The sequence below is a fragment of the Papio anubis genome, chromosome 6 (assembly GCF_008728515.1).
Source record: "Papio anubis isolate 15944 chromosome 6, Panubis1.0, whole genome shotgun sequence".
Taxonomy (NCBI): Eukaryota; Metazoa; Chordata; class Mammalia; order Primates; family Cercopithecidae; genus Papio; species Papio anubis.
Window position 1 is genome coordinate 137,556,414 of NC_044981.1, and position 72,089 is coordinate 137,628,502.

A 72,089-nucleotide genomic window follows, 5' to 3' on the forward strand; every position below is an offset into this window, starting at 1 on the left:
GGTTGGAACAGCTTGATTCATTCAGCAGGGGAGTGATATATACATATTTTCCAAGAATCAAGGGGCTCTCGAAGTTTAAGTCTGGGTGGTAGAAAATTATAGAAATCTCTCTCTCTCTCTCTCTCTCTGTGTGTGTGTGTATGTGTGTGTATAAGAAAGAGAGATTGACGTTTATGTCAGAGAGCAAGGAAAATATAGATTTAATGGATTTTTACCCTTAATATGTGCAAAATTGAACTCTTGATATGTTTCCACTCCAAAATTCCTGCAACTTTCCTTATCTTAGTTAATGGCAACTCGATTCTTCTGATTGCCCAGGGCAAAAGTCTTGGAGTCCTCCTTAAAGCTTCTCTTTCTTTCAGGATTCACATCTAATCTGTCAGGAAATCTGTTGACTCCTCTGGTCAAAACCTATTCAGAAAAACAAAAAACAAAGAAAGGAACAAAAAACCTATTCAGGATTCCACTTCTTTACACCTCCCAAAAGTTGATCTCCCTTGCCTGAAGCCACCATCTCTTCTAGATCATTTCAGCTGCCTTATATCTCAGAGCTTCTATAAGTTCCCAGCTGCAGTATATTTTCAACAAAGTAGTTAGCGTGATCCTGTTGGAAGAGAATTCTATTCATGCTGTTCTTCTGCTTACAACACTGCCATGGCTTTGCATCTCACTGAATGTAGAAGCCAAAATTCCTCCTGTGAACCACAAGCCTCACAGGATCTGGCTCCCACTCCTCCCCATGTTTCCAGTTCCCTCAGCTACAGCCACATCCTCCACCCTGTTCCTTGAGCCTCCAGACACCTTGTGGCCTCAAACCCTTTGCACTTGCTGTTCCCTCTGCTTCAAATGTCCTTCCCTGCTTGGACAAATCCGTCACCTCCATCAGGTCTTTCCTCACTGATGACTTTCCTGGCTGTCACAGGTCAGTCTTACTCTCCCCAGCACTTCCTATCCCCCTGCCCCTCTTCCTTAGTACTTATTTTCCCACATACATGTTTTTCTTTGTTCTGTTCCCTGCATCCCCAGCACTTGGAGCAATGCCTGGTATATAAGAGATGCTCAATAGATATTTGGTTACCTAATGTTGGGTATTTTAAAGCATTATTTTCAGGAATAGAAGTATGATTTTTCTTTTGGCTGAGATTCTGAACATTATGATCACTCTCAGACATGGGATGCTTCTTAGGGTCTACAGGTAGGGGGAAAGTGAAAGGGAGAAGATTATATTTCCTGATTAAAATGTGTCATCTTAGGTGATGTATACTTGTTTTTGCTCTTCTAGAAAGCCCTGTAGTGAGATCTTCTGAATGGGTCAGCAGAGAAAAGGAGAAGGAAAATCCAACACAACAGTGTCTGCATCATGAATTCCAAGATATAAATTACATAAGAATGGTTTTGGTTTTGTTTCTGTTTTTGTTTTTTATAGGTTTCCTTGAAATGAAATGTATTCTCCAGTTTTAAATCTGCATTTTACAAATGCAAAAGAAATTGTAGTTATAAAGTGGTAGGGATCAAGAATTAAAGTCTGACGGTGCCATCTCTGCAGAGGCAATCAGAATGTGCTAGGAAGGAGGTGAATGGACCCCTTGAACTGAAATGATGGTGACACTGAGGGTGTCAGTTTCCCGACTTAGACCAGACGTGTTGCTACTCTTCATACCATGGGGTGGTTACCAAGGGTATTTGAAGAGAACATGAAGCCTATGGAAGTTTGCTGCTTTGCTTCCAGAGATGCTCTCAGGCAGGGAGGCAGGGCTCAATCCATAGAGCCAGCTTGACTCCTATGTCAGGGAGATTGTGGGTGCCCACCCACACTCCATGTTTCCTGCTTTGGAATGTCTTCAGGATCACTGATCAGAGTCCTCTCTCTTCACTGATCATGCCACAACCACTTATTGTATGTTATGGCAATGCATTTGGACTGTAGATTTAGGCCATGGGTTTTCTGAAAGGCTTTCAGCAACCTCGCAGCCCTCAAAGGTTGGTGGAATTCTTTGCATCTTTTCTTGTGTATTCTAACTTGACAATGTTTTGCAAAAGATGCTGTTTTCTCTTCTTTATAACTGGTCTTTGAGTACCCACTTAACATTAACTGTGAGAAAAATTGTTACAGGGGACATTTGGTTGTGTAGGGTTATTTTGGGTCTGAAAGAGCTCATAATTTTTGTGCCCTGCAATGACTCAAAATCAGTGTTCAATATTTGACTTGTGTGTGTCATGAATTTAAAGTGATATATGAAAATTCGTTGTCATATTGGGATGAATAAGTTAAAAGAAGGTTAAGATATTTGATTTATTTTTATTTAAGCCTGAGTGTCTTTCAGGGTAAATATTGCAATATGTTGAACTGCTCCCAGGATCTCACTTCTTTGTTTAAGCTAACATCCACTTTTTCCTTGACACACTTGCCTCATATTTACTCATAGAACTTCTCTTCTACCAGGGAAGAGTAATAGATTTCAATGTCTTGCAGGGAAAAGTGAAGGTAAATTTTATTTAGGAAAGAGTTGAGTTCTGTAGCTATGGGAATCTTCCTCAAGTATGTGGTGGACTTTTTGTGGTTAAAGAATAAACAGTCTAAGTTGTCCCAAAAATAAGAGTTAAGGCATGATGTGAGAAAATTTGGAATAGGGAGCAGCTTTTAGTACTAACTTGAATATGTTTGACTAAATGTGGAAGAGCTTTATTGGAAAGTCATTTGCAACAAACAGTCATTCTCTGTTTCTGGAAACATGTTGACCAACCAATTCTGTAGCTATCAAGGAGAAGAATACTGCTCAGGTACTCAGAATACTGCTCAGGTGCACATACACCCAATTCTGAAATTCCGTGACTGAAATAAGATGCGCTCACCTGAAGGTTTTTGCTGTAGGTTGTTTCTTTATCATTATGGAAGTCTTTTTATCTTGAAATTTTTGAAGTTGTCATTTTGAATCCTAGTGGAGGCCATTCCTTTTTTCTTTGTTAAGCTTCATCTTGCTGTCTGCGTGGCTCTCTGGTAATGAGCTTCACTCCCCTGGAGAAATTTCCCGGAAGTTCCATGCTCATTTGTCTGGGTTGCTACAGAAGGAATTCTCAGCCTGGTGGAAGGTAAGAAAACAAAAGGTGATGAGTTGGCGTTGTGCCAGGAACCCGATACACATTAGTTTGTTTAAACAACGCTGTACATTAGGTAATATCATCTTCATTTTCCATGTGAAAAAACTGCAGCTAGGTGATGTTGTAAAACTTTCACAAGGTCGTGCAGCTTCTAAATAGTGCAGTCAAGATGCACAGCTGGGCCCACCCTGCTACATGCTGCCTCTCCCAATCCTTCCACTCTAGACAAGATGCCTGCATGGGGAGGTTGGTTGGACCATTGCCGCTAAATGATTAATACAATCAATCCATCAATTAGTTCTTCCAATCACTTAAGTGATTTGTTCATTCCCTTGACATCTTTAATTTAGTTTGCAACATTGGATAGTTGTTTTGGATTCTTGTGGAAAACCTCTTAAGCTCAGTTGGCAATGAGATGAATTACCTACAGGCATCATATCAGAGTTTGACTTGGCCTTTAAACAAGAATATACAGAGCATAGTGCATGGCTGTGTGTGCTGCGGGGAGGAACAATAATGAGAAGTGAAAGGATAGTTGAAAAGAGGCTGGGTCAGTTGGATAAAAACCAAGGGAGTAAATTCGTAAAGTCTTAACATCAGAAATTGTTCACGTTGGACATGATCCTAGAAAACATTTTCATTCTGCCCTGTCTCATTACCGACAAAAGTTGAACTGAACTTCCTACATCTACCTTAATGACAGTGCAGATGAGCCACCTGTATCTGACGACTCCTCATCTGGAATTCTCTCCATCCTCAAACAATCCGCTATTAGTCATTCTTTGGCAGAGAAAATGAGGGCCTGACAGAAAGACCCCAAATTAAAATAAGTGCCAGGTCATTTGAGTTATTGACATCACTCACCTGTCAAGGGCCTTTGGGGGCATGTCTAGTATTTTATTTATGATTTTAGGTTAGGCTGCTTTAAGTGTTTCACAGTAAGGAGAGGCTACCTCCCTAGTGAAGCAGCAAACATAACCAACACACATACTATATCTGCTTTGGCAAAAAAGGTTGCTGAAGCAAACATTTGCATGTTTTGGTTCTGCTTTTCTTTGGGATTCTGTCCTCACCACATCCTTAGCTGATAAAGAGTCACTGATGTTCTCCCTCTCCCACAGGGAGGTATACTTATAAGTGGAATGTTTTCTCTCTCACAGAGCAACCCCTGCTTTGGTTCTCAAGCGAAAAAAGACATCATTTGGTTTACCTTCCACAGTGTTCTCAGTCATCATCTGCTCTGCACAGCTCTGTAAAAGTTGAAGACAAGACAGAGCAACTATAAGATTATACTCATTTCTTTCAAACTATAATAAAAAATCTGTTTCCAGTGTTTCTCACCACCGTCTCTTCTCTTTAGCTCTGGACTCAAGTACAATTCTGTTTTAAATGGAAGTTAGATTAAGTGTTTAAAAATATATAGAAAGAGCTCTGTAATGATTGGTTTAAGAGTGGCCATATTCCTCTCTTTATAGACCTCTGATTCAGAGAGTAATTTGCTTGTAACTTGATTTCTTTCTATAAAATGGAAGTTGCTTGTCAATGCCTTACATTCTCTGTCTATATACAGTGGCCCACAGGCCTGGCTACTGCTTCCCAGAGAATGCTGACTCACATTTCCATGAAGCAAATCCAAGTTGACTTGGTGGCTTGCGTTTCAGCTGCCTAATTGCTGCTTTTGGTGGAAGAAGTCCCAGGTTTGGACCACAGTTTCTGAGCTCTTGGGAAAACTTGGCAGAGTTGAAAACTGTCTGATAAAATGTCTCCTCACACTAACTCTAGCTCTTTCAGATTAATCCTAAACCTCAGTAACCATGATTAATTGAATTCACACATTACAAAACCCCACCACGGTTCAAATCTGATTCTGAAGTACAATCATCTAAAATTTGGATTCTAATCAGAGTTCTGGCCAGAAAGGAGCCTACCAGCTTAGCTGAAGCAGTGGTATTTAGGGGCTCAAGGATCTGAGCATGGGAAGCTCTTCTGGGTATTGTAAAACATATGCATTCCATTTAGGATCCTTCTCTTGAGAAAATGGCTCTGACTCCTGGGTAGAAAGAACATGAAACTAACATACTCCTCTCAGCTGTATAAATATCATTTGGCAGAAGATATAAGCTGGCATGCCAACAATCAGAATACAGCCTTTCATCTCCATCATAGCCTTAGCTAGGCTGTCTGCCTATATTTGACCTCCTCGTAGGTTCATTTGCTTCATTTTAGCCAACAGAATGCTGCAATGTAGAGGCATAAGAAAGAGGAAGCTGACAAGGAGACTTCAGAAGAGCTACTATAAGAGTGTTAGTGATGAATAGTCAGTGATGTACAGATCCTCTGCGTACTGTGGGCATCGGGGCATTTCCCATAATTGTCAATCAAAATTTAAAAATCACATTTGAGATGCTACCTAGTTTAAGTCCAAATAAAGTCCTATTTTTCAGTCCTCCCTGCCTTAACTGGTATCCGTATGGGCCAAGTTTTCCTTTACTCCTGCACTCCAAAGGACTGTACTTCCCAAGTCTTGTCTAAATACAGATGAGACACACGTTTATTTGTATTATGCATCTAGAACAAAGGTGTTGTATGAAATTTTCTTGATTACTGAGGGCATAATATTTTTTTTACAATGTGAGTAAACAATACTCTTTATTAAGTAGATAGGTCCAAATGAGCCAATAGCAGTAGTTTGTTCAGTCTTCAACAGATGTCACTGTGTTAAAGTAGTTTGCAGCATTTCTGTGACTTTGCTGCGACTCCTCACACACAGTTAGGTGCTGTACTGTGCACAAGAGGGGGAGTTTGATACAGTTATTGCCTATCTTAAAAAGAGTTACTATACAATATAGTAGAGAAAATAATAAAAATACAGTAAAACATGTTATACAGCAAAACAAGATGCTATACTATATTAAGAAAAGTTATTTTATTGGTCAGGAGGTTTAATTGCAAAAATCAGAATCTAATCTCCCGACTTTGAGTAGTAAAGGGGTTATGAAAGAATATCAAGTCACTTATAGAATTTCTAGAGAGGCCAGGGAAACCAGGTTGGATGATGCACAGCCAGGAGAAATGTGCAAGAAGACTGCAAAACCATTTGGTGAAAAACCACGCTGTTGTGGCCTCTACTGACCCCCATGCAGCACCTAAGTAAGAACCCTAGGGACTCCACCCAGTGCTCACAGTTAATAAAATTCCTCTGCCATAAAATCCAAATTCCCTGAGTGTAGATGTTACTTTACAGTGGCCACTTCTGCCTTCCAAGTCTGATGTGAGCCCCAGTGCTCACTCAAGAAACCTAAATCATAGGTGGAAACCCTATGGGTGAGAAGGAGTTTTTAAGTCTTCCAGCTTCTTCAGTACAAAAAAAGTAGCTCAGAAGAGGGCTAGCATGAGTGCCAAGTAATCTAAACTGCATCTGCCCTGGGTACAAACGAATAGAGTGGTTACTAAGAAAGGGCAGGAGGTCAGATTTGCTTATGCTAGAATAGGAGTCACTCCACCATGGACATAGGATTTCAACTGGGCCTTGGGAGAATTATCTCATAGGCCAAAATTTGGGTGGCCCGTCCTGGTGAAAAAAATAAGACATATAATGGTGTAAAGGTAGGAAGTGTAAGGTAAGATTCAGGAAATGGTCAGTGATATCTATTTGGAGCATACTTTAACAAGTAAGGAGGAAGGAGACATAAGGTTGGGGACTTGGGTGGTGCCAGTGTGGTAGAAGTCTTACACCAGATGGAGGAGTCTCTAAGTACATGGTAATGGCTCCCTGAAGATTTTTTATTAAAAACTAAATGGAATTTTAGAAATCGAAACAGAAAAATGCTCAGATATCTCCTCTTCTCTGTCTATCCTTACTCTCTGGGTGATTTCATCTGCTCCCATTGCTTTAAAGGTGTCCAGATGCTAAAGACCCCACATTCCCATATCCAACTCAGACTCTGCAGTTGAACTCTGGACTTATCTATCCAAATGCCCATTCTCCCTGGTATGGTTATAGACAGGCACTTCATACTCAATATGTCCAAAATGGAGCTCTTGTTTCTCCCTCTACCTTACAGACCTACTCACCACAGTCTTCCCATCTTAGTAAATTGTAAATTCAAACTTCCAGTTCTCTGACTAAAAATTGCAGTGTTATCCCTGACTCTGTCTCTCTCTCATAGTGCCTATTGACTATCAGCAAATCCTGTCAAGCTTTCGAAAGACATTCAGAGCCTGACACCATCTCATCACCTCTTCCACCACCACCCCATTCTAAGCCACTATCATCTCTTGCCTAGATTACACAGTGGTTCCTAACTAACTTGCCAGCTTCCAAACATTCCCCACACAGCAACCACAGTGTTTTTTTCAACAAGTTGAGTCAGATCACACCACTCTTCAGCTCAAAATCCCCTAGTGGCTTCTCATTTCATTAAACTAAAAACCAATGTCCTTACAAAGATTTATTTGGCCCTAACCAACTTCGCCCCAGCTACTCCTCTGATCTTTCTCCCTACAAGTGACCCTCCTCCTCACTGCGCTTCAGCCTCAGGCGTCCTTGCTATTCTCTAAACACTCCAAACACATCCCTGACTCAGACATTCATACTGTTGTTTCCTCTGCTTTAAATACTCTTCTACCTAAAAGCCCTGTGACTCTCATTTTTCTTCAGAAATCTGCTCCGATACCACATTATCAGAGAAGACTTCCACAATTCGCTGTGTGAAAGAGAACAGACTACCCTCTATCTTCCTAAGCTGCATTTCTCACCATGTGCCTCATAATGTGTATGCAGTACAACATATTATGGATATGTTTCTAATTATTGACATTTCCCATGAATTAGGACAGTGCCTGGCATACAGCAAGCGTTCAATATATATTTGATAAATGATGAAATTAATAGAGGACAGATTCACAATGAGGACATATTGCTAAATAAAGAATTATCCAATAAAGTGGTAGATGACTTTCACTTCCACATCTCCAAGCCCCCACCTTATCATTTGATCCATGATTCATGCATAAACTATTTGCTAGGGAAACCTTGAAAAATGAAACAATTTGTTCAAAAGCACTAAATATAGACTAGCATGGTTGGAAAACCAAACAGGTGGCCAGTTACAATTCCATACACTTTGATGACCCTTGCCAGCTTATAATGCACTGTCACATTCTTCTAACTGTATTCTCATAACAATATTGAGAATCAGTGGGTAAGATTTAGAGAGAACAAGTTACTTCCCTTGATTACATGGCAAGAAGATGGCAAATGAGGACTCCAAATACATCTACTCCCAAGTTCCTGGTCTTTACCTCTCACATCAGGCACATGGACCTTAATTAAAATGCTTTGCAAAGAATGAAGCCTGTTACCTATATCCTCTATTTCTTTTTGTTGAACAGCTGCATGAAAGTAGGCCGTAACTTTGAGGCTGGTGCAGATGCTGAATTAGAGAGAAACTGATCTGGGTAATGTGTGCTTAGTGTGGAAGCATCTTCCATGTCAGGCTTGATGTGTGAAATCGCTCCGTGTTTGAATCAGCAGTGATACAGAATACAATTTTGTTCAGACTGATTGAAAAATGCAATCTGCTGGTTGGAAGAAATCTGGTGGTTAATGAATGTGAATGGGGACTTTAAGGAAGTCTCTTTGGCTACACTGTTTTCACATGCTTAAATGATTCAAGTGCAGTTCTTGAGAATGAGTGCTATTTGATGGAACCAGAGGAGATGAGCTTCCTTAAGGTAATGATCTAGTTTAGACAGAAAGATCTGCCTGATCGGTGTTAAGGAGGACTTCCTGAACAGGCTTCCCAGAGTGCTTGTGGCTTACCACCCCCTTGAAAGAGAGAAAAGAAAGAAGAGTTTCTTCCAGCCAAGCCCTGCAGACATAAACCTGGAGGTAGCAAACCAATGATGGAGTTTAGGACACATTACCTTGGCATTTGAGAAGACAGTAGAAGCAGGAAGGTCACCCTCACCTTCCCCTTGCCCTTCTCTCCAGAAGCAGGTCATAAGACTTTCCTTTCAGAGGCGCTCTACCTGTACTAGAGGAAAGAAGCATCCTTAACTCTGAAGACACAGGGACACAGAGAAGGTGTGAAAAAAAAAACAGACCTTCCTAAGTTCTTCCTAGTTTATTACCATTAGATGACACCCTCTTTGTCCAATTACACATCTCCCTGACTATTCATTTCTTCATCACACTTAACGTAAAAAATACACAGGTTTCCCTGTTTCTTTGGGGGCTCATTTCCTTATGAAGGCTCCCGTGCCACAGAAAACTTATACTAAATAAATTTGTATGCTTTTCTTTTGTTATGGGGCCTAAGCCATGTACCTAGGGATGTGTGAGGAAAGGAAATCTTTCCATCCTATACTATTATCACTGTGAGTGGAAACTGAAGTCCAAAGGCTGAAAAGTAAATGTTTCTAGGAAAGTCAAAATTGCCCCATATCCAATTGCCTGGCACATGTGAAAGACTGAGAGAGACAGATTGCTTTCATTTGGAAAATGGGACAGTCAGAGATGGCAACTGTATGGAAAGTGTAATTAGAGAGGGTTTAATTGTGCCCTTCAATGGACAGTTTAAGCACTAATATATATCTCATAAAATGCAGTAAACAGGGAACTTTTAAGGAACGTAACAAAATGTCATTAAGTGGCATAGAAATAATTGTGAAATTATCAGCAAAAGGTTGGTAATTAGGGGACGCTCTATTTCCTTTGGACCTCATGTTCATAAAATGAATAGGATTCAGGCAATTATCTGCACAATTGAAATTTTCTACATTACCTGAATTATTGGGACTCTGAGGTGGAAGGTCTGTAATCCTAGATTATCACTGTAATCCGGAAGTCTCTGTTTGCTTTGCATTGAGAAAGTGTGTTTGTATTCCCTACTAAAACACTTTTTAAACTTCTCACTTGAATGTCTTTTTTCAAAACACTGATGCTCACACACCTCATTCCTAGAGACTCTGGTATAGTAGATTTAGATGAGGTTGTAGAACTCTAAGTTGGAAACAGCTCACCAGGTAATTTTGATTTTCAGCCAAGTTTGGGAAGCACAAAACAATAGTGTCCTTCTGCTGGACCATGCCATGCAGCATGCTGTGTAAACAAACCCTAGCTCTTACTTGCTTTTTTACTATTTTCCCATAGTGCAGAACACCAGACAATTCCAGTTATTTGAAGGATCTGGTTAGCTCAATTTCTGTGCATTAACAGGGTACTGCAATTTCTACTGGATTTTCTTGCACTGGGAGTGAGAGAATTTAGCATGGAGTGTGGTCTTTGCAGACTTCAGCCTCCACTATCTCCAACTTCAGTACATCATGCCTCTAGCCTAGTGAGATGACATCCCTGACTCAATCTTTTCCTCACTCTTCAAAAAATCTTACCTGCATTTCCGTGCTTAATCTGTTTTAGTCTTACATTTCTGTGCTTATTAAACAATAGAATGGCCAGGCCCTCCATGGAAAAGAAGTAAATAAATAAAAGGAAGGGTGCATTTATGTGCCTCCTGAGGAAGTGGCTGATCATGAATAAGTGAGAACTTTGAGTGGGATTTCAGTCTTACTCAAAAACAACAACTCTCTTTACTCAGCAAAAAGCACAAGATTCAACCTTTTCATGGAAGGATTTAATATTCTTTTCAAAGCTACATATCAAAAACCCACACACAATGGAAACATTCCCCCTCAAAGAGGCATCAAAGAAGAGAGAACTTGCAGACCAGGCTTTCTCAAATGAAGTCTTTTCATTGCAGCCTCAGATTTGCTCTCTGGGGATCACTGACTCAAAAACATGTAGAAGATGGTGAGGGGCCCTCATACCATTTCCATTAAACGCAGTTGTTGATGGCCATTTTCCCATTTTCTTTCTCTTCTTCCCTATTCCACAGTAATGCTTGCATTCCTATAAAATGAGGCTTCGTGCAATATGCCAGACAACACCATTCTTTCCCCAAATGCCAGTTGCTTTTCAAGTGGGTGGTGGGATAAGTAAGAACATTTGTTACTGGGCAGAGTCTCCTCAAAACCCATTAAAACAAAGTATTCTGCCCCTTTTTTATGTGGGGATAGTTTTTTCTCTTTATAGTTTAATTTAATTTAATTTCTTTTGGGAGAAGAACAGTGGTCAGTTTAAAGTCACAATCACTCCATCTACACAACCAAAGTAAAAAAGGAATGGAGACCTTTCCATTTCACACAGAGTTCTGTCTGATTGACTTTATACTGTGCACTTGGAAATGAATAGGGAAGGGCAGCCACTCATAAATACTTGTGTATATTTTGTTGTTGTTCTTTGTTCCAAGTGGTAACATACTGTGGTAGGTAGTCTTCTAAAATGACTCCCAGCCTCCTAGCACCCATGCCTTTGTGTAATCCTCACCCTTGTGTGTGAGCTAGACCTAATGACTTGCTTCTAATGAATAAAACATGGCAAAAGCATTGGGATATCACTTCTACAAGTAAGTTACAAAGGACCATGACCTCTATCTTGCTAGCACCCTCTCTTGTGGGCACATTCTGTTGCTATGTTTTGACTTGCTGTATGGAGATAACTGTGTGGCAAAGAGTGGAGGGAAAAAAACTGCTCATGAAGAACTGAGGCCTCGGTTCAGCAACTTGCAGAAAACTGAGTCCTGTCAACAACCACATGAGTGAGCTTGGAAAGAGATCCTTCCTGGTTGAGCCTCGAGGTTACCACAGCCTATGAGAAACCCAGAGCCTGAGAAGCAAGTTAAGTCATGCTTGGATTCTTGACCCATAGAAACTGTGAGATAACAAATGTGTTCTGTTTCAAGCTAAGATGATCATCATTTTGATTCCTGTCATTATAAGCTAACTTGCCTCTTTTAAGCTTTATATATTTGGTGTTTTTTGTTTTTTGAGACAGATAGTCTCAGTCCTGTGCACCCCAGAAGCTGGCAGCTGCAGTGGCACAATCTTAAAAGGGAACTCACTGCAGACCTCTACCATCAGAATCAAGAGATAGAATATTGCTAGTATCCTAGAAGCCTCCCCTAAGTAGCTGGGATTACAGGCGCATCACAGCTCCATGCCTGGCTAATTTTTGTATATTTGAGTAGAGACAGGATTTCACCATCAGTATGGCCAGAGCTGGAATCTTGCTAGTACTCCTAGAAGCCTCAGGTGATCCACATGCCTCGGCCTCCCAAAGTGCTGGGATCACAGGTGTGAGCCACTGTGCCCGGCCTCTAATCATTATGTTTTTGAGATTCATCCCTGTTGCTTCATTTAGCAATATTTCATTTACATTAATTTCACTGTACAAAATTTTAAAATCCATTTTACTGTAGGGAAAGTAGACTTTAGTTTCTTTATTTTTATCTTTTTTTTTACTATTAGAAATAATGCTGCTATAAACATTCTTATTCATGTCTTTTGGTATATATATTTTGCATTTCTTTTGCATATATACCTAAGAGTGGAGTTTCTGGATCACTGGAACATGTGTATGTCCTGCTTTAGTAGACACTACCTAATCATTTTCCAAGGTGGCTGTACCAGTTACAATTCTATCAGCACTGTATGAGCGTTCCAACTGACCTCATCCCCACACTTGGTATTGTCAGGCTTATTTTTAATTTTAGCCAAATTAAAATCTGAGGCATATGCTGTAGCATCTCATTGTGATTTAGTTTGTATTTTTCTAAAAATTAATGACATTAAGTATTTCTCATGTGTTTATTGACTATTTGATTATTTTCACTCATAAATATTAAGATATAATGTTATATTTTGTAGTAAAATGTTTTTCCTCTTTGGTGTAATATTAAAATACATCAAAAAATGGATACTCAATTTACCTGTCACTATTTATTCAAGGATCATGATTCCCATAAAAAATGGACACTCAGTTTGTCTGTCACTGTTTATTCAAGGATCATTATTCCCACTTTATTGCAATGGCATTGCATCAGTTTTCTACGGCTGCTGTAACAAAGTGCCACAAGCTATGTGGTTGAAAACAACAGAAATGTATTGTCTCAAAGTTCTGGAGGTTAGTCCAAACTCAAGTTAGTCTTGGACTAACTCTGGAGGTTAGTTCAAAATCAAGTTGTCAGCAAGTTGTCGTGCTTCCTCAGAAACTTGCAGTGGAGAATCTTTCCATGCCTCTTTGTAACTTCTGGTGGTTTGCTGGCAGTATCTGACATTCCATAGCTTTCATACATCACTTCAATCATTGTCTCTCTCATCACATAATTTCCTCTCCCCATGTGTCTGTATCTGTGCTCAAATGCCATTCTTCTCATAAGAACATTAGTAATATTGGATTAAGACCCATCCTACTTTGGTTAAGACCTTGTTGACTTCACTAACTACATCTGCATCCACCCCATACCCAAAACAGGTCACTTGCTGAGGTACCAGAAGTCTTGACTTTATATCTTTTGGGGGGACACAGGTCAACCCACAATAGCCTTTTTGTCATAAATCAAGTGAGTGTGTATGTGTGGGCCTGTTTTGGACTTTCTCTTCATTCCTGGGCTTTCTATTTTTCCCTATTGACCTATTCACCTGTTTTTATGTGATACCTACACTACCTGAATTACCTTGACTTTAAAATAAACTTCATATCCCAATAATATAAGTTTTCCAACTTTACGATTTTTTAAAAATATAGAATTTCAGGTTGGCCCTTCATTTTAAAGATACAATACCATTCTCTTTTGGTTTTTACAATTTCTGTCCAAATGTCAAATAGAAATTTCCTTGTTGTTCTTTTATTGGTAATATATCTCTTTTTCACTGGCTACTTCCTGAAGTTTCTGTCTTTCATTTTCAGCAGTTTTACTCTGATGGCCAGGTATGAATTTCATAGTATTTCTCTTTCTTGGAATTCCTGGAGCTTCTTCAGAGTTTGATGCCTTTCATCAGTATTGGGAAACTGATGAATATTTAATTATGCAGCATTTAATAGATATTCAAATATTACATCAGCTTTATCTTCTTTCTTCCCAATTTGAGGAGTCCAAATACCAATGCATTAAACTTTTTCTCTAAATCTCATATGCCTTTAATGCTCTTTTTTTGTATGTTCCACACTTCTTTCTCACTGTGCTCTAATCTGAATATATTCTAGTGACTTATGTTGCAGCTCAAGAACTATCTCTTCTTCTGAATCTAATCTTCTGCTAACCCATCTATTGAGTTCTCAGTTTTATTTATTTTTTATTTTTATTTTTTGAGACAGAGTCTCGCTCTGTCACGTAGGCTGTGCAGTGGTGCAATCTTGGCTCACTGCAGCCTCTGCTTCGTGGCTTCAAGTGATCCTCCCATCTCATCTTCATGAGTAGCTGGGATTACAGGCATGCACCACCACACTCAGCTAATTTTTGTATCTTTAGTAGAGACAGAGTTTCACCATGTTGGCCAGGCTGGTCTTGAACTCCTGACCTCAAACGATCTGCCCACCTCAGCCTCCCAAAGCACTGGGATTACAGGCATGAGCCACTGCACCCAGCCTCAGTTTTAGTAATTTCATTCTTGCAGAATTTCCATTTGGGTCTTTTTTTTTAAAAAAAAAAAATCATGTCAGAGTTCATTTCATGTGCTTTATATTCATTATCTCATTTGAATCCTTACAAATACCATATGAGAAAGGTACAATTAGTATCCACATTTTCAGAGGAGGAAAACAGAGACTCAGAGAGATTAACTTGCCCAGTGTATACAGCAAGGAGTTGATGATACTAGGACTCAAATCCAGGAAGTCTGACTCAGAGTGGACTTTCAGAGCCTTAAGTCGCATTGCTCCTGGGAAGTGCATGGTTATGATTATAATGGTCACTAACATCTATATAGGCTTACTGTATGTCAGACATTGTTCTGATATTACCTTATTGAATCCTCTTAATGACCTAGAGATATATACTATTATTGCCATTAAACAGATGAGAAGTTGGGGCTCAAAGAAGGTAAATTTTCCCTAAGGATTTTACATCTCCTAAAAGTGCAAGTCAGCATTCCAGCTAATGAATTCTGTCCCCAAAGCCCATGCCCTTAGCTACACCAAAATACCTCCTAGCAAAATCAAGAAGGCAGTGACACTTGGAATTGAGAAATATCCCCGACAAGGGAGAGAGTGAATGGCATCTCAAATCTGTTCCCTAAAAAAGTAAATACAATGCTTAGAGAAATGTAATTTGGAGGGGCAGAGTAGGAAAACAATTACAAGTGTGATATAGGATAAGGAAGAAGAGAAGAGGGAAATACAAAGGACAAGATAATATCACATAAATTATAAACAAGGACATGCTGCATACAGCTTGGAAGAGGGCATTCTTTGGAATGTGATTTGCACAATCCTAATGTAGAAGACAGAGCTCTCAGCAGCACAGCAAGAAGAACCAAGGCTGTTTAGTGCTGAGTCCTGGCAAGTCTTTAAGGTCAGGAGGTTCTGAACACTATGGTGGTAGCGAAGATTTGCCTGATAATTGCTAGGTTTGAAAGATAAGTATCAAGAAGGCAAAGATGTGGTCAGGATGGTCCACAGGGGTACTAATCACCAGCAGTGGGAATCTGAAAACTGGAACTAAGCATGTAGGGGTAAGCTATGTTAACTTGGGGCTGTAATTATCAAACCACTTCCCAGGTTTTCTCAAAACACAGATATATATATTTAATAAGCGTGTTTGGAGAGTTTACAAAAGACATTGTATGTGTAATAAGTGACATTAGGCAATGTCAGCAGATAGGAATGTCATTTCTATTTCTATGTTACTGCATGCAAATATATCTCTTCTTTTATGTAACCTGGTTGAGATTCCGTAAACACTGGGGATAAGTAGCTTGTTGTTTAGTTTTCTTGAGGCAAACCACATGAAGAACCCAGGCACCAGAGTGGGATCTGGGTCCTTCCCCCATCTTGGAAATGCAGAACTGAAAATAATTTGTGGTAAAAGGATTAATAAAACAACACTTCTCTGCCTGTTAGCCCTCCTCAAAAAGGCAAAGTAGAATGTACTCTACTTCTTATTGGTAAAGCACTCTAACATTTAGCATCCTTTATAGTAGGAAAAGGCCAAATCTAAATCTTTCTGCGAAAATTGAAGCCTTTCCCCCTATTCTGAGAAACAAAATACACGATACCAGACTGCAAGTCCACATTGAGTTCCCCTTTTAATCTTGCTTATATTGTCTTCCTTCATATCCCACAGCACAGTTTGTATCCATATACTTACATGTGTATGTATTTGTTTATTGTCTCTCTCTCCGCATTTATAGTCTAGTGCCTGAAAGGCAGGGAATGCTTGCTTTGTTCACTATTGCATATCCAGAGCATAATCTTGTGCCTAGTAGGCTGTCAATATATATTCATTCAATAAATACTTGGGAGAGAAGATAAGATCCATAATTTCAGATTTATCCTAGTTCTTTGTTTAATGCCAGGCCCTAGAGTGAGCATTTATTTAATGTCTGCCACAGCATGTTAGATGTAGTCAATAAGTCACCTTGCTCCAGAACTGGTTCCCTCCATTCCATCTCTAGGAATTGCTCAAAATAGTCATACAAAATCTCTCCTCTGGGCCAGTGAGGCCCATGCTAGCTGCTAGTTTTTCTCTTGTCAGTCTCATGTAGTTATAATCATTTAAGCTTTTATAATACTTTATTCAAGGCTAGAATGAGCCATGTGGTACTGGATTACTGTTGGAGACATGATTATAAACTCATATTTAGCTTAATGTAGATACTGATAGATCAATATAGAAATAATTATAAATATGTGTGTGTGTGTGTGTTGTGTGTGTGTGTGTGTGTGTGTATGTGTATATATATATATATATATATATATATATATATATATACATATTCCAGTTAGTATACTCACATGTATTTCCCAAGTCTGTCTGCTGAGAGGGCCTAGAGGCAGTTATATGTCTTGGTTTTCTAATACTCTATTCTTGAATAAAATGAATCTGAGATCTTTGGAGAAATAACTGGTCCTAAGACTTGATGAGGAAATATACAAGATGGCCTGAATCATCTTATAGTGCCAGAAAATAAGGAGGTGCTCAAAAAAATAAGGCAGGTGTATTAGTTTGTTTCCATGCTTCTGATAAAGACATACACAAAACTGGGAACAAAAAGAGGTTTAACTGGATTTACAGTTCCACATGGCTGGGGAAGCCTCAGAATCATGACAGTGAATGGCAGCACCAACAGAAATATGAGGAAGAAGAAAAAACAGAAACCCCTGATAAACCCATCAGATCTCGTGAGACTTACACACTATCACAAGAATAGCGTGGGAAAGACCTGCCCCCATGATTCAATTACCTCCCACTGGGTCCCTCCCACAACATGTGGGAATTCTGGAAGATACACTTCGAATTGAGATTTGGGTGGGGACACAGCCAAACCATATCAGCAGGTATGCCAAAGGAACATGACAGTTTACTGAAAAAGCATTCAAAGGCCAAAGATGGAATAGTGTATGGAACAAAATAAATGAAGTAGCATTGAAATTATAACACCAAATATAAAATAAATGTCCATAGATTTAGAGTCTAAATAAATGATTGAATAAATAATAAATGGGAAAGAAAAGATAAATCCGTATGGAAGAATTCCAAATCATTTGTATAGCTACTCTGCCCTCAAGGAGGTGGAACATAATGCTGTGCTCTTTAAACGTGGGCTATGCTTGGTGAATTGCTTCTAAAGAGTACAGTATATAAAAAAGAAAACAGTGATTACACATTGGAGAAAGCTGGCAAACACTACCTTAGCCAGGTGATCACCATTAACATCACCAGTGGTAAGTCATGTTGATAACATGCATCTTTAATGTGATATGTTGAGGATGACACTGGATCTATGTGCTTTCTCCCAAAAACCTATAATCCCAATCTAATTATGAGAAAAACACCTGTAAAATCCCAAATGAGGGACATTCTATATAACACATGACCATTACTCCTCTAAATGTTGAAGGTCATCATATACATGGAAAACCTGAGGAGGAACTTAAAGAGATGTAGTGACTAAATGTAGTATATTATCCTGTATGGAATACTAGGAGAGAAAAATGAAAAACTAATGAAATCTAAATAAAGTATGGAGTTTAGTTAATAATAATGAATCAGTGTCAGTCCATTAGTTGTAACAAACGCACTGTATTAGTCTGCTTTCATGCTGCTGATAAAGATATACCTGAGACTGGGCAATTTACAAAAATAAAGAGGTTTATTGGACTTACAGTTCTACATGGCTGGAGAGACATCACAATCATGGTGGAAGGTGAAAGGCACATGTCACATGGCAGGAGACAAGAAAAGAGATCCCATGCAGGGAAATTCTCCTTTTTAAAACCATCAGATCTCATGAGACTTATTTATTATAATGAGAACAGCACATGAAAAATCCTACCCCCATGGTTCAATTAGCTGCCACTGGGTCCCTCCCACAACACATGGGAATTCAAGATGTGATTCAGGTGGGAACACAGCCAAACCATATCATTCAGCCCCAGCCCCTCCCAAATCTCATGTCCTCACATCTCAAAACCAATCATGCCTTCCCAACAGTCCCCCAAAATCTTAACTCATTTCAGGATTAACACAAAAGTTCACATTCAAGGTCTTATCCAAGACAAGCCAAGTCCTATCCACCTATGAGCCTGTAAAATCAAAAGCAAGTTAGTTACTTCCTAGATACAATGGGAGTACAGGCATTGGGTGAATAGAGTCATTCCAAATAGAAGAAGTTGGCCAAAACAAAGGGGCTATAGGCCCCATGCAAGTCCAAAATCTGGCAGGGCAGTCAAACCTTAAAGCTGCAGAATGATCTCCTTTGACGCCATTTCTCACATCCAGGTCACATTGATGCAAGAGGTGAGTTCCCATGATCTTGGATAGCTCCACACCTGTGGTTTTGCAAAGTACAACCTCCCTCCTGGCTGCTTTCACAGGCTGGCATTGAGTGTTTATGCCTTTTCCAGGCACACAGTGCAAGCTATAGACGGATCTACCATCCTGGGGTCTGGAGGATGGTGTCCCTCTTTTCACAGCTCCATTAGGCAGTGCCCCAGTAGGGACTCTGTGTGCAGGCTCCCATCCCACATTTTCCTTCCACACTGCCCTAGCAGAGGTTCTCCATGAAAGCCCCACCCCTGCGGCATATTTCAGCCTAGACATTCAGGCATTTCCATACATCTTCTGAAATCTAGGTGGAGGTTTCCAAACCCTAGTTCTTGACTTCTGTGTACTTACAGGCTCAACACCACATGGAGGCTGCCAAGGCTTGGGGCTTGCACCCTCTAAAGACACAGCCCAAGCTATACATTGGTCCCTTTCAGCCACAGCTGGCACAGCTGGGACACATGGCACCAAGTCCTTCAGCTGCACAGAGCATGGGGACACTGGGCCCAGCCCAGAAAACCATTTTTTCCTCCTAGGCCTCTAGGCCTGTGATGGGAGGGGCTGCCATGAAGATCTCTGACATGCCCTGGAGACATTTTCCCAATTGTCTTGGGGATTAACATTTGACTCGTTACTTAGGCAAATTTCTGCAGCTGGCTTGAATTTCTCCTCAGAAAATGGGATTTTCTTTTCTATCGCATTGCCAGACTGCAAATTTTCCACTTTTAAACACCGCTTCCCTTTTAAAACTGAATGCCTTTATCAGCACCCAAATCACATCTTGAATGTTTTGTCGTTTAGAAATTTTTTCCACCAGATATCCTAAGTCATCTCTCTCAAGTTCAAAGTTCTCACAAATCTCTAGGGCAGGGGCAAAATGCCACCAGTCTCTTTGCTAAAACATAACAAGGGTCACGTTTGCTCCAGTTCCCAACAAGTTCCTCATCACCGTCTGAGACCACCTCAGCCTGGATTTCATTGTCCGTATCATTATCAGCATTTTGGTCAAAGCCATTCAACAATTCCCTAGGGAGTTCTAAACTTTCACACATTTTTCTGTCTTCTTCTGAGCCCTCCCATCTGTTCCAGACTCTGCCTGCTACCCAGTTCCAAAATTGCTCCCACATTTTTGGGTATCTTTTCAGCAGTGTTCCACTCTCCTGTACCAATTTACTGTGTTAGTCCATTTTCATGCTGCTGGTAAAGACATACCCAAGACTGGGCAATTTACAAAAAGGAAGAGGTTTACTGGATTTACAGTTCCACATAGCTGGGGAGACCTCACAATCATGGCAGAAGGTGAAAGGCACATCTTGCATGGTAGCAGACAAAAAAGAGAGCTTGTGTAGGGAAATTCCCCTTTCTAAAACCATCAGATCTCATGAGACTTATTCACTATCTTGAGAACAGCACAGGAAAGACCTGCGCCCATGATTCAATTACCTGTTACGGGGTCCCTCCTACAACATGTAGGAATTCAAGATAAGATTTGGGTGAGGACACAGCCAAACCATATCATGCACCATGATATAAGATGTTTATAATAGAGGAAATTGGATGTCGGGTATACAGAAATTTTCTATCTTTGAAACTTTTTTGTAAAATCTAAATTATTCTAAAATAAAATGGTTTTTGAAAATTGTAAAAAAAAAAATTATCCAAAAAACTCACCAAAAATCAGCAAAAAAAAAAAAACCAACACACAAACCTCCATTTGCCACATCTTACCCCATTTGAAACTGTTAAAAAGTCATGAAGCCCAGGGTAAATTCAGGTCTGTCTAGAGCTCATGGGCCATTCTTTCTCTACTTAAGCACTTGTGATTCAAATGAACAAGGTGAAATGAAGACCAATCACAAAACAGACACAGAAACATGCCTCCCACCACACAGACATCTCCTCAAGATCATAATTATTTTTAAACCTGACATTGACTCATTATCAAGTTTAAACCCCACAGCAGCTCTGTGAGTAAAGTATTTCTATTCTCATTTTCTGGATGAGGTTGCTCGCAAACAAAGCAGGTGAACTGGGATTAGCACAAAAGCTGATATTGTTTAATTCACTCAAAAAGATGGATTGAGTTTATTGAGAACTGAGAAGAGTCCAAGGTACTGATGTGGGTTCAGGGAACATACCAATGAATAAAATGAAATATATAAGATAACCATTGTAGAAGGTAACAATAAAATAAAACATGCTCCTACCCTCATGGAGTTTCCATTCCAATGGAGGAGATGGGAAACAAAGACAAAATGTTATCACTAATTTATTAGATAATATCGATCATATGTATAAACTAGGATTTCCAGTTTCAGATCCAGCGTTTAAGGAGTTTGGAAGTCACTTCTCTTTCCTAAAAACAAGTGAAAAAACTGAACAAACTGAAAAATCAACAACTCTTCTAAGATCCTTGAAAGGTATGAGATCACAGGGAAAACTTCTGTCCCTGAAATTGGAGAGACAGACAGACAGATGCAGAGAATTACAACTTACTGGAGCAGAAACCCCAAAACAGAATCCCACTTCTGAGGGCACCAGTACCAAGGTAGGAAAACCTGAACTGTGATTTAGAAAGTGTGGAAGGCTTAGTGCGGATAAGTCTGTGAGTTAAAACACTCCAAGACCCCAGAAACTTTTCTAAGTATTACATCTTGGAGCTCTACTAGGTTCTTATAGTAAAGATTAAACAAACAAACAAACAAACAAAAAAACAAAAAAACAAAAAACAAAAAACAAACAAACAGACAAAAAAACTCCTGTGTTTGTGGCAAGGAGAGAGGGGAAGAAACCATTGTTAAATGTTCTAGTGCACTCTGTTCTTCCTGTCCTCAAGAGAAACTATTTTACCAGACTCTAAACTGCTAGGATTTTACCAGTGACTAACCAACCCAGGAAAGAAAAATAACTAAGTCCAGCCCATTTCAGCCACCCTGCTCCACCTAAGGCCAGAAGAGGAAAAAAAAAAAAAACCTGAGAGGTACTTATTAAGTTCACAGCCAAGGGGCAGAGGCCCACTAAAAAGACTAATATTTAATGATAGGACTGTAGAAGACTTACCCTCCTCCTACATCTCACCATCGCATTACTGAAGGTCTATGTATAACATTTCCTTTCACCTAGTATTATACATCATACCTGACTTTCAACAAAGCAATTACAAGTCATATCAAAAGGCAAAAACAGTTTGAAGAAACTGAAGCATCAGAACCAGACTCAGATATGGCAGGCACATTGGCATTATCAGACTGCAAGTTTAAAACAACGATGGATAATATGCAAAGGGTTCTAGTGGAAATAAGGAGATAACATGCTAGAACAGATAGATAATATAAACAGAGGGATGGAAAATTTAAGAAACAATCAAAAAGAAGCACTAGAGATGTGCACACATGCTATAACAGAATTGGAGAATGTCTTTGATAGGTTTATTAACAAATTAGACATAACTGAGAAAAGAATCTCTGAACTTGAGGATAAGTCAATAGGAACTTCAAAACTGAAAAGCAAAAAGAAGAAAAAAGACTTTAAAAAGGAAACAGAATATTCAAGAACTGTGGGACAACTACGAAAGTTGTAATATATATGTAATGTGAATAACGGAAAGAGAAGAAAGAGATAAAAGAACAGAAGCAACATTTGAAGGAATAATGACAGAATCTCCCCCAAATTACTTTCACACACTGCTTTGGTTTGAATGTCTGATCCCTCCAAAAGTTATGTTGAAATTTAATTGCCAATATAATGGTATTGACAGGTAGGACCTTCATTTGGTGTTATTTATTAATTATTTATTAATAAAACATCTTATAAAAGGATTTTTGCTGGTGGGCTTTCTCTCTTGGCTCTTCTGCCCTTCTGCTATGTGAGGAACAGTGTTTCTTTCTTCCAGAAGATGCAGGGTTTAAGGTGCCATCTTGGGAGTGGAGACCAGGCCCTCAACAGATGCAAAACCTGCTGGCACTTTGATAGTGGATTTCCTCACCTCCACAACTGTGAACCAATAAATTTCTGTTTATTATAAATTGCCAAGTCTATAGTATGCTGTTATAGCCTCACAGACTAAGATGGACATTAAACCACAGATCCAGGAAGCTCAAAGAACAACAAGCAGGATAAATGTCAAAAGACCTACACATCCTCATCCTCAAACGGCAGAAAATCAAAGATAGAGAAAAAACTTGAAAGAAGTCAGAGTTGGAGAAAAATACCTACTTATTGAGGAGCAAAGATAAGAATTACATCCTACACAAGCAAGAAATAAATCATGCAAACAAGAAAAGAATGGAGTGAAATATTTAGTGTTGAGAGAAAAAAACCCACCAATCTAGAATTCTGTTATCTTGTAAAATTATCTTTCAAAGTAAAAGAGAAATAAATACCTTCTCAGACAAACAAACACTGAGGGAATTTGTTGCCAGTAGTTCTGTCTCAAAAAAAAAATTTTTTTTAATTATTTATAGGAAAATAAATTAATATAGGTCAGCAATTCACAACTATATAAAGAAAGGGATAACATTATAAGCAGTAGAAAAGAAATAAGTGAAGGGAAAAAAGTTTTATTTTTCTTAATTGGTCTAATAGATAATATTTTGTTCAAAATAATAGTAGCAATGTATTCAATTATGTATGCTTATGTGTAAGTGAAATAAATGACAGCAATGATATAAATGACTAGAGGGAAGAATTAGGAATATTTTGTTAGTGTAAGGTACTTGCAACACCCATGAAGTGGCATATTATTTAAAGTGGATCTGAATTAATTGTAAATGTTGATTACAAACTTTAGGGCAGCCACTAAAACCAGGAAAAAAAAGAGAAACTTACAATTAAGGCAAAAGACCCAGAACAGACCCCCCAAATTGAACACAACATTGAAGAACAAAGTCAGAGGACTGATACTACCTGACTTTAAGATTTATTATAAAGCTACGGTAATCAAGAAAGTGTGGGCCGGGCGCGGTGACTCAAGCCTGTAATTCCAGCACTTTGGGAGGCCGAGGCAGGCAGATCACGAGGTCAGGAGATCGAGACCACACTGGCTAACACGGTGAAACGCCGCCTCTACTGAAAAATACAAAAAACTAGCTGGGCGAGGCGGTGGGAGCCTGTAGTCCCAGCTACTCGGGAGGCTGAGGCAGGCGAATGGTGTAAACCCGGGAGGCAGAGCTTGCAGTGAGCCGAGATCCGGCCACTGCACTCCAGCCTGGGCGACAGAGGGAGACTCCGTCTCAAAAAAAAAAAAAAAAGAAAAGAAAAGTGTGGTATTGGGGAAAGAATAAATGAATCGATCAAGGAACAGAAGAGAGAGCTTAGAAATAAACTCATATAAATATAGTCAACTAATCTTTGACAAAGATCAGTTTGCCCTTTGAAGCAAAGTCAACATGATGGAGCCAAGATAGTCTTTTCAAAATGATGCTGGAACAACTGGATATCTATATGCAATAAAATGAAGACTAGACACAGATTTTACATCTTTCACAAAATTAGCTTAAAATTTTTTATAAACTTAAGTGTAAAATGCAAAATTATAAAACTCCTAGAAGATACTGTAGGAGAAAATCTAGATGTCCTTGGGCATGGTGATGACCTTTTAGATACACCACCAGTGGCATAATCCATTAAAGAAATAATCAAGAAGCTTGACTTTATGAAATTTAAAACTGCTCTGTTAAAGACTCTGTTGAGAAACTAAAAAGATAGGTCACAGACTGGGAGAAAATATTTGCAGAAGACATATCTGATAAGGGACTTTCCAAAATATACAAAGAACAGCTAAAATTTACAATTTAAAAAATGAAAAACCTGATTTAAAAATAGAAAAAGATTTAAACAGACAACTCAGCAAAAGACATATACAGATGGTAAATAAGCATATGGAAAATTGCTCCACATAATATGTTATTGGAGAAACTTAAAATGACAAGGAGACATTAGAATGGCCAAAATCCAGAAAATTGATGATACGGTTTGGATCTGTATCCCCACCCAAATCTCTTGTTGAATTGTAACCCCCAGTGCTGGAGGTGTGCCCTGGTGGGAGGCAATTGGATCATGAGGGTGGTTTCTCATGGTTTAACACCATCCCCGCTAGGTGCCATATAGTGTGTGAGTTCTCATGAGATCTGGTTATTTAAAAGGGTGTAGCACCTCCCCACCTCACTCTCACTCCTGCTCTGGACTTGTAAGATAAGCCTGCTTTCCCTTTGCTACCTGCCATGATTGTAAGTTTCCTGAGGCCACCCCAGAAGCCAAGCAGATGCCAGTATCATGCTTCCTGTACAGCCTGCAGAACCATGAGCCAATTAAACCTCTTTTCCTTCTGAATTACCCTGACTCAAGTATTTCTTTAGAGTGGTGCAGGAACAGACTAATATAACTGACAATACCAAATACTAGTAAGAATGTGGAAAAAGAGGAATTTCATTCATTGCTACTAGGAATGCAATATAGTACAGCTACTTTGGAACACAGTTTGGTAGTTGATATAGTTTGACTGTGTCCCCATCCAAATCTCAACTTGAATTGTATCTCCCAGAAATTCTCATGTGTTGTGGGAGGGACTCAGGGGGAGGTAATTGAATCACAGGGGCTGGTCTTTCCCATGCTAGTCTCCTGATAGTGAATACATCTTATTAGATCTGATGGGTTTATCAGGGGTTTCCACTTTTTCTTCTTCCTCATTTTCTCTTGCTGCCACCATATAAGAAGTGCCTTTCACCTCCCACCATGATTCTGAGGCCTCCCCAGTCATGTGGAACTGTAGGTTCAATTAAAACTCTTTTTCTTCCTAGTCTTGGGTATGTCTTCATAGCAGCGTGAAAACAGACTAATAGAGTAAACTGATACCAGTAGAGTTGGGAGTTGCTGAAAAGGTAACCAAAAATGTGGAAGCAACTTTGGAACTGGGTAACAGGAAGAAGTTGGAAGAGTTTGGAGGGCTCAGAAGACAGGAAAATGTAGGAAAGTTTGGAACCCCTAGAGACTTGTTAAATGGCTTTGACAAAAATGCTGATAGTGATAGGTCCAGGCTGAGGTGGCCTCAGGTGGAGATGAGGAACTTGTTGAGAACTGGAGCAAAGGGGACCCCTGTTATGTTTCAGCAGAGAGTGGTGGCATTTTGCCCCTGTCCTAGAGATTTGTGGAACTTTGAACTTGAGAGAGATGATTTAGGGTACCTGGCAGAAGAAACTCCTAAGCAGCAAAGCATTCAAAAGGTGACTTGGGTGCTGTTAAAAGCATTCCATTTTAAAAGGGAAACAGAGCATAAAAGTTCAGAAAGCAGGCAGTCTAATGATGCAGTAGAAAAGAAAAACCCGTTTTTTTGAGGAAAAATTCAAGCTGGCTGCAGAAATTTGCATAAGTAATAAGGAGTCTAATGTTAATCCCCAGGACCATGGGAAAAATGTCTCCAGGTCATGTCAGAGACCTTCATGGCAGCCCCTCCCATCACAGGCCTGGAGGTCCAGGAGGAAAAAGTGGTTTTGCAGGCTGGGCCCAGGGTCCCCACGCTGTGTGCAGCCAAGGGATTTGGTGCTCTGTGTCCCAGCCACTCCAACCATGGCTGAAAGGGGCCAATATAGAGCTTTGGCTGTGGCTTCAGAGGGTGGAAACCCTAAGCCATGGCTTGCAGCTTGGAGGTTTGGGAACCTCCACCTAGATTTCAGAAGATGTACGGAAATGCCTGGATGCCCAGGCAAAAGTTTGCTGCAGGGGCAGGACCCTCATGGAGAATCTCTGCTAGGGAAGTTCAGAAAGGTAGTGTGGGATTGGAGTTCCTACACAGAGTCCCTGCTGGGGCCCTGCCTAGTGGAGCTGTGAGAAGAGGGCCATCATCCTCCAGACCCCAGAATGGAGGATCCACCTACAGCTTGCACCATGTGCCTGGAAAGCAGCAGACACTCAACACCAGACTGTGAAAGAAGCCAGGAGGGAGGCTGTACCCTGCAAAGCCACAGGTGTGGAGCTGATCAAGACCATGGGAACCCATGTCTTGCATCAGCATGACCTGGATGTGAGACCTGAATTCAAAGGAGATCATTTTGGAGTTTTAAAATTTGACTGCCCTGCTGGATTTTGGACTTGCATGGGGCCTGTAACCCCTTTGTTTTGGCCAATTTCTCTCATTTGGAATGGCTGTATTCACCCAATACCTGTACCCTTGCTGTATCTAGCAAATAACTAACTTGCTTTTGATTTTACAGGCTCATAGGTGGAAGGGACTGGCCTTGTCTCAGATAAGACTTTGGACTGTGGACTTTTGGGTTAATGCTGAAATGAGTTAAGACTTTGTGGGATTTTTGGGAATGCATGATTGGTTTTGGTATGTGAGGACATAAGATTTGGAGGGGCCAGGGGTGGAATGATATGATTTGGCTGTGTTCCCACCCAAATGTCAACTTGAATTGTATCTCCCAGAATTCCCATGTGTTGTGGGAGAGACCCAGGAGGAGGTAATTGAATCATGGGGGCCAGTCTTTCCCTTGCTATTCTTGTGATAATGAATAAGTCTCATGAGATCTGATGGGTTTATCATGGGTTTCTGCTTTTTCTTCTTCATTATTCTCTTGCCACCGCCATGTAAGAAGTGCCTTTCACCTCCCACCATGATTCTGAGGCCTCCCCAGCCATGTGAAACTGTAAGTCCAATTAAACCTCTTTTTGTTCCCAGTGTTGGGTATGTCTCTTTTAGCAGCATGAAAACATACTAATATGATAGTTTCTAACAAAGCTAAACATGCTCTTACTATATAATATAGCAATTGTGCTTCTTGGTATTTATCCAAAGGAGTTGAAACTTATACCCACACAAAAACCTTCACAAGGATGCTTGTGGCCCCTTTATTCATAATTGCCAAAACTTGGAAGCAACTAGTATGTCCTTCAGTAGGCAAATGGATAAATCAAGTGTAGTTCATCCAAGCAATGGAATATTATTACATTGGATGTACTGAAAACTGTGCATCCATTACAAAATAATATATAATGTAAATGTGGAGTATATGGTATTCTGTTTTAAATGCCACATCTTAAATGTGGGGTATAGACCAACTAATGAATAATATGTGTAAAAATAATATTTAATAACTTTTGGATGTTTGTTAACATGCCAAGTATCATGCTAGGCATTTTACCTACATTCTCTCATTTAACTTTCTTTGTCACTTATGCGATGGGCATTATAATTATCCTCTAGTTTACACATGAAGAGACCAGGTCTCTGAAAACTTAAGTAACTTACAAATAGCCACCTAACTAATAAGAGATGGAGCCAAGATTCAAATCCAGGCAGACCGACCTTAAGGCTTGCTCCCTTATCACTTCCCTATGGAACCTAGAATGGTGTTCTTTGAAGATCAGATGAAGAAATAGGAAGTGACTAACTCAAGGACAAGCTGACTTGAGGATGATGATTGCCGTACCCAAAGACTGAAAGACCTCCCAGGTGAAAAAGGATTACACTTGGGTCCAAAGAATGATGTATGAAAGCCATACAAAAGCAAATTTTGCCTAAGTAAAAAAGATGATTTTCTAACAAAGAAGGTGTCAAAATAAGAAATGCACAGTCTGATGTATGTTCTTTTCTCTCTCTCTCTTTTTTTTTTAACCTTTTGGGTCAATGGGTCAATGAGATAGGGTCTATGGACTAGATGAACTTCCTTTCAATCCTGAGGTTCTAGGACCTGTTCTCGTTGTTGTGAAACTTATCCAAACACTCTTGCTTTTGCTAAATGGAATACGTAGTACATCATATTGTCTTCTCATAAAACTAGAACCTTATAACTATTTTAGTGTTTCTCATACCATTGTGTAAGAATTGGCACTTCTATTTGGCGAACTACTTGAGGACACGACTCTGCCTTATCTGACTTTTCTTCAGCATTTTTGTGCTAAAACATGTAGAATGTTTTTAGTAACCTATTAGAACTGAATTTTAGCTTCTTTTTAAAGAAGTTCTTTTGTAACACCTATGGTAGATCTCATTCACCAACATGCTAAGGGAGAGCATCCTGTCACAGGCATAGAAACTGTGGTGTTTATTTCATGGAAATGTGATGAGAAGAACATGAGAAAGTTTGAGAACTAAAAAGGGAAAATCACCATGACCACATAAGGACTGGTGTAGTCATAGCTATTAAATATTTCCCCAAAATGTCAACTCACTGTAGTTCTAAAAACAAATGGGCATAATTCTGTGCCAACACCACAGAACTTCTTCAAGGAATTGAAGAAAATGCTAATTATCAGCAGTCCAATTATTTTAATCTAAAGCTTCTTGTTGGCACAGAAGATTCAACAAAAGAAGCTTTGCCATATTAGTGCTTATATTCCTGCTGGTGACTGTGTTATATTCTTTGCTCGTGGTGTATTTTTCACATGGGCTTAAAACAGAACAATTTTATCTCATATTTTAAAGCATGGAATGTAAGTGAATCAATAGTAATTGAACCATCCACCAATTATACTAGCTATCAGTTAGTTACAAAATTTAATCATTTAATTAAAGTACCTATTTTCAGGTTACTGAATATGTGGTTGAGCAACACATTTACTGTAATTGTTCACTGCTGAACATTCCTTGCTATTGAAACATGGTTGCTAACATCCACTTGCAAGATGGCTACAAGTTGACTCTCTGGGTGGAGGAAAAGGGGGTTGCTTAATGTCTGAAATCCATTTTATATCCACAGATATTTCTCTACAGAAATAGTTTTTGTGTGAAAATGGTAACCCTGACTTTAGTACTTAGTATCTCACAGAAATATTTTATTTTCACCTCATGGATTTACATGGCAGTTGTATAACTGAGTTGCCCAAATTGCTGAATTTGTGTAAAGCTGTGTTGAGTCTACTTCTCTTCAGAATTAAGAAATGTAGTATGCAAAAAACAAAACAAAACAAAAACCAAAAAGAATTATAGTATGCAGTGCTTCTGTATCTTGGAAACTAGTGTTTCATAAAATACTCTATTTCTATTACATATATTCTCACATGTAACATAAAGTCCAGAGGATGATGGGGCTTCAGGGTCAGTTGATGTTTTGGGGAAATATTTAATAGCTACAACTATACCAGTCCTTACGTGACTCAACAAGATCCCCTGAGACCATGGGTTTTCCCATATCTTCACTCTGATATCCACAGCATTGGCAACATTATGAGGCTGGCGTTCCTCAAGGTTATGAGTTGCCCATCAGTAGCAACTGGGACCAATATGTTCCCATTTGTACTCAGCAGGAATAAGAGAAACTTGGTTCTATTTCCCAGGAAGTTTCAGTAAGCCTCATCTGGTGTTTCACTGGCTCAAACTGACTTAGATTTGCCCATCCCCAAAAGAATCACTGGCAAGGGGATGGGATAACAAGACTGGTCAGCCTGTATGCTCTACACACACTTTGGAAACAGAGGACTTCATTTATTATTTTTCAATTTTTCATCTCTTTCCAAGGATATTTACAGAGAACTCTGCTCCAGGCACAGTAAGTCTGTCCCTCCACCCACCTCAGAAAGCTCACCATCTGGCAGGAAACGAAGATAACACTGCACCATAATTAGTATGCAAAAGGCAGTGCGGGGTCCAGATGAGGAGGGTCTAATGAGGACCCCATAGTGTCACAGGATCCTTGGGGTGTCACTTTTTCTGCCAGACACCTCTGTGGCCCCTAGTGCCTTTGCCTGAGTTTTGCTTGGGACCACTGGGCTCATTCTGCCCACTCGGCCTGGTAGGCTGTGCTAGGCTCATGCTACTGGCCTGGATCCCATGCCTATCAAGGGTGAGCCATATGCAGAGTGGCAAGGGGTATGTGGGTGAGTAAGCATGGGGTCTGCCCGCTGCACGCAGCCAGGCACACTGGATGTGGCAGGGCAGGCAACTCCAGGTGCCAGCCTGGGCACCAGTTCCCTGTGAGGCTGTGGCTGGACCAGGTGTACCAAAAGCAGCTTCCACATTGCCACCAGGGAATGCAGTGGTACCCAGAATCTTGGAGATGCCAGGAACTGCAAAGCCCCAAAGAGGGTGTAACTGCCCTAGCCTAGGGAGCTCCTAAGTCTGGGCTCCCTGAAGGGTTGCAGCTCTTCTCTCCTTCTCTCTTCTATCCTTCTTGTCACCTGCAGCATGGCGAGCAAGGGGCATGTTTCAGCCCTCTTTGTGTTACAGCTCTTTCAACCCCACCATCTAGCAGGTCCTGAGTTCTTGTCCCGTGTCCAGGAAGAATGAGGTACACAGACAAGTGGAAGGTAAGCAAAGTGAAGAGGTGCTTTATTAAGCGACAAAACAGCCCAGAGGAGACACAAAGTGGGTAGCTTCTCCTTGTAGGCAGGTCAGTTCAATGAAGTGTCCATTTCTCAGCAGAGAGGAGACCCCCAGTGGGTAGCTTCTCTCTGCAGGGAGGTTGTCCCATCGTCTGCCTGAGTCTGGCTGAGTCTAGGGTTTTTACAGGCTTCAGAGGGGAATAAGTGTGTGCTGATTGATCCATAGGCAGACATGGGCATGCCTAGAAATATCACCATAAGTTCTCACTCTGGTACACAGAACTGGCAGCCTGGCCTCCAGGCCTCAGGCCATCCCTGACCTGAAGGTGGGGTTCCACTGGGTACCCACCCCTTTCTGCACAGAAGCCTGTCTGCCTCCTGGCTCTGTTATCCTGTCATCCATGATGTTCATGGTGTCATGGTGCTCAGGCTGTTCATGGTGAGGGGTGCCCGCAGGCCCTTGCCGAGCCACTCTTAGCTCCCCCTTGGCCTCTCTCCAGTGCTCATCAGCACTCAAAGTCTGGAAAGGGCTGAAGTGGCTTGGGGCTGGCTTGTCAGCATTGCCCTGAACTTGTGCACACCCAACTGGGTTGTGATAGTACCCAGGCTCAGCCACAACTTCACTCTGAAATCAGAGCAGGCTCCAGGAGTAGGGAACAATGAGGCAGTGGGAACAGGCACTTCTGAGTCTTCAGGGGGCTTCCCAGGCCCCCGGGAATGCAGAGATGCCTGGGTCAGCAGCCTTGGCTGAGTGGCTGCAGCTGTGTCTGGGAGAGTGAGGCTCCTGCCACTCCAACTTGGAAGAGAGTGGGGCTTCCTTTTGTTCCCAGCTCCTGCTGGCTTCATAGGTCCAGATGTGCCACCACTGCCATCAATAGGGAGGGGCCCGTAACTCGGCCTGGAAGAGAGGAACAAATGGGACAGTCTTTCAAGTAGAAGTTATATTTTGGCTGTCTTGGGGAAAACACACAATTAGACGAAAGGATATAAAAAGAGAAAATCTTGAGAAAGAGCACTATAGGAGTAGGATTAAGAGTAGATAATGCAGGCCAGGTATGGTGGCTCACGCCTGTAACACCAGCACTTTGGGAGGCTGGATCACGAGGTAAGGAGTTCAAGACCATCCTCGCCAAGATGGTAAAACCCCATCTCTGCTAAAAATACAAAAAATTAGCCAGGAGTGGTGGAGGGCACCTGTAATCCCAGCTACTCAGGAGCCTGAGGCAGAGAATTGCTTGAACCTGGGAGGCAGAGGTTGCAGTGAGCCAAGATTGCACCACTGCACTCCAGCTTGGGCGACAGAGTGAGACTCCATCTCAAAACAAAACAAAACAAAACAAAACAAAACAAAACAAAACACCACATGTTCTCACTCATAGTTGGGAGTTGAACAATGAGAACACATGGACACAGGGCGGGGAACATCACACACCAGGGCCTGTTAGGGGTTGGGGGGTTGAAGGAGGGATTAGCATTAGGAAAAATCCCTAATGTAGATGATAAGTTGATGGGTGCAGCCAACCAACGTGGCACACGTATACCTATGTAACAAACCTGCACGTTGTACACATGCACCCTAGAACTTAAAGTATAATAATAAAAAAAGTAAAAAGAGTAGGCAATGCAGTGCTGAAGAGACCACAAAGAAAGACTGTTTCAAGAAAAAAGTGCAGCGACTAATGCAGCAGAAGGATAAATGAGAAGAATGGCAGTGACAACTCATCAAATGTCTAGCTCAATACATTTAAACCTCTCAACAGAGCATGAGCCTGAGGCTCAAGTAATTTCTCAAAGATGAGGGCAACTAGCAAGGAATTACATCAGGATTTGAGCCCCAGGGATGGCTGGCTCCACAGTGCGCTCTTAAAATATTACTCTGCCTTCTAGTGAGAATGAGGATTGAAAATGGTGAGTGTATTTTGAAAATAGGAAATGCAGTGTCATTAAAGGAGGTTAAAAGCAGATGAAGTAGGGAAGACATTACTGCAGACAACTGGGTTGAGGATCTAGCACACTGATGAAGAGAGGAAGGCATGGCTCAATGACACTAGCTCTGTTGCCATTCTGTTGTTCACTAATATGTAAAGTTTTCTTAGCAGTTGTTTCTGAGGGTCTTTTTTCTTTTCTTGTGCAAGTTTCACACTCTCCCTGCAACTCTTCTGCTAATGTCAGGCCTGCTTATTTCTTCTTTAATGATATCCTGTTCAGGCAGTCTGTCCTTGCTCTAACCACAAGCATCCTTACATTCATACACCTACTTGTCAAGCCTTCGCTCCTTGTTGTTTCATCCTATGGACATTTTGAGAGACAGTCAACAAACTAGCAGGGGACGTCAGTCACTGAACTCAGTACGTGAGGCTTCTAGCCCAGTAGATTACAATTCTGGCTGTACATTTAAATCAGCCAGGAACCATATTTAAAAATGTAGGTTCCTGATTACCACTTCAGACCTCCTAAATGGGAATCTCTGGGGATTGAACCCAGGTAGCCCTATTTTTTTTTAAGTTGCCCAGGCGAGCCCATGCAGTCAGCCTAGCACATGTCCAGAGCCAGATACTGGGATCTACAGCTCTAGCTTCTAACCCACTCTTCTATTATTTAGACTCTGCTGTGTTCTGGGCTTTGAGAGCAAAGCAGCATCACCCTTGATGGTGGATGTTTTACCATTGTATCTCTCTTGCTTGCAGAGTTGTCTTGCTTGCAAAATGTCTGGGGACATTTTGGGAAATGATCCTAGGTTGACCTTGCATTTACCACAATTTTAAAATCACATCATAATTATATCCTATATGTCTCCTACACTTCCCTTGTCTGGAGCCCAAATCTCTTCTCACTAAGTCGTTCACTATTTTGTCTTAACCCAAAAAGGGGCAGTGTTCTATACTGGCTTATTCTTAAGAGTTGTTTAAAGCCAAAGTCAGGTATTCTTGTCTTTATTCCCTTAATGTTTTACCATCTTTTTTGTGTTCTAGTTACACATTCTTGGCCCCACTGGGTGTCATGGCCTACTCTTTGTCAGTAAATTCATCTTTTCTTCAGTTGAGCTAGCTGTTGCCTATATCATATGTATTGGGATACAGGTTGGGGTCTGAGGTATAAGGTATAAGGAAGGTATAAGAGTGAACAGGTATAAGAGTGAACAGTGAGGCTGGGCACGGTGGCTCACGCCTATAATCCCAACCCTTTGGGAGGCTGAGATGGGTGGGTCACAAAGTCAGGAGTTTGAGACCAGCCTGACCAATATGGTGAAACCCCGTCTCTACTAAAAATACAAAAATTAGCCTGGCGTGGTGGCATGTGCCTATAATCCCAGCTACTCAGGAGGCTGAGGCAGGAGAATCGCTTGAAAAAAGAGTGAACATTGAGATGGTAGAAAACTAATAGGTGAGGATGGGAAGCAAAATTACCACATGCCACTAGGGAGCCTGTAACTTTTCATCACTTTCTAATGAGAGTTCCTGGTTCATGAAAACAAGGCATTGAGAGTGAACGATTGGGTGTCTCCCTGTAAGTCTCCAGGGTGGGGAGTCAGAGCCTGTGGTGGTTTCCTAGGGAAGCTGACCTGGAGACTTGGAAGCCTTTGCTGTCATTGGCATTTGTGGGGAATGGAGTCTAGACCAAATTCTGTGACTTCTGGGGCTCTAAAAGGGCATGAAACAAGAACAGGGAGTGCTAGAAAACCCAAATTCCAATTCTCTGTGAATGGGGTACTGGGTGAGCTTATCATTTGTGAATATATTGTGTGTTGAGAGGGTATGATGGTGGGCAGGGCCAGGATCTGAGAGAAACAAGAGAATGGATGAAAGGGAAGGGATGGACATCTTATGGAGGAGTCAGCAGGGCATAGGAGGAGTCAGGAAGACCCCAGGGACTCAGAGGATCTTTCATTCTTGAACTCTCTAGTCAGTGCTTAGTGTTCATGAAAAAGATAGTTGATTAGACCTTGTTCAGTTACGCTACTACTAATTCCTAATTCCGAATTTCTTTTTCAATAATCATGATTTCTATCTTCCTTTTTTAAGTTTCAGGAGAATATTACATAAGCCATTTTTAGGGGGAAAAAAACTATAAAACAGGGATCTCCAACTCCTGGGCCACAGAAGAGTACTGTTAGGAACTGGGCCACACAGCAGGAGGTGAGCAAGCATTATTTCCTGAGCTCCACCTCCTGCCAGATCATCCAGTTTCTCATAGGAGTGTGAACCTATTGTGAGCTGATCTAGCATGTGATAATTGTGAGCTGGGCATGTGAGGGATCTAGGTTGTGCATGCGCTATGAGAATCTAATGATAAATGTAATGCACTTGAATCAACATCAAACCATCCCTCCCTCCCCTGTCCATGGAAAAAATGTCTTCCATGAAAGTGGTCCTGGGTGCCAAAAAGGTTGGAGACCACTGCTATAGAACATTTATTTGCCTTTTCCATGTTTGCATTTTATCTATTATTACTTTATGGAAACTCCTTGGTGACAACTTCACAGCAAATGTCATGTTACTTTATTTTCACTTCTTCTGCAATTATTTTTTCACCCTCCTGACTTAATAGAATACTAATTTCAATGTAGAAATGTTTAGTGTTAATTCAACCAAAAGAATATTAATAAAAAGTGATGGTATTTACTTGATAATGGAAAATGATTATCATGTGCTAGATCAGCGTTTATACACAGTACATTTTTAAAAAATGTATTCCCAAACTTCCACCTCCAAACTCATGGGACCAGAAGGCTGAAATGAACCTTGGCTTCAGCATGTCAGTTGTCCAAAAGTCAAATAAAATGTGTTTGAAAAACTGAGAAATTAAATATCTAAAATGAAAATGTTTCCACTTTTCTGTTGATAAAATGATTTGATTCCTTCAAGTGGACAGGGAAAGGGAATTCCTATATCCCTTACTGTAATGTCTCTGATTTGTTAAGAACATTGTAGAAAGGCCCCCGCCAGATGCCAGCCCCTCTGTCTTGGACTTCCCAGCCTCCAGAATTGTGAGGAAATTTATTTTCTTTATCAATTCTGTTATGTATTCTTTATGTATTCTGTGACAGCAGCACAGAAAGGATGAAGACATGAGGCTTTGAAACAATTTGGCAGTTGTAGGAACAGAAGAGAAGATAAACTCAGTAGTCTTTTCAAATGCTTTGAAAGACTTCATATAAGGTAGTATTGAGCTAAAAAATGACTCCATGACTAGGGCATGAGAAAGAGTAGGACAATTACAAATTGTCTTGTTTTATTCAGGTTTGAATTGAGATAATGATATAACGATAAAATCCTACCTACCCTTCAAGGTATAGCTCAAATTCTGTCTCCCTCTCAAGCTACCTACGGTTACCTCAGCCATGGGTGATTTCACCTTTATATAGCCCAGCTCCAGGAAACTCCAGACTCCTAAGCTCCTGCTCTACAGCACAGTGCCTTGTAGTATCTCTACAAGTTGATGTGCTTTCCCTCCTCCACTAAAGTGTAAGTGCCTCAGGGCTGGTTATGTCCTTGTGTACTGTTGAGTAGTGGTTAAAACATGAGCTCTGGAGTCAGATTATTTGCACTTGTATTCCAGAAAACCCCTTAACAGATTTATGTCCTTGGTAAGTTGGCCAATCCAAGTCTCAGTTTTCTCACCTGTAAGTTGAAATAATCTAATAATAACCATCATATCTACTTCATAGTGTGGAATTGTGAGAAATACAGTGAGAAATGCATATAAAACGCTTACTATAGTGATTAGTAGTCACTCAGTGAATCTTCTCTATGATTATTACTCTTTGTAAATCCAACAATACTTAACACCATGTACTAAAATAGTGAATGCCTAAGCAAACACTTCCTGAATAAACTGGATACATGAATGAATTAGTGTCACCAAGGCTCCTCAGAGACTGTTACATGGGACAAGACTCAGGGTCTCGAGGACAAAGGATGGAATCTGGGATGGCCAGAGGTCACAGCTCTTAAATTCCCAGTTTTAAATTGACTTCCTACCATGTGATGATCCTGGAGATTTTATTTGGTTTCCTTTCTTTTAGGTTTTACTGTGTCCCAAAGTCATCTTGAGCTTTTTGGGAATTGAGAAGGCCATCCCAGAGGTTTTTGGTTTTTTTTTCACAAAGTTTTTTTTTTGAGAAATATATTATACATTTCCATCTTAATCATTTGAGAGGATCTCTGCATCCATTTGTCTGTTCATGCATACTGTACTTCCTGTGGATTGCCAGGGGGACATTATAGGTCTAATATATGTATACGTATATGTATATGTATATGTATATGTATATGTATATGTATATGTGTATGTGTGTGTATATATACACACATATACATATGCTTTATTTGACAAAGCCATAACTTAAAGTTTTCCAAAGATGATTTCTCATTATTATAAGAGATTATTATCCTTGCATTCATAAAAGTTTTTTGGGGGAGTTTTACTTATAAGTTTCAAAGAGTATTGTCTTCTACAGCAGAACCTAAGCATGTTGTATGTGTTTTGTATAAATAGCCTTTGAAGCTTCCTAATCTCCAGCCTGATCTCAAGTTCAGAACTGAGGTATCTCAGGGAGAAGAGTAGAGAGGGGCTTGGGAAACAAGCTCAGGAGTTTCTTACAACTTATTCAATAGTCTAAGAAGTACTTGGTGTCTGCAATGTGTTTTTGTGAAATATCTGTGATCTTTGCAGTACACAAAAGATGAGGTGTGCCCTTACCCTTATTTTTTCTTATTTTTCCATCAAAACAATGACAAACAATTGGTAAGGGAATTTGCACACACCAGACATGGGATGCGCTCACTTGGTGATGTCATGGAGCTGCATATGACCACATGAATGACCAGGGACAGCAAAATGGGAGCGCTATAATCCATTCCTTTAGCAACGCCCAGAAGCAGAGTCAGCAAGCTCTGAAGAGCTTCGTGGAGCCCTACCGTACAGGTGATGAGCTTGCTGAGAAGGAACTGGAATTTAAAACGAGAAACAATAGGTGAGCAACTCAGAGACTTCCCAGTGACCTAAGACAAGTTGGAGGAATTAGCAAGTAGGAACATGATGGGAAACAAGTCCCAAAAGGAAACATGAACTGCTTGAGACAGTGGCTGCAGCTCCACGGTAGCATATATCCTCTATGCGCTTCACCTGAGAAATGTTTAGAATGCATCTTAAGGGGGAAACTAGACATACTTTTAATGCTCTTGGCTGAAAACAGCAAAAGCAAATACCATTAACTTTTCTCTTAATTGTTGGACAAAGGAGGGACATGGTTCCATTATGTCTGTCGTGGCACTCTGTTTGGCATTGTGGTAATTTGCTAGGATCTGTGTCTCTATGTGAGGGACACCACATACCACCCAGGTTCCCACCAGAGTCAGCGGTCTGTTTCCTCTTTGTCTTCCTTCTGAACTGCCACTGTGTGTCTTCCACCTCCCAAAATGTGCTGTCTTGCATTATCCAACTAAGAAGATACTTTAGCAGCATAAGCATCCTCAGATGTGTTTCCTTCAAATAGCATCCTACCAGCAACTAAACAGTAACTGGCAGCCATCAGTCTCTGATGAACAAGAGAGCTGAGACAGGCATGATTGCTTCAGGCTTAAAGAAGCAACAATAAGAACATGTGCAGATTCCACAAGAACACACACCGAATTTAATAAAGTCGTGGTGCCACAAAAGGCTGTGTAAGGGGATGATGGTGGAGTTCTTTTGTTTCCCTCCTGAATTTTCTTGTACAGGTTTGTATCTAGATGCCGTGGTCCCGAATCTGCACTCCCAGATGATAATGAGTCAGTTCATCTTAGACTGTGCTGCCTGTTGGTAACTAAGAGCTGGGGCTGGTCAGCTGAAGGGCTTGTTAGGGTACTGCTTAAATGAAGCCAAAATTACGAGCTCTAACCCATGGGATTGTTAGGTTCAGTGTCCTCCAGTCATCCCCCAAAATGCCTGGATTTAGTCACAAGGGGCATCAGTTTAGAAGCATTGATGAGGCATCCATGGTGCAGTGCTTCAAGATGAGCCTTAAAATCCACACTTCCCTGGCAATAGCTAAAGAACTTCATTACAAATCCGTAGTAGTTGTAAATACAGATTGTAGGAGGAGGGAATACCTGAACACATCCAGAGGCTTCACACAGAAAGGGATATCTGAATTGGCTTTGGAAAAAAGCAAATTAACATTTTTGTCTTGTGGAGATTGAAGCAAAGCATAAGCCCAAAGAACGAAGAATAAAATTCAAGAGCACATTCAGGTTTGTCACAGTGGGCGGAGGAGTGGGGCGGCAGGAAGGGAAGGGAAGGCAAGGCACACTTAGTTCAGGTGAGCTGTCAGGCGGGCCGGCTGTTCAGAGGTGGGTGCCCTGTGTGGGGAGGCTCTTTGATTCCTGGGGAGGAAGGCTAGAGAACAGGCAGTTCTTTTCTCTCTGCTAGAAAAGAGGAGGCGGCTCCTCACAAGGCTCCTTCCCACAGCTGAGCACTGCCCGTGGCTGCCCTTGCCCCTGCCTTTCCACATTGCACAAGTCCAGCACAGGGTACCCACTGGATGTGCCCGAGGCCTTCAGAGGGAAGGAAAGGAGGAAAAGGGACAGAAGAAATGTTCACAGGAACTACATATGGGCCTGCTACTTGTGTCAAAATGTGACTGAACTCTCTTCCAGCAGGTATATTGAGTGAAAGGGTTGTTGGGTGGGAAAGTCGTGTGTGGCTTGCTTTTCAATGGAAGAGAAGGGAGGAGAAGAAGAGTGAAGGCTCCATATGGTCATCAGCAAATGGCAGCTTTTCATCGTGCTTGTCTGTGCAAATCTGGTTTCCTGTCCTTGACCCTAAATTGCTTTATCCTGTCACGAGGCAGCTGGTTCAGTAAAGTCCTGTGCCGCTCAGCAGCCGCCCAGGGGTGGGGGTGGGGAGACAGGAGCAGGAGGTGGCCGCCCTGACTCCAATTTCGTCTGCCTCTGGGTTAGCAGAGGCAGCTAGAGGTCCTGTGAAAAGCATCTGGGTGGCCTCTGTTGGCCGTCCTCCAGTAGGAACTGTTCACAGGGCTGTTCTCAGGCGGCCTCGTTCCAGAGGGTCTAACTGGGAACACAAAATGCATTGCATTTTTTTTCCCACCAACCTCAAAGAGGTCCTTTTATGGACAGACCCGTGCCTGCCTCCTTTTTAAAAAAATTCCCGTTGAGAAGCTGACCTCCCTTGACCTGGGCAAGGCGACAGGTGACCCCTCAGAGAGTGGGAGGCTGTCAAAGCAGCTCTGTCTCTGGGGTCTCGGCAGAACTGAAGACAAATGAAGCTTTCAGCCTGAAAGGACAGGCGTTGCCTTGGGACACGCCATTGAATCTGATGATGTGGCCATAGTGCAGGTCTCCCTGCCCATGCAGAAGCAGTGGCTGGTCCCTAACCTTTGAAAACTCACTGGGTTTTGCATGATGATGTTAGCAAACAGGAGAGCAGGATGAGTGCCTTGCCTTTAGGAAAAGTTACTTGGGTCTTTATCCACATCTACTTGGATGTATTCAGTTTAAACATTTCCTCTCAACGCTGTCTCCTCTGCAGATAGTCGTGGAGAGGAGTTTCCGAGTTAGGGCAGGACTCTGTGTCAGCAACTGGATGAGACATGATGCAGTAGGTTAAAGGAATTTTTCTTAAACATTGTGGTGTCTGGGGTTTTTCAAACCTCAAAGAAAGTATTAATTTTATATTGTCAATTTATTAAACCATAACTGAACGTAATTACATGAACTGAAATGAAATTGAAAATGGACTCCAGCCACCACTCAAATGTCAGCAACTTGATTTACAGATCCTGTTTTAAGGAATGAGTAACCAGACATAGATCTATATAACTGAAAGCCAAAAGTTTTTGTTATTTTTGGTGCAAATGAATTTGAGCTGTTACAATGGATTTCGTTAGCTGTGTGTTTAGACCTCTATATTTATTTTACATTTGGAGTAATTTTTTAAAAAAGGAGGCTACCAAAATGCTGGGAGTTTTTTTTCTACTGTTAGGAGATTTGGAATAGATGAATCACTTTTTCTCTTTGGTCTTTCTTTTTCTCTCTCTCTCTCTTTCTTTCCTTCCTTCCTTCCTTCCTTCCTTCCTTCCTTCCTTCCTTCCTTCCTTCCTTCCTTCCTTCCTTTCTCCCTCCCTTCCTTCCTCCCTTTTTGTTCTTGGATTTATTTTAGCATTATTTATTTATATATCTTTATTAGTTTAATACGGATTTAGGACTCATACAATGTCTTGCAGTAAATTATTCAAATTTGGCGTTGCAAAGCCAGAAGACACAGTATTTGCCATAAGTGATCTATAAGGCCTAGAGAAAAAATGGAAATGGTACCCCACACACAGCTCAAACAAATTGCAGGATTTAGGTATGTATTAGTTCACTTGATATAAGAAGCGGACATAGCAAGTATCATGACTTTGGGACTTGGAGCTAACCCAGACCTAGTTGTAGTGGAGTCAAGCTTCAAACCCAGGTACTTTGACTCCTCCCCTTGTGCTCTTTTAGCCACAGGTAGGAAGCCTAGAGAAAACCATCATCAATGTAAAGATAATTCACCAAGTTCTTACAGTGCTTGCATATAAAGAACTGAGTCCTGAGTGGCTGAACCTTGAGTGGTTGGTTGGCTCTAGATCAAACACTAATGCTCTGTTTCTGTCAGTGTCTGCATCTGTGAAGTGGGGTCATTCAATACAAGTTATTTCATGACTCTGCCCCAGGGATAGCATAATAAATGATAGTCATTTACATAGAGATCATTCTTTACTGTACAAAATTTCTTTTACACACAAAAGAGCTTTGAAAGGAAAAAGACTACAAATGCAAGTTCTCTTCTTAGAACTTCAGTTTCCCCAACAGCAAAAGAAGTGGCTCATACCTATCTCTAATATTTAATGGGAGTTTGGAAAGTCACTCAATGTCACTTGGAGAGTCTTTTCTGAGCTTAAGAGATGTTTACTCAAAAAAATTATTGAGCATCTATTATCTGAGAAGCATCGTATTAGGTACAGGGAAGCAAACCTGGATCCCATCCCTCAAAGACCTTGCAGTCTAGTGGAGAAACAGACATTAATAATAACATAAGGTCTATTTTAACAAGTGTTAGAAAAACTAAGACAGTCACAAGCTCAGGGCAGCCAGAGAAAACTGTACCAGGAAAGCAGTGAAGACTCAAGGGGATGGAGATGGAGAGAAAAGACTGGAGATGCAAAAGATATTTTTGAGGTGGATAAGACTCTCACTGGGCAATCAGTGTGTGAAAGTAGGACTTTTGGTCTTTGTTTCTGTGTCCCCAGCATGAAGCACATACTGGGGACACAGAAGAGGCTCAGTAGCAATGGTAAGACTTAACTCCATGGAGAGAGAGAGAGACAAACTTGCAAATTATAGGCATTTGAGGAGGATGTTTCTTTATTTGGGTTTAAAATCTAAGAATTAATATTTACCATTGGTATATGTGAAACTGAGTGTGTGTGTGTGTGTGTGTGTGTGTGTGTGTGTGTGTGTTTATGTGTGTGAAAGAGAGAGAGAGAGGGAGGAGGTGAGAGAACCATCCAACAGACATCCATCAAGCCTCTGGAAAGCTAAGAAGCATTAGTATGACCCACACTGATATGGAGAGCTAAAGGAGTCGGCATGTGGCTTGCTCCTATGCTGGCGTGTCCTGCAGAAACCTCGAAGGCATTATTATGAGACTAGGTAATTCAGGCTTGGGGAATCAGGATGGGAACTTGACTCTGAAGAGAGGATAGGGGTTTACAAAAAGGAGATGATGTACTGGAGAATGGATGTACTCTACAAGAGTTGTGAGCATAAGGGTAGAGGAATAAAGCAAAGATGGGGGCAATCAGCAAGGAATCTTGTAAAGGATCTAATTCCTACTGAGCTTTCCCTTTGGATGCATTCAGGCTTGATTCTGTCTTTTCTAAGCTGAAATTTCCTTTATAAATCTCAGGGTTTCAACTCTTCTTTAGTCCCTTGTTTGTTTCTTTCAGAGCATTTGTTACCAATTGTCATTATTTTGTTCATATTTTGTTATTTGTTTTTAACTTTCTCCCCAAATAGACAATAAGTTCCAAGAAAGATTTTTTTTTCACCACCGTATCCCTAGAATCTAACTTAGTAGACATTTGTTAAATATTTGTTGACAGTGAAGGCTAAATTTCACTCTCCTGTTTCTTCTGTTTTCTATTGGAGATATTTATATCATTCAAATGTTTACTGAGGCATAAGTACCATATGGACTATGTCCTGAGTGGGCACAGGAGTACAGAGATGTGCATACAGTCATGTGTCATTTAACAACAGTAATATATTCTGAGAAATGCATCCTTAGGCAATTTTGTCATGGTGCAAACATCATAGAATGTGTTTACACAAACCTAGACAGTATAGTCTACTACACACCTAGGCCATATGCAATAGCCTATTGCTCCTAGGCTACAGCTCGATTCATGTGAGTGTACTGAATACTATAGGCAATTGAAACACAGTGGTATTTGTGTATCTAAACATAGAAAAGGTCCAGTGAAAATATATTATAATCTTATGGGACCACTGTGGTATATGCAATCTGTTATTGACTGAAACATTACACAGTACATGACTATGCATGATTTTTGGATTAAATGAAGGCTCGAAAAGACAGATAGAAAAGCAGATAAGCAAGAATGCAGTGCACAGAGAGAAGAGGTCCATCTTGGTCAGGATGAGTTAAGGAAGGTTTTACAGAGAAGAAAATATTGAAGCTGGACCTTGAAAGCACCATAGGTAACCGCAAGGTGGAACACAGAGGAGGAATCACACAGGCACAACATGATGAGCTGTGCTTGGAGCTTGATGGTTGGAACACGAGATGAGCATAGAAGCTTGTTGGGAAGTGAGGTAGAACAGATGGGAAAAAAATAATTTGCCTGCCATTTTAATAAAGACTCTGGGGTTTAACTTTTGTGGATAAAGTATATTTGAAGAAGTTTATGTATGTAGGGAGATGTGATTAGTTTTCACAATTAGAAAGTCATTGCAATTGCCCAGACAAGAAACAGTAAGGGCCTGAACTAAGGCAAGGGACAGACATGAGCGATTTTAGCATATTTTTAGGAATAAACACCCATATAATTTTGCAGCTCAATATCTTAAGGTTCAGTTGCAGAGAACAAAATATATTCTGGCCAGATTAAGCAGAAAGAATTTTTTTTAACAGAGTATACATGGTTAAAAGAATGTTTGGAAGGGCTAAAGAATCAGATACTGGACTGAATTTCTAGAAATAATTCCCAATGTTACACAACAGAACTGGGCTGCCAAGGGAGTCGCTTCTCTTGTTGTGAGCATAATAACCAATTGATCAATTGGGAAGTTGCTGGAGCAACCAAGTTGTCTGTTGTAAGATACACCAGCAAAGTGGATGCCTTGTTGTCTACTTTTCTCCTTTCTAAGCTCAGTTCTGAACCAAGCCTCACATAAATATGTCTGGTTAGTGGAACATAAATCACAATCAGATCTAGCTTCAAGGGCATCTAGGAAACATCATTGTTTAGTTTGCAGGTATTTTTGAGTACAAGAAGACACAGTAGAAACAGATTGGAATAGATATTGAGCCAGCAAATATCCACCATTATATCCACTATAGAGGCAGTTAAATGTAGGGGGTAAGAATGAAGGTTTAAGGATGATTTTCTGGCTCAATTTAGGTGACTGGGATACCAATAACTGAACAAGGAAATAGAGGATGGAGAAATGCAGCTTTGGCTTTGGTTTCAGATGTGCTTAGTTTAAGATGCCAGTAGGTCACACAGGTGGAGATTCCCAGCAGGCAGTTGGATAGACATTTAGCAGAAGTCAAAAATTTGGAGATCTTTTCATAGACAATAGATAGAATTAGGGAATAAACTAGATAATCCAAATAGATCATCATAGTAAAACGAAAGAGGGTCAGTGATGATACCCAAAGAACACCAATGTTGGATCATAGTGTTAAGGAGAGTCCACAGTATAGATTTTAGAATGATGTAATGGGGGAAAAATCAAGCAAGTGCTATTTGTTCTTCTGACACCAGGTATGAGAAAATGTCAGAAACAATGTCAAATGCTGCAAAGATGTCACATAAGGATTGGAAAAATGTCACTAGAAGATTACAATAATAAAGATGCTTGTAATCAATTTGAGAAAGAACTCTGTTGGTCGAATGGCAGGTAGAGAAATCATTCAGTGAATTGTGGGGCAATTTGACAGTGAAGAAGTGGAGATAAGAGCTAAAGAAGCCAAATTTAAGGAGTTTGACTATGAAAGGCATGGGAACAATAAGGCTGAAGATGAGAAAACTGAGGAATGGAATTTCTTTTCTTTTTTTCTTTTTCTTTTTTTTTATTTTTGAGATGAAGTCTTGCTCTGTTGCCCAAGTTGGAGAGCGGTGGTGCAAACTCGGCTCACTGCAACCTCCACCTCCTGGGTTCAAGTGATTCCCCTGCCTCAGCCTCCCAAGTTGCTGGGATTACAGATACATGCTGCCAAGCCCAGCTAATTTTTGTATTATTATTAATTTTGTAGAGATGGGGTTTCACCATGTTGGCCAGGCTGGTCTGAACTCCTAATCTCAGGTGATCCACATGCCTTGGCCTTCCAAAGTGCTGGGATTGTAGGCATGAGCCACCATGCCCAGCCAGAAAATAATTTTTAAGATGAGAGAAATGTAAGCAGGTTTACAGGCTAAAAAGAAGAATCCAGAAGAGAAGGGAACATTGAGGATGCAGAACAGAAGGGACTCTATGGAGCAAAAATCTAGAAGAGACAGGAAGAGACAGTGTAGTATACAGAAGAGTGTAAAGATGTCCATGTCCTAATCCCCAGAACCTAAGAATATGTTACCTTCCATGGTACAGGGGACTTTGCAGGTGTGATTAAGTTAAGAATTTTGCCATGAAGAGATTTTCCTGGGTTAGCTGGATTGGCCCAATGTAATCACAATATTATAAAATAAAAGAAAAAAATGAAGACCCCAGAAGGAACTAGCCCTGCCAACACCTTGACTTCAGCCAAGGCAAACTGATTTTGGACCACTACCTCCAAAATGGTTAGAGAATAAATTTGTATTGTTTTAGGGCCCCCAATTTGTGGTAATTTATTACAGCAACAATAAGAAACTAACGTAGGCAGGAATCAATGAATTAAAAACAAATGTAGGCATCAGCTCTAAGAAGGTGGGAGAAAAAGTATCCTTCACAGAGAAAGGAAGAAAGAAAGTAAGCATAGGATGGAATGAGGATATCTTTATAGGTACAGAGCACTTGTGTATGGGTGTGTGTTCTACAAAAAGCAGAGCAAGGTTGGAGGCAGGAAAGATGAGTTTCCTGAAGGACGTTGGGGATATGTAATAATGATTTCTCTATTTTCTCAATAAGGTAGTAAGTAAGGCTATCAGGCTATTTTCTGAAAGTAAGAGAACAGTATGCAATTGCAATATTAATAGAGTTCTGCAAGTCATACCTTGTCATTAAGTATTGGGTAAAAGGTCTTTTTTGTTGTTGTTTGTTTTTTGTTCTGTTTTGTTTTGGGACAGACTCTCTCTCTGTCACCCAGGCTGGAGTGCAGTGGTGCGATCTCAGCTCGCTGCAACCTCTGCCTCCCAGGTTCAAATGATGCATAGTATGGCAGCAATTAAGATGGAAATAATGAGGAAAAGGAATACTCATCAATGGAGATTAGAAAGAGACAAGGTAGGAATATTTTAAGGAAGTATTTGAGGTAATAGATGAATATTAAAACAAATAATAATACCTCTAATCCTCTACATTTGACCAGTTCTCTTTGGCAGTTCTCAGTAGCTGCAGAAAAGGTAATTATATGATTGAGGTAGTATTTAAGGCATGTTAATGGAAGATGGTGAATAATCTGGAGAATTGGTGTGCTGGTAAAATAGTTGAGTGATGTACAATGGAGTATAGCCTAGTTAAAAAGAAATGGATTAAGACACGACTGATAGAGAAAAAGAAGGGTCATGGGAAATGAAGTGTCAATAAAATAGGGAGTAGCTGTGTACCAATCATACAAGAGTGAAATAGGTGGATATGAAGGTATGAAGGATGTTGTGAGATTAGTCAGGGTAATCCAAGATAAAGAGCATTGAGTTATGTGGAAGACATTGGTGGGGCTTACTCAACAGTCAGACTTCTCATCTGATCTTTTTTTTAAATTTTCATTTCTAGCAGAGATTCAATTTTGCTCAGGTGCCTTTTCTTTGTTCAGGTAATCAACAAGGTTGATTCCCTCCTTAGCCCTAGGGGTCAAATCACGATTGGCTAAGCCAGTGGTCTCAAATTTTAGTGTACGTTGGAATCACTTAGAGGGTTTCTTGAAACACAAATTGCTGAGCTCCCTCCTGGCATTTCTCACTCACTTGGTCTTGAGTGAGGCTTGAGAATTTGCAGTTTTAACAAGTTTCTAGGTGATGCTAATGCTGCTAGTCTAGAAGTGGCACTTTGAGAATGACTGGTGTAAGCCAGCCATGGTGATCTAATCCCCCTTGTTTAGACATGGCCATGTGACTAAACCCCAGTCAATGATAACCTAGGGGAAGTCTCCTGTAGAGGTTCCCAGACATGTTTCCCATCTAATATATGGAGCGGTATGAAGGGAAAGAAGTCCTCTTCTTCAGTGAACATGTCTAGTTGGATTATCTGTTTCATGGGGCTGAGTGTATTTCATTGATACAGATTTAATTTTATCTCCCGATAAGCAAATAATTCAAAGGACTAGAGTATCCATTGGCTGATAATGATGTGGGAGAAAATTTGTTGCCAGAGAGAATAATAATCTTTTAAATATGTAATCTGGAGGTATTTATTAAAGTTAAAATACATAAATATTTTAGTGTAAAAATCTTTCTTCCTGAAATTTATCTTATGGAAATAAAAGTACCCATATAAAAAATACATAATTAAGAGTATTTATTGTAATTTGTGTCTAATCTAAAATAAAGAGATAACTTATATACGTCAATAGGGGAATATTGAATCAATTGTGATACATTTACTCTACGAGATAGTATGCAACTGTTTTTTAAAACTACTTAGATTTATATCTATTGACCTGAAGAGATACCCCTAATATGCTATTAATTTGCAGAAGTGTATATAGTATAATTTGATAAAAATAATAAATATCAAATATATATTTGTTTAAAATGCAAAAATTAGCTGGGCATGGTGGCATGTGCCTGTAATCCCAGCTACTGGAGAGGTTGAGGAACGAGAATTGTTTGAACCCAAGAGGCAGAGGTTGCAGTGAGCCGAGATCGCACCACTGCACTCCAGCCTGGGTGACAGAGAGACAGTCTGTCTCAAAAACAAAAACAAACAAAAAAACACAAACCTCTTACCCAATACTTAATGACAAGGTACAACTTGCAGAACTCTTATTAATGTTGCAAATACATAAAAATTGATGCTGCATATGGACAAGGAGTAGATGATATCAAGGGCAAATTGAAGCATTCATTAAATTAGATAATGTAGCATGGGAAAATTTTTATTTTTGATTTCAATTATGTTCATTGGTTGCATTAAGGTGACATTAAACATGTGGGATGTTGAAATTTAAAAGTGCGATTGGCAAGACTGAAGGAATAACAACTGGTATGGACTGGGAAAATAAAGTGAGGGTGAAAGTCCCTGGAGGTGAGGAGACCAAAGACCTTTACATCTTTTACCCAGAAGTCACCAAAGAAAATTCCTCCTGGTGATAACCTGAGCCAGAGTCCTCAATAAAGGAGGGAGAGTTTCTGGGAAAGTGATGGATGACAGAGAAGAGAAAAGAAAAATGACATGAACCTAAAACAGAAAGAATTTGGCAAGAAGCTAGGAGATTCCATTAAGGCAACATGGTAGAATGGGCATTTTTTTTAAATGGCCAAGAATACTCTTGCTTCTCCCTCCCCTCTTTCCCCAATCTCTGATTTCAATAACTGAGTGGAGTTTGGGCTCCACTGGGCTGCTCTTTCTGTAGACTCCAACAGGCCAAGTTCTATCATTGCACTTCTGCCTGAGTTGCTCCCCAAATCCTATAACCCTGTTTCTTCTTTTGGGCCCACACTCATCCCTCAGGGTCAACTGGAAGTACTTTTGTCTTCATGACTTCCTTGCAGTTCTGACTCCAAGAAGTGTGCTCCATGTATGAACTCCTAACACAACTTGGCACTTCATCACAAACGGTCATTTTTTCCTCCTCAGTGGTTCTCTATCTGTAAATCTTGTTTCATAAGAGCGGCGCCAAAAAGTCATCATTCTCTCCAAGCCTTTTGCTCTATCAAGTCCTCATCCTTTTTTCCTCTTTCATTTCACAGAGAAAATAAGATATCAGCTGGAAAATCCCTCACATTTCTCTCTCTCTTCCGAGTCCTTCATGTTGGCTCATCAAGGAGGAGGTGTCCCTCCACGTGTCAAAGGCAGGCTCTACTGGCACCTGGATTCTCTTCTGTTATTTTCTGAGCTTCTTGATGTTCCAGCACTATCCTAGTTGCTGACTAGACAGTGATGAATCACACAAATGTAGCCCCTGTACTCACAGAGTTTAGAATCTGATGGAGAGCAGGCGTTTGTAATTATAAATAGGATGGGTGTTACATCATGCGGGATTCTCTCTCCTCCTGTCTTCTTGGAAACTGCTAATGATTATCTCCTGCTGTCTTCATTATCTCTAAACTCTTTTCTACAACATTTCCCAAAGGAACATTTATATTTGGGGTCTCATCTTAAATGTAACAATTCCTTTACCCATATTTTTCTCCAAACACAGTTTGACATTTTCCTCCATTCCACAGCAAGACTTCTAGAAAGAGTTGCTTATGATCACTGTATTCTTTGTCGTACTTGTCCTTGACACTTGGCTTTGGAAACATTCCCCTGCTGCCACCACCACATCCCAGAACCTCTCTTACCAAAAACGATGACTTTGACTTTGGTGAACTCGATGCCCATCTTTCCATTCTTGTTTGACCTCTTGGCAACATTTAATGTTGTTATCACTGCCTGCTTTTCCAAACCATCTTTGTTTGGCTTTAGATACTCCACAATTTCCCCAATTCCTCTCACCACTTTTGTTCTCTGTTTTCATCTGCCTTTCAGGTTCATCTTCCACCATTAGACATTTAAGTTTCCAGGTCTCCCTGCTTTCACTTGATATTTTTTACCTAGGCAATCTCATCCATTTGTAACCCCTAGGTTAACACGTCCAGATGATGTTTCTGTTAGTGTAGGCAGCTTAGGCATGAGCAGGGCAGGAGAGGCCCCTCCTCAACCAGGAATGTCAGGAGACCATCAGGTGATGGTAAGGCGGTTGTTAAGCTGCCTCTCTAAAATAATAATTCGTTGCCACTGACGCCAGAAAAGGCATTCTCCCAATAGGTGGAAAACCTGAAACTGGTGATCAACTTCCTGAGGAGATCTCAGGAGTTGGGCAAATGGGCACAAGCATGTGCATTAGGGAGCAAAATGGAGGATGACCTTCCTCTAGGAGCACTGGACGGGTAAGGGGAAAACGCCTCAAGTGAGCATGTGCACAACTTCAGTAAACACACCATGCCCATGCTCCCCTCCAAATGCGGCAGGCCACCATGCATGCAGACAACCCACCCTAAGGGAAGAAACGGGGAGAAGAGACGCAAGACCCCAGAAGCGTGCCAGTGAATAAACTTCAAGCCACCGGTCAAACAGTGCACTTGATCTCTGAAGTCGCCTGCTTGGTCCTCTTCCAAGTGTACTTTACTTCCTTTCGTTCCTGTTCTAAAGCTTTTTAATAAACTTTCATTCCTGCTCTAAAACTTGCCTCAGTCTCTCACTCGGCCTTATGCCCCTTGGTCAAATTCTTTCTTCTGAGGAGGCAAGAATTAAGGCTACTGCAGACCCGCACAGATTCGCTGCCTGTAACATTTCCACATTTGTATTGCCAGTTCAGATTCCCTCTTGGAATTTCAGACTAGTAAATCCAACAGCCCCTGTGCAATTCCCTCTGGGAATGTTTCTTAGAATCCTGGACAAGCTTAGGGCCCTTTATAATGTGCTCCCATATCACCTCGTATTTCACACTATTCTTTTTTTTTTTTTACTACTTTGTTGTGACTTTATTATCTGTATTCATCCCTGTAGTATATTCTGTGAAGGCAGGAACCCCAGACAATGTCTGTCTTATTCATCACTGTATCTGCAGTATTCAGCAAAGTGCTTGGTATGTAATGTTAAGTTTAACGTACAGCTAGCTGCCTCCTTACCCTTTTTTTTTTTTTTTTTTTTTTTAAGGCGGAGTCTCACTCTGTCGCCCAGGTTGGAGTGCAGTGGCCGGATCTCACTCAGCTCACTGCAAGCTCCGCCTCCCGGGTTTACGCCATTCTCCTGCCTCAGCCTCCCGAGTAGCTGGGGCTACAGGCGCCCGCCACCTTGCCCGGCTAGTTTTTTGTATTTTTTAGTAGAGACGGGGTTTCACCGGGTTAGCCAGGATGGTCTCGATTTCCTGACCTCGTGATCCGCCCGTCTCGGCCTCCCAAAGTGCTGGGATTGCAGGCTTGAGCCACCGCGCCCGGCCTGCCTCCTTACCTATTTTAAGTTCATGGTTTCTGCATACAAAGTGAACTGTGACCTAACTGAATTGGTAAATAGACTGCAACCTGCTCTTGTACCAATCACTGAGTTCTGGCCAATCACAGGAAGTCAGCTGTTCAAACGGTATTCAAATAAGGCAAATGCTGAGCTGTAACCAATCCAACAGTCCAACTGTTTCTGTACCTCGCTTCTGTTTTCTGTACATCACTTTCTTTTTTCTGTCCATAAATCCTCTCTGACCCGTGAAGAGTTTCTCAGAATCTATTCTGGTTCACAAGGAGTCGGTGGCAGGGGCGTGTGTGAGAGGGGAGCTGCTGGATTCTCGAATCGTTCTTTGCTCAGTTAACCTCTTTTAAATTTAATTTATCTAAAGTTTTTCTTGTCACAGTAATTACTACTGATTGCAAACCTGGGTTGATAAGTTTAACAATTCAATTTAAGCCATTGTTAGAGTTATCTTATTTGTTTTAAAGAGCATCAATATTAGCATGCATTTTATCTGTTGCAGTATCATAGTCTTTTAATGACTGATACCTTTGTCGAATATGATAAAAACAAATTACTAGAAAAATTAAGCAAACAATAACAAAAAAGACATACAAAATGCATGTCCACATTTTTCATTACTAGATTCAACAGACTTGATATTATGAAAGGTTTCTAAATGTTCACTCTCAATTTCTGTAATTTTGTTGGTGCTGAACAGTGACAAAGAGTTCACAGACCAGCACTGGACAGCAGATCCCACTTCGAGTAGCAATGGACTCAATGGCAGAGGTAGTCACACCTCTTAGCTTTTTTGCATTTTTCCTAGTTGTTTTATTTGCCGCATAACTTCCTCTTATAATTGTAAGGAAAGAAAAATAATTTTCTCTCTACCCTGAACAGTTCTTAATCAGGATGAACCCCTGTAACAAAAGAGAGAGTAACAAAGAAAACAGAGTAACAGAGAAAAAAAAATAAGTTTATTAGCATGTACACCTCATATATACATGGGAAACACCCTGATAAATGAGTAAATTATTAAAAGGTGGCTTTGAAACAAGACTTTACTAGCCTCATCTGCTAACACAAAGGAAGAGGGATGTGGGGGAAGGCCCAGCAGATCATAGTAAGCAAGGTTAAGATGTGTTATATAAATTTAAGTCAGTGCCTTTTCCATTGATGAGTCTCTACTAATTGTTGTCATCCTTTGCTTCATGGTACAGAGGGGGAGGCATCTTTACAAATGGAGATTTCCTTTATAGAAATAAATTTCCCTTATAAAAGAATAAAAGAGTAACTTGTCCAGTTAGCCCTTCCTACCCCTGGGTTCCACATCTGTGGATTCAACCAACTCTGGTTTGAAAATATTTGAGAAAAAAACATGCATCCATACCAGACATGTACAGACTTTTTTCTGTTCATTACTCCCTATGCAATACAGTGTAACAACATAGTTATTTAGACAGCATTTACATTGTATTAGATATTATAAGAAATCTAGAGATGATTTAAAGTATATGGGAGGATGTGCATAGGTTATATGCATATATTATGCCATTTTATATCAGGGACTTGAGTATCCGTGGATTTTGGTGTCCATGGGGGTCCTGGAATCAATCCCCCACAGATACTGAGGGACAACTGTACTCTGATTTCAGAGTGTCTCCCATGTCTGCAGTTTCTCAAAATAATCCTTGTGCCAAAAAGGCACATTTTGAGATGACTTGCTCTCGCCTCCTACATAGTTAATCCCTAAAGTGGCAGTGGAGGGTACGGATGTCAAGCAGGTGCTCTGAGATGGTGGGGAACATCAGTGTGCATGTGTGCCATAGGGGACCTGCCAGGCTGCTTGTGCTATGTGACTACTGTAGTCCTGATAGGGTTGCCACAGACTCAGGGCCCACTGTCGTGCAGCTTTATCCTTGGCACTGAATGCTTTAAAACCAAAGGACTTCCTGAAAAACTCTTATCTTTTCATAGCTTATCACTATTGTCTCCAGAATCCTTCAAATATTACAATTTTTATGACCTTTAGAAAATGCTTGCACTGTTTCTAATAAACATGGGAACTGAAACTTCTTATGGAATTGCCAACGGTTTTATTTTTTTCAAATTTTCTACAACCAAATATCTATGGATACAAAAAGTTCAGCATGACAAGATCTACTGTTTTCCCACACAATTTTTCACGGTAAGACTATGGGGAAGTTTCAACCTCTTCCCTTTTGTCAATTTTGGAGTATTTCTTTGTTTAATATTTGAACAACCAAAAAATGCCCAGTCACACACCAGAACCTCATTTTATCTCAAGCAGAAGCTGCTGAACAGAAAGCTCAGCTTTTAAAAGTCTTGTTAGGGTTGCCAGATTTAATAAATATAAATACAGGACACCTAGTAAAATTTGAATGTGAGATAAACAACAAAATATTTAGTATGGACATGGACATGATGGGCCTATCCTTTGTGTGGAATACACTTATACTAAAAATTTATTCTCAATTTGCAGTCAAATTTAACTCAATGTCTTGTATTTTATCTGGTAATGCTGTCTTATGTAAATTATTTTAGATGGGAAGATTTCCCTATGTTACTACTGTGTGCTGTTTTGAGGTTTGGGGGATTTTTTTTTTCACTATTTGAACACACTTTTTAAAAGGCTCTCTGCCAGTCCCAGCTCATTATCAATGACACCATTAGCATCACCATAGCTTTAAATTATGTTAAAACAGGATTAGAACTACTGACAAATTGTAAAAGCAAGAGACTCCCAAGGAAGTAAGGATCAAATTATGATCAAGAAAGGAAAGGAAGGAAATGCCAGCCTCGGTCTGTAGATAATGCTCAGCATAGTGAATGCTCTGTGATGGAGTCAGACACAGAATACCCTTGGGAGGCCGATGGGCACTCAGTCTCACATTTCGCAGATGGAGAAACTTGAACACAAAGGGAGTTAGTGCCTTTTTCAGCGGGGCAGGAAGCAGGTGTGTAAAGGAATGGGAGAAGAGAAAAAAAATATTCTAAAACTCAGTCTTACCTACCAAAGCATGAAGAAGGCAGACATCACAAATATGTGGATATTTTTATTAAAATATTCTTCTTCTATCTGGGCATGGTGGCATGCTCCTGTATTCCCAGTTACTTGGGAGGCTTAGGAGAATCACTTGAGGCCACAAATTTGGGGCTACAGTGCACCATGATCGCACCTGTGAATACTGACTGCATTCCAGCTTGGGCAACATAGCAAGATCGTATCTCAAAAAAATTTTAAATAGTTTTCTCCTAGACAGTGAGAAAATTTTACCTCTACAGTTACCACCCTTTATAAGCATAAATCATGGATCAACACATTCTGAAATTTGAAAGGTATTAGAGAACATTTATTCCAATCTCTTCACTATATTGATGGAGGAACTGTGAGGCCAAGAGGTTATGTGACTTTACTGAGTTTTATAACTTGTAGAAATCCACCTGAGTCCAGGACTAAGGATTTCTACAACTCAGTGTTTTCAATCCAGCTTCTTTTAAATTAACAATTGATCCATAAGATATAGAAAAAAACAAAGGTCAGTCTCCTCAACCAAGGAAAGTGACTCAAATGGATGGGGAAATATTGGGATCTTAAAATGTCCCTCTCTTTTCAGTAATCTTAGGAACTGCCATCTAAGAATAGAGTCTGATCTTTTTGTTAAAAAATAAATTACAAAAAAATAAAATTATAACACACATATATGTAAAACAAGCATATGTCAAAATATGTATTTACTCATTAATGAAGAAATGCATAAGATGTTACAAATAATTTAAATGGTGTACAGAGATAAAATGTTACATTGTCTATCTGAATGCTATGGACTGAACTGTGTCCTACCTTTTCCCTCAAATTTATTTGTTGAAGCACTACCCCGATCCTCATCCCCATGAAATTGTAATGGAGATAGGGCAGTGGTTTAAGGAGGTGATTAAGGTTAAATGTGGTCATAAGGGTAGAGCCCTGATTTGATAGAATCAGTGTACTTATAGAAAGGAAGAGACATTAGAGATGTCTCTCTCTGTCTCTCTAGCATATGAAACCACAGTGAGAAGGTGGCCGTCTACAAGCCAGAAAGAGAGTCCTCACCAGAACCCAATTGTGCTGGCACCCTAATCTCAGACTTCTAGTTCCAGAATTGTGAGAAAATTAATTTCTGTTGTTAAAGGCACCTAGTTTATGGTATGTTTTTATGGAAACTCAAGTTGATTAATACACTGAGAAAATCCATTTGCATTGCCTTAAACAAGAATCACTTGGATAGCTATGGGCAGGAAACATTTGTAGTTTTGTACAAGTTAATTTGTCTCTATACGGAGTTGTAAAAGGCTAGTCAAAGACAGACAAAGGGACACACCCCTATAGAATTGGATAATCCTCATGGCCAATAGTGCCTGGCACACTGGGATGCTGGAAGGGACTATGCTAAGATACTGTTATATAAGGGGCTGATTCCTCTCAGCCCTTAGGGCAGTGGGATGAAATTTGAAGTTCCTGAGTTCTCTGGCTCCTCCAATTATGCTAGTGTGCTATACAAGTATGATCATTTCTACATACATCACAATGTGAAAAAGACTGAAAAGTACTGACTTAAACAATGAACACCTGTATTACTTTACCCAACAAGAACTATGGAATAAAGCAAGCAGTCAAGGGGTGGTTCAGTCCCTCCATTATGTCACCAAAAGTCCACATTCTTTCCATCTTTGCCCTCTGTGACCCTAAGCATGTCTTAGCTACCCTCATGGTGGCTGTTATAGTTCCAAATACCACACCCTCACAAGACTATGTGTGAAAGCAGAAGAGCAAGTTGCTTCTCTTCCTTGTTTAAATATGGGAGAGAAACTTTTTCCAGAAAGACCCTAGAGGGTATCTGCTTATGTGTCATTGACAAGGTTTGCTTTCCAAGTGAATGAATTCTCATGATTGAGAAGTTAAATTAAACAACATTTCTTCTTGGGGAAGGGAAGAAGCTACATTTTCTGAGAATGGCAGGAGCCATTTCCCACAAGGAACAGGTGATTGGGCATGGGATGTCTGTTGCACAAGCCATTAGTGTCTTGTCACTAATTTGTTATGTGACTTTGGTTGAGATATTTTACTTTTCTAGTTATTAGTTTTGTTGGTAACAAAGCAATGGGGTAAAGCAACAGCAGGAGTATTTAACTCATGTCTACATAGGCCCATGACTATGCTTCTGTAATTCTGTGAATCCCTAATTTATATGCAAAATTTTCTGCATGTGCATTTTTCAGAAAAGAATGCCAATAATTTTCATCAAAATGTCAAGGAGTCTATAAAAATGGGTAATAACCACTGGCCTCAATGATTTTTATAGCTCAGGCAGCTCTCATATTTTAAGGTTTATAGAATGAGTGAAGAATTTACAAATTAGAAATTAAGTTTTGAAGAATCCCCCTCACTTGTGAATAGTGGCCAGTTTGTGCCTGGGATCTATCTGTCCTTGCCTGAAATAGGTAATACTAACCCCAGAACCAACAAAGAGCTCTTAGCAATGGTCTAATGATCTCACTTTCTCAGTTTAGGTGAAATCCAAGGATGTTAAGTGATTTATCCAAGACTCACATCCAGTGCATGGCAGCTCAACCCCTAGAACCCAGGTTTTCCAACCATTTAATCTTTTACCTAAAAATGCCAAATGGTTGGAATTTCTCAATCTCTCTTCTCTCTCTCTCTCTCTTTCTCTTTTTAGATAAAATAATGATAGTTAACTTAAAAAATTCATTATCAAGTTCAAAGTCTAAGTCTACTGTGATTACCCTAAATCCTAAATTCTCCACAGTTGAGCTACACAACGTGGGATGGATCACTGACATTTTAGTTGCTACCATAATAATAGTAGCAACAGCAATAATAAAAGTAGTTATTGATCTTGACTTCAAGATATTGCAATGATGACAGGATATTCATCATTCTTTGGCACAAAATCAAAGCCTTGATAGAGAAGGCCTAATGCAGAAAAATCTGGAAATCAATCATCTATCCTTACCAGCATACCTGGTCTGCAATATACAGTAGTCTTAGGTGACATTCCTCATCCCTTTGCTATCAGCTTCCCCTAGTTTTAAAGAAAGGAGGCATGGAGAAATTCGCATGAAAAATAATGAGAAGGTGGAAGAAGAAAAGGTAAAAGGGATACTTAAGAGTTCTTTAAATTCACTATAGCAGATAAATAAAAATTCTATTTCTAAAAAGATCTGGCCACCCTCTCGCATGCTTTTCCCATTTTTATCATTTAGGATATTTGCAGTGGTGAGTAATAGAAATCCCAACCGAAATGTCTTAAAAATAAAGAGACAAGTTTATTGTCTCCGGACTTGAGTGAGGAAGCATGTAGCCCAAGAGACTCTTTAAAGACATTTTGTTACCATGAGGAAAGCTAGTGTGAGAACTAAGCTGATACAAGAAGCAGGGCAGAGCTGAGACGATGTCAGATAAATGAAGCTATTTTATTTTTTAACTTGACTTAGCTTGTGTTTTCTGTACATACAATCCAAAATAGCCAAATGATGCATCATTTAAAGAGCCGGTTCTTCAAGTCACACAGAGCTTAAAGGTAAAATAAATGAATAAAGAGCTGGTCCTACATCACTAGAAGAAAATCATGGAAAGGTATCTGGGTTGGGACAGGACAAAGACATAAAGTCACTTGTTCCAAAAATTGATAAGTCAAGGAAATAAATTAAAACTATATAGTTGATAGCAGAGCACGCTTTAGAGCACTGGATTTTTAAGAACTCCTTTAAAATGTCACTAGCATAATCCATAAAGCAAACCTAAGTATATTTACATGAGATATCTCAGATTTCTCTCTGGTTTTCTAGTCTAAAAAATTTCTACTCACTGAAATGACCAGGAGTGCATTCTCATATCTATAATACATAGAGTGTTGTTCAGAACTGTAAACTTTTTTTTTTGAAACCTGAAATAAGCAAAAATTTCCTCATCAGAATTTTGTCCTAAACATGAACCCAATCTGGGCATGTGTTCATCATTTATAAACCACAAAGGAGAAATCTGGGCCAAGTTTCAGGTGAAACTTCTTTTTTCCCACTGGTTTCAAGTCAGGCAAAATTTAATGTCTCAAGTCCATTAAAAGTGGAAGTTATTGATGTCAACTGACAGAAATTCAGATATAAGATTTTCCAACCCTGTAGTCTAAGCATTGAGTGTCAGAGAAAGAGCTCCATTATTCAGATCATTCCATTTGGCAGCCATGGTTCTCTGAATGGGTGTTGCTTAGTTTCTGTTTGGAAACTAGACTTTGAAGTAACCAATTGAAGCAGGCAACTCACCCAAAGCTAAGAAAGTTTGAGGCAAAAGGATATGAAGATCAATTTATCTAAGGAAACCTTCAGGGTAATCATTTTAGGTGCTTTAAACATAGTCATTATTCATAACATGTGTAGACTTCTTATTTGGTATACCAAGGAATAAAAATGGCCTAGGTCTCTTATTTGGCTTATTGGGATCCTACATACTCTCAAGTGTAATAAAGAAATCTTGAATAATAATTTTCCAGAAGTTCATCTAGGTTTTTGAAGCTTCTGAATTGAAATTTTTCATTAGCAAGATTCATAGTCCTAAAAGGACCAAGTTCCATGCAGTTCTGCAGAACAAGAGGTGAACGCTTTTATCTTTGATTGTACATTCTAAAGGGTGGAGGTTTAAAAGGAGGAGGCTGTGCCACAGATGAAGGGTTGTGATTCCTAACCCAGGGGAGCATTGTGTCTTCTCTGCTCCAAAAGAGTGAGTTGAGCTGAGAAATATGTGCCTACCCTGGGCAAATTAACGAATATGTGAGAATGATGTAGGTCTAAGAAACTGCAGACATCTACATAAATGTGTGGTCAAGAGCAAATTTCTTTCAAGCCTGTGGTTCTCAAAATTACAGTCCATGAGAAACCTATGGAGACCATGTTTACGGTATCAGCCCCTCTGGAAGCACCTCCAGAGTCTAATTCAGTAGGTGTGGGACAGAGCCCAATAAACCACACTTTTGGTAGCTTTCCCAATGATTCTGATACCAGTGAGATGGGTCTTTTCCTTTGAGAAACACAGTTTTAGCACGGACTGCTTTAGCTCAAGCCAAACTATGCAATAGGAAAAGCTCTACTAATTGGCATCATCCTATCTTGAATTCTGATATGCTTAGCACTCCCCTTAAATGAGTTTACTTTCCTAAGAATAGAGGCAGGCAAACCTAGGCTTAGGACCTGGTTCAACTGTGCAGTAACTGTGTGATCTAACTTAAACTACTTACCATTCAATCATTCATTTATTCATTCAACAAATATATATGAAGGCCCTGGACCTAACATCTTGAAAAACCCTTATATAGTTTACATGAAGGAGGCAAACAAACATATACAGAGAAAAAAAATAGGTAAATTTCAGAAATCAGTGAGTTTATTTAAAAAATAAAACAGAATGAGATTGAGAATAATTCATGGGACAGGGAGGGGCAAGCTACCCTTTTGGATGGATAGTCAAACTCTCTTAGGTCAGATGAGCAGAGGCTCAAACAATGTGAAGGAGCTAGCTATGCAAAGATCTAAAGGAAGGTCAAGAGGACAGCAAGCCCGAAATAAGATTTATGAGCCATGGAACAGAAAGAAGACCAATAAAGCTGGAGCAGGACTGGCAAATGGGAGAGTGGAAGAGAAAGATCAGGTCAGAGATTAGGATGAGCCAGAGATTAGGACGAGCCAGATTACCTAGGGCTTTGGTAGCTTGATAAAGTGCATTGATTCTGTTCTAATTAGAATGGAGGGCCATGGGAGCATTTTAAGCAAGCCACAATCTCTTGTTGTACAATGGTTAGAATACATGTAAGTACTTTACAGGGATGCATCACATCGTTTTGGTTCTTAGTAAGAGTTCAATAGACTGCAGCTATTGTTATCCTTTCCTGGATGAGGAAAATGCTGCCCACCTCAGCATTCTTTGTTCATCAGCACCATATTCCTCTACCAAGACATCTTACTTGTCCTGTATCTCATCATCTCAGGGTCAATTAAATAGACTGAGCAAGTTACTTCTGCTGCCATGTGTGGATTTGAGGCCCCCGGAGAATTAATACATAATAAAGATGGCTTTCCAGATGCCTTATGACACCCCTGTTCTGTCTCACAGTAGAAAGAACTTCAAGGATCATTGGTTTTAAACTGAAAAAATCAATCCAAAGGTCTAATAATCCAAAGTTGAAAGTGTGAGTTAAATATTTTGGATAGAATGGCAACTCATACACTTCTTATGGCTCCCAAAAGATCGCCTTAACCCCAGGTGTATGTGAGGCAATGGTAGTCTGATATCCCTATTCTTCTAGCCTGAACCAACTTAATAGTGTCATGGTTTCATCTTTTATAAAATCTTATTAATGCTTCTAATACTATCTCATTTGTTATTTTAAATAAGAATAAAAAATAGCTAGTCCAGAAGAGGCATTTGTGGTTCAAGTAATCTACCCTTGGCCAATAAATATGTATTAAGGACCTACCACCTGCCAAGCACTAAATTTATTTCATACAGTGACTTTCAAATTAAATCTTTCAAAATAGTCCATCATGTGAAACAGATGACATGAAGCACCTTTGGGGAAAGTAGGGCCTCAGTCCTCAACTAGGGCTTTTGGATTGGCCATTGCTCTCCAGGTGTATACCTGAAGGGTCTGAAGGAATTGGAACACATTTGAAAACTAGTGTTCTGGGTGAAAAGACTCAATAGTCCCCAGATACTGATAGAAAATGGATTTAAAATGTTTGTGATAATGGCTCAAATGTTGATTCTTCATTCTTTGTTCTATAAAAGATATTTTTGATGTTATAGGTTGTATGTCAAACCCTTTATGGTTTTATAATTTAATGTGCCTTTTTAGTCAAAGGTCCTATAATCTATACCATTCAAATAAGTATCCTGAATCTTTTATCTCCAAGAAGCCCTATCCCCTTTGTTAAAAGATAAACTTAGGTACATTAAAATTTTAAAGAGTTAACTTGAACAGACAGCAGGTCATGAATTGGGCAGCATCAAACCACAAATGGTTTGGGTTTCACTGAGAGGGTGTAATGTAAAAACTGTTGCAAGACGTCCTCAGAAGAAAGACAAAGAAAATATTTGATTGGCTAAAGTAGAAATCTTTAGTTAGAATTAGTTGGTAGTTTCTGACTGGTAAAGTTTAAGTTTCATTTTGCTATTTACTTTGAGTTGTCTCACTTTGCATATGTAGTAATCTAAGGCCCTGGAGCCATCTCACCCTAAGAATCACTTGATTAGTCTGTTTAACACTTTTTAATCAGTCATCACTTCTGCATCCCACCAATAGCGTCTAGGACATAAAGAACCAAAAGTCTCCCCAGGGGCAAGGTGCAAGACTCCCTCACAAATGTGCATGAAAGGTAGTCAGCCAGCCAGTCCCTAATATACCCCCAATGAAGTTGAGTTGATTTAAGCAGGAATTTAGAGTGGAAAGTGCTGTGATTTATGAAAGTTTCACTTACCAATAATATGACCCAAGGCAGGTATCTTAATTTCTCAAGTTCACTGTTTTGTATTTTATAAGACGGAAAACAAACAATACCTTTCTTATGCAAGAATGGTAATAGTCGATACTCAATAAAGGCCAGTTTCTACTTTTCACTCTCATTCTCAATTGCGAAGCCCCATACTTCTCACCTGGAAGCCTGTAGGGATGGGAGAGAGATGAGACAGGCTTGTGCTACTCTTTTCCAACGACGTATGCCTAGTGTTTTCCCACGAATGCAGCTGCTGTTATGAAAAGAAAAAGCGAATTCATTGCAAGTGTCAACCAGATTCAAAATAGCTGTTTTTGAAAAGTATACATATTATAAGATTTGTTTTCATTCATGTCAAAAGCCGCAAAACGAGTGATATTAAGAGGTCCTTCAACTTCCAAAGACAGGGAACAGCACTGGGATTCATAAAGCTGGAAACAAAAGTGCAGCCGCCACGCTCTGCCCCTCAGTTGAAGTCATGTTGTCTCCAGAATCCCACCCAGCAGCTGCCTCTTCCCATCCCTCACTATTGGTTATCAGTGGGTAGATAAGGACAATAGCTTTGCTTTTCTTCACTTCATCTATGGTGTTTCCTGGCTTCCTGCCTCGTCCCCTTCAGTATCCAGGTCTCTCAGGGTCTTGGGAGTCGCCTGAGCAGGCGGGGATGTCTCAGGAGTGCAGCCGGGCAGGGGGGCTGCAGAGTCACAGGCTCTGTGGTGTCATTGGCCAGTAGACTGGAGGGAGACAGCTCCGTGGCTGCATCTGATTGCTAATGAGCTTTCTGGGGCCCCAGCTTTCTCATCAGCATCATTTGTTTTTACAGGCTGCCTGCCCTTTGTTGACTTGAGGCTTGTTTTCCCTGCCTTAGAGGCACTCGGAAGTTTTTCCTCGCTGGACCTGGCTGTCTCCTTTTCTTTTGAGACTTCGTGGGAGCTAAATTTAAACTTGATTAACAACATTTAGTCCAAGGAGGGTCAGGATACTATTTTCATGTTAAATGCTGCCCTTTATGTTCTTTTTGTTTTGTTTTAAGACATAATAGGCCCTCACAATGAGATCCCTTCTGATTTTGTTGCTATAGTGTGAGAGACAAAAAAATAGTATAAAACATTTGATTGGTTGACTCTGATCAGAGGTGGGAAAAGGGATTAATACCTCTTTTGTAAAACTCTATTGATAGCTCTATTTGTAAAACCTCACAAATACTTCTACTAATGATATTTTTACTCTTTGCTACTGAATAACTTCAACTTAATATTTAGTGCACAGCTTGGAGTCACTTGTTCAAGGAAACTTCCAGACTAGACTCCAGATCCCATTCTGCAACCACTAACTTTTCCTTTCTAGGATTTTCCAAGGTGTGATTAAACAATGAGACTGTAAGTTCCATTAGTGGAGGCACGACATCTCTTGTGCCCCATTAAGGGGACTGAATAAATAAATGGACATATATAAATATATAAGTGGAATATATAAATGGGCAATGGCCAGATCACGTATGAGAATAGAACTCTGACCATCCACCTCTGCAGCAATCACTTCTGTAAGCCAAACTATAACCTCTGGCCTAGAATGGTCAGCAGAACAGAATGGTATGCTCCCCAAACCAATCACATATATGCACCACTCCCAGAAAGCCCACCTCATGCTAGCATGAAGCTCCCCCATGCCAACAGCCTCTAATCAGAGCATACCTGAAGCCTTCCTTCTTCTTCACTAGAAAGATTTGCCATCCTCTCCGTGCGTTTGAGTATATACCAGATGTGATAGTGGCTGACTTCCCAGCTATAACAAATGGAATAAATAGCCTCTGTTTGTTCTCATTTGGGTTGTCTTTATTTTCATAACATGTAATCTCTTGTAATCAGGATAGTGTCTAGCATATAACAAGCCCTTAGGAAAGATTATCTGAATGAATAAATGAATAAATAAAGGACTACACATTAATCCATTCTGGATTCGAATTCTGCCTTCCTGAGGACCTGGCTTTTCACTTCGCCTAAGTATCTGACTTGTGGCCTTGGAAAAGTCACTCAATGTGTCTGGGTACCAGACTGTAAACCAGCAAGTTTTGACCAAATAATATGTATGTTTCAAATATTCCCGGATTCTCATGTTTCAAGTAGCCTTCATAAAACTTCTCTGCAACCATAGCACAGGATGCCCACCTAAATTTCCCCACCCGTGCTTTACTTAAAGAGGAAATGTACTGAGTGTTTTCTATGATAATCCACTTCTTCTGAATGATGGAAGGAAAAGATAAGCTTTTAAGAAAATCAGCTTGTTCCCCTTGAATTATGACTTGGTGAGCCATGATACATGCAAAGTAAATGGAAAGATGATTTTTGTTGCTTATTTATTTATTTGCTAAAGATTCTGAGGAAGAATCATGCTTTCCTACTGGAAAAATGTGTTAAACTCTCTGTACCCCTTCTGCCTTCCCTACACTTACTCACTTGGCTAGGAGGCTCCCTCCTGTACTCTAACAACGCAAACTTTTCATCTTCAAGGCCTACATCACCTTCCACATTCTACATTCACTCTTCCTCAACTTTTCTTGTTTCTGATAATCTTCTGTCTAAACTCCTATAAGATATCACTTACAGTGTACATATAGTTTTTTCCTACTGGATTATAAATTATTGAGGGAGGAAATTTGCATCTTCCTATATTTCACATGATGACGTGATAAAGCATAAAGAGTATCATTGAATGAGAAAATACGGTATACCAGCTGGTTTCATTTCTGTTATGTTATTGATTTTCTGCTACCCGTGGATAATGGTTATAGACTCCATTTTAAAGAAGGAAAGACTGAGTTTCAGAGAGGTTGAGTAAGTTCTCCAAAGTCACAAGGACAGCAGTATTGGGTCTCAAAGCCACTTCTGACTTCTGGTCAAGTTCTCTTTGGATATCACTACACATTCCTCCACATCGTAATGATTAAATCTGTTGTTATGTCCCCATTGACAAATTCAGCTCAAATATCTAAAACAACAACAAATATAGACTGGAGGACAAAGTTTCAAAGTTTCAAGTTATATTTTCAAATTAATTTGAAGTTGTAAGTCACAGCATGGGTTCTTTTTTAATTTTCCTAGAGCTTTGAACTCAGGCCTATGTCCTTTTTGCATAGAAACAATAATCTTTGTCTTTATGTACTGAGTAATTTAGATACTTTAAAACTTTTTTGTAGCTATTAGGCTAAAACCTAAAAACCAAAATAGTCAAATGAAAAGCAATTTGATTACAGTGGACATTCAGTTCAAAGTTAATCTGTTAGATACCATGAGACCTTATCACTTCTTAGGTTTTTTTCTTCCATGACCTCCATAACAGAGATGTGAAGGTAAGCTAGAAGAAAACCTAAGAGGAGAACAGATTGGAAGTAGCACACCATCCAGCACAGTAGTTACTGTTAAAAGCATATTTATAAGGCTCAAGTGAGGAATTAGAATAATGCTCTTATTATTTTTATTATTCAGACCTTTACCAAAGCAATAATTCTAGCTTTAAAATTCAAAATGTAAGGACCTAAAGAATTTACAGGCAAATCTCAATGGTATCCAGAAATGTTTTAAACCATGAAAAATGAACCTAGAAGTTGTACTAAAGCAATTGGGATTTTTTGGCCTTTTGAATGGAAGGAAAACAAAATATTCCACTCTAAAATACCGAGGATTTTAGTCAAAAGGTTAAATGCAGGGGTACACTCTGCCTCTCCTCTCTGCCTTTATCAGCTCAGAGACAGTGGCATCAGAGATCTAGGATCTATCTCTTCCCATAAATTTACCTTCCCAAATCTCCCCCCTTTTTGGAAGCCTGAAGATACTCTGTTCTTTGTTTTGCCACTATACAAGATTGATGGCTCTTTGTTAAAATACTATTGAAGCAAGGCCTCTAAGCTACTGCCTTGAGAGAGAAGTGCTTTCTTGAACTGAGGCCCCTTCTGTGTGATGGGTACAGTGCACATTAACAAACTTCTGTTTGTTTTTCTTTTGTTAATCTGACTTTTGTTTTCAGGACAGTGTTTCAACTAAGAACCTAAAAAGGGAAAGAAAATACGTTTCCTCCCTTGCAGAATGAACTCCACAACTCTTACCAAACAATGGCCTCCAAGGATATCAAGAATAGTAAATTAGACAAATGAGAGAGGCTCTCTGTTTCCTCGGAACCATTGCAAAACACAGAAGAAGTGGGCAGCTTCATCCATGTCCCTGCAAAGGACAGGAACTCATCCTTTCTTTTTTTTATGTCTGCATAGTACTCCATGGTGTATATGTGCCACATTTTCTTTATCCAGTCTATCATTGATGGGCATTTGGGTTGGTTCCAAGTCTTTGCTAATGTGAACAGTGCTGCAATAAACATACATGTGCATGTGTCTTTATAGTAGAATGATTTATAATCCTTTGGGTATATACTCAATAATGGGATTGCTGGGTCAAATGGTATTTCTGGTTCTAGATCCTTGAGGAATCGCCACATTGTATTCCACAATGGTTGAACTATTATTTACACTCCCACCAACAGTGTAAAAGCATTTCTATTTCTCCACATCCTCTCCAGCAACTGTTGTTTCCTGACTTTTTAATGATCGGTATTCTCAACAAAGTAACACAGGAACAGAACACCAGACACCACATGTTCTTAGGTAAGTGGGAGGTGAACAATGAGAACACATGGACACAGGGAGGGGAACATCACACACCAGGGCCTGTTGGGGGATGGGGGACTAGGGGAGGGATAGCATTAGCAGAAATACCTAAGTAGATGACAGGTTGATGGATGCAGCAAACCACCATGGCACGTGTATACCTATATAACAAACCTGCACGTTCTGCATATGTATCCCAGAACTTAAAGTATAATAATAAATAAAAAAGGGGGGCAGACATTTAACTGTGTCTTTCCTTCGTGGTACTCTGATACTTTACACTTACTTTTCCCTGACTACTTATCACTTTATCTTTGTCCTATTTCCTGTCTTCCTCTTTTGTCTTCATGGGGCTGTATTTTATTCATTGTATTTGTATTTTATTTTTGTATTTCCTGCACTTACAAGGGATCAAGGGTAACTCTGGTTTTTACCTGTCCAGTATCTTTTTCCTCTTCTTCAATTCTTCTCTACGAAGCCACTCCTCCCTGAGTCTTGTTCCTTGTTGAGTGGCTGGGCGACCTCAAAGCAGAGGGGCAAGGGACTTGACTGAACAATCAGAGTATTCCATCCACCTTTCTACAGTGATGAGTTTGAGAAACAGTATGTGGCTCAAGTGGAGAGAATGAGAGTTGATCCCCAGATTTCAGCTGGAATTTTTGGTGCTGAGAAACTTCCTTTTTTGGGGTTTGATACTGGTAGGATGTAGGACTGGAATTCCTGGAGACATCCATGTGGAGAGAAAATGTTTCAAAACAAAACCAGTTTGGAGGACAGCAGAACTGAAAGATGCAAAGAGGCCAAGTCCTAACTACAGTATTTTAGCACTTCAATCCAGCCAAACTTCAAGGTCATCCACCCTGTGCATCTCAATCTGTGCATCTATAGGCTCATGTTTTCTTATTTTCATCAAGTCTGAAGGAGAGGATGGTTCTTGTTGTTGTTGTTGTTTCTTTTTTGTTTTAGAGACAGAGTCTCACTTCGTTTACCCAGGCTGAAGTGCAATGGTGCAATCTTGGCTCACTGCAACCTCTGCCTCCTGGGTTCAAGCGATACTCCTGCCTCAGCCTCCTGAGTAGCTGGGATTGCAGGCACACACCACCATGTCTGGCTAGTTTTTGTATTTTCAGTAGAGATGGTGTTTCGCCATTTTGGCCAGGCTAGTCTCAAACTCCTGACCTCAGGTGATCTGCCTGCCTCGGTCTCCCAAAGTGCTAGGAAATCAGGCATGAGCCACTGTGCCAGGCCAAGAGGATGATTCTTAAACTAAAAGAGTGATGATAGACATGAGTAGGTAACCAGGACTGTCAGAATAATAACAATGCTGAATTGTTTTTTCATTGCGTGGTTTTCATTGTAGGTGGGCTTCTTGTATGCTTTTCCTGTCCTCACAGCTTCAAGAACCCAGTTGAAAGTAACTCCTATATCTGTATTTTTAGATTAGAACTTCTCCAGACATAGCCAGCTGCCTACTGGCCCCTCCATGGGTGCCTCAAACTCAATGCCATTAAACCCACATGTTTTCTTCTCCCTCAAACTTATGCATCCTCTTGCTTTCCCCATTTTGCTTAAGGAATTTAAGGACCCAAGCCAGTCTTTCCCAACTAAACTACTTCCTCATGGGTAAACATCATGTTTTCCTTTTCTTTTTATCTTGTTAGCTCCAATCCTAGTAGCATGCCTACCATTAAGTAGATGCTCCAAAACTTTTTAGCTAAATAAAATTATTAATAAAAAAGAATAAGATATGATAAGACTTGTCTGTTATTTACAGATAGCTAGAATGGGTTTTGCTTGAAAGAAAAAGAATGAAGTGGATGACCTCTTAGGATTCCTTCCAGGAAAATATTAAAAAATAAAAGAAAAAAATGTCTTTGCCTTGTTTGCCACGAAAATCACAGGCTGACTTGTGGTTTTCATGGCGTTTTACAGTTGAAAAAATTTTGCTTTTGTTTATATTTCATTTCTGACCCATTTAATGAAGTAAGTTAGATGCCTAATTGGTGTTGATGCAATACAGTTAGTCATAGACATTGAATCTATGAAATAGCTTCTTAGTTCAAAGATCTAGTATTGTCCTAAGTATCAATAATGCAACTTTGCTCACAAGACATTCTGACCTAATTATTATATTCTTCTGGTCATTTCTTTTCTGTAGGACAAAGCCAAATGCAGTGCTTAGAATAAAAGTCTCTTCTCCACAATGCCATATTTGCTCAGAATATCCCATCATAGAAAAATGTGATGGTTCATAGAAAGGACATGAGGGGCCAGGCGCAGTGGGTCACACCTGTAATCCCAGCACTTTGGGAGGCTGAGGCAGGCTGATCACGAGGTCAGGAGATTAAGACCATCCCGGCTAACATGGTGAAACCCCGTCTCTACTAAAAATACAAAAAATTAGCTAGACATGCTGGCATGCGCCTGTAGTCCCAGCTATTCTGGAGACTGAGGCAGGAGAATCACTTGAACCAGGGGGGCGGAGGTTGCAGTGAGCAGAGATCGCACCACTGCACTCCAGCCTGTGTGACAGAGCGAGACTGTCTAAAAAAAAAGGAAGTACATCAGGGAGAATGATGTATTTGGCAGCCAAGACCACATACTCAACCTAATCTAAGCCTAATCTCCTTGGCTTAGAACTAGAACAGGACAATCAGTCTGAGGGCTCAAGGAAATACAGACAATAGTCTGAAAAGACATTAATTACACCTCGGTACTTTTTTGCCTGTGGGAGAATTCTGTGTGTTTGCCACATGGAAACACTTGTTTCAATCTAGACATGTGCAACTCAGAAAGTGTGGATGAATGTGATTGCAACGGGAGTGAAGAGGTAGGGAGCTAGGGGAGATGCCAAAAAATGTGGGCACACCATGAGGTCCAATAGGAGCCACACTTTCGTCAGAAGGTATGGTCCTATGGTCACCTATGGTCATCCTATCGCATTGACAACCTCTCCATCCCTCCACAGCACTCATGTCCTTCACTCCATAAACCCTGACCTTGTTATACATAGCATATATATTCTTATATCTCTATCTATTGACATATATGTATCACAGTAGGTTTAGATATCCTGCTGGCTCTTAAGTACCTTGAGGTCAACCCTTATATCTATTTTCTTTTCTTCTACCCTGGATTATTCTATGATTTGTGGCTTTGAATAAATGCTACTGACTGATATTGTTTGGCTGTGTCTCCACCCAAATCTCATCTTAAATTCCCATGTGTTACAGGAGGAACCTGGTGGGAGGTAATTGAATCATGGGAGCAGGTTTTTCCTGTGCTATTCTCGTGGTAACAAATAAGTCTCACAAGATCTGATGGTTTTAAAAAGGAAACTGTCCCTGCACAAGCTCTTTTTGCCTGCTGCCATCCATGTAAGACGTCACTTGCTCCTTTATGCCTTCTGCCATGATTGTGAGGCTTCCACAGCCACGTGGAACTGTAAGTCCAATTAAACCTCTTTGTTTTGTAAATTGCCCAGTCTCAGGTATGTCTTTATCAGCAGCATGAAAACGTACTAATACACTGACCAAGCGATCTACATTTTGCAATCTCAGAAAATTCTTTATGAGAAGAGTAAAAATTTTATGGGGACCTGTGACTACAAACATGATGTGAAGGACAGCTCTGACTAACATGGTTGTGCTGTCTTATTTATGTATAGGGGATGTCTTTTTTTTTCCTTTTTTTGGACAAAGCTACCAATTTTTAACCCATTTATTCATTTGTTTTTAAAACAAATATAAAGTACCTGAGTATTACTCTTAGTTAAATTCAGAAAAGAAAACTGAGATTTCTGTTTCATATACACCTTATACATACAACCTGAAGGTAATTTTATACAATATTTTAAATAATTTTGTGCAGGAAACAAAATTTTGACTGTATTTTGACTGTCAGCCATTATAGAAGGTCAAGTGTAAACTTTTTCACTTTTGGTATCATGTCAGTGCTCAAAAATTTTTGGACTTTGGAGCATTTTGAATTTCAGATTTTCAAATAGAAATGCTCAACTTGTATAAGAGAAAGCAAGCTTATTTTTATAGGTGTGTATTTCTTTCGGTTAATGTCTTATTCATGTTCTTTGCTTGTTTTTAAATCATTTTTGTTGCTCTTGATTTATAATAGCTCTTTGTATGTTAAGAAACTTAGCCCCCATCTGTCATATGCATGTTAAATATTTCCTATCTGTACTGATTTTCATATTCTTATTTCTTATTTATTTTATACCTTATAGAACTTTAATATTATTATCTAGTCAGATTTGTCTTTTTTTTTTATTTTGGATTCTTGGTTTTATGTCATATTTAGGAAATCCTTCTCCATTTCATGACGATTTTGAAAAATCTAGTGCTTTGGTACTTTTAGTGCCTCTTTACATACATGCATATATAAAATTATTATTTCTCACCACCGCAAGTGAAGTGTAACAAAAGCATGGAATAGGAGGTCAAAACTTGAAGGCAAGCACTGGCTCTGGCACTTTGCTGTTTCTTCAAGCTCTGCTCTTCAAGCTGTTGTCCTCTCTACAAAATGTAGATCAAGGTAAACATTTCAAAAGGACTTCATGGGGTTTAAATTATATTTGCAAATAAAAGAAACTTATAAACCAAAAAAATTGTACCATAGCTAACCATAAGCAATACTTAATAATTGAAATTAGTAATTTTTTATGCTATGGACTGAATGTGTCTCCCTCAAATTCTCAGGCTGAACTCCTAACTCGCAGCATGATGGTATTAAGAGTGGGGGCCTTTGGGAGATAATGAGGTTTAGATGAGGTCATGAGAGCTAGCGCCTCCATGATGGGATCAATACCCTTCTAAGAAAAGGAAGAAACAGCAGAGCTTCCTCTCTGTGCCATGTTAGGATACAGTAAGAAGGTAACCACCTGCAAGATTAGAAGCAGGCCATTACCAAACCCCAACCATGCTAGACTTGGATCTTGCGCTTCAGTCTCCAGAATTGTGAAAAATAAATGTCAGTTGTTTGAGTTACCCAGACTTTGATATGGCAGCCTAAGCAGACTAATACAATATACTTGAATTTGATAATTTGATTAAAAGT